Here is a 61828-nt window from a genome sequence, read left to right as displayed (position 1 = left end):
CCAATCAAATAAACAATTAACACACATTTGAAGCTAAAAGAAACATCAAGTCAAGTCAATTTCATATATAAAGTGCCACTTCATAACAGAGGTTACCTGATGGCACTTTTCATATAGAGCGGGTCTAGACCTTGTCATCATGATTATATTTACAGAGACCCAACAGCTTCCACCAAGAGTGAGCAGAAATGGCAACAGTCTTTGGTATTTTTGTTTGATATTGAGGAGATTGGCAGACCTGGTTCATGGTGTGTTATTACAGATCTATAAAGCTGTCCTATTGAATGGACGATGCACAGAGACACTGTTACATCACTGCCACCCTTAATCTACGTCATCAAAATACCACTGACACATAACAATTTAAACCATACAATGAAAAGTACAATAGGCTAATACTTTTGTTCAGAGGAATCATATTTATTTGTACTGTTAGCTTTGGTGGATAATTTTGCATATTATTATTATGCATAATAGAGTTTACTTAGAGCAGTCAAATTCATTGCCCAGGCCTTCATCTCCCTATTTCTGTGCAAACAGGATCAGACATTTATTTGTGCAGCTTTAGAAATAGAATAGAATAAAATAAGATAAAATACTACTTTGCAGCCAAGGTCTTTACAGTTGTGCTGGTACTCAACACAGCACAAGTCCTCATGTTGACCCAGGTAGTCGGAAAGGCTATTTTTAAAACCAACCTGGTGGCACTTGAGGTCAGTTACATCACACTGATAGTAGGCTAAGTTCATAGACATTGAACTGCACTGTATGAACGTGCACAACTGTAAATAAATAATTAAATAAAAGTCCATCCACCAGGTGGCGCTGTTACTTTAGAGGTGGAAGAAGGGAGGCGGGATTTCCGGTGAAAGCATTACCCACTCTCATTCCTAGCACATTCTCAGGGGTATAACTTCTGCTCTGGCTATATTTTTATGTGTATATATTTTTCTCTTAACTTGGTAGCATAAAGTTCTTGTGTTAAATCTGGTCTGGAGTCTGCTCACATCGTCACTGAATGTGCAATTTTCCTAACTTGAAAAACTTAAATACAATTTCTATCCATCCTATGTATCCACCTCACAAGTATAACATCTTGATGGCCCTTAATGCATTCATTAGGCTACGTAGCTGCAGCAGAAACTGCGCAAATTGACTCAGTTACAGGATTTCATCAAACATAATGATGACATGTTGCTCATTTGCCACTAGATGGTGCTGCTCTGACACACTATACTGGCAGACCTCTGACGTTATAGATTGTTTCCTGAAGCCATTTAAAGATATGGAATAACCCAACTGAACAACTTTATACATTGTGATGCCAAATAATTAGATGCAAATAAAGCTAATGCATAAATCCTGCAGTAAATCATATCTACAAAAAGGTCAAAAAGTTATCAAGAGCTGTTAATTTGGTGTCTTGCAGTTTTCATTGTAATGGGCTCTTTGCACAGCTCCACTACTTCCTGAACTTAATGCTGCTCCTTTATTTCCTGTTTTACATTATTGGACAAACTGATTAATCCAGGTGTGTCTGAGTAGTCACAATGTTCAGACACAAGAGCCCATTACTGGTGTTATTAGTTTCTTCACGCCTTATATGAGTGAGGATAGGCAACTGAATGCAACAGAACCACGAGCTGCAGGCCACGAGCTGCAGGATGACTGTACAGAGTGTACAGTTTCCACACACTCTGAATATTATGACCTTCATGAAAGCAGGATTTATTGCAGGGTTGTTGCATTAGGCTGAGTTAGGTAATAATTAAGCTCGAGTATAAAGAAATATGTCATGCATTTAGTCAGTACAGAAAGGAAGGGCCGGAAACTTCAAAGAGTGGAGAAGAGGTCAGCCGCAGGTTATGACAGGGACAAAAAGCACAAAAAAACTCTTGTCTTTTTCCATTTTTGTATGGTTCTGAACATATCTGGTGTGAATGAGGCAGGATGTCCTAGTCCCTCTGTCCCTCAGGAACTATTTCCATTCAGTGGGATTTAAGCCAGCTGCTCAACAACAGTCTTAACAGGTGTCTGAAAAAAAAACACACATTCAATGCTCTGTTGCACTTAATTAAGATATGTGTATGTTAAATTTTAACTTCTTCATTTTACAGTGAAGATGATGGATGGCTGGTCCCTCACAGGCCAACATTGGTGCTCATTTCAGTGTATGACCGCAGTACCAGTATAGTCTATCTGATCCTCTGTAGCTGTCAGGCCATGATCCTTCAGGACTACAGTATCCTGAGAGTTATTTTTTCAGCCATAAAAGTTGCTTTGTAGATGGAAAACATAAACTCTGCCAACACTTGTACTAATAAAAGTTGAATATGGAGTATTTAACAGTGAAATACTCACTGCATATACTTTTATTATGAGTATACCACTGGCCCTGACCTCTGACTCTTACGGTGTTAATCCCGGCCCGTACCAGTCGACACACACATGCACTCTCCCCTTGACTGATCTCAGACCAGTGCTGGCCCTTTCAGTGTTGTGAATAATTGTGGCCTGCCTTGTAGCATGGATACACCAGCTAGAGACTCTAAATATATCCAACTGGTGTGTCTGAAGAGCTCAGGCATGGAGATCATATACTTACAGTTGAAATCTACACCTTGGGCTATTACTTTCTCATCCATTGTGTGTGTGTTTCTGACTCTGTCCATGTAACATTTACATTTTGGGGCATTTATCTGATATTCTTATCCAGAATAACATTAAAATAAGGTTCATGGGGAAGAGCCTCTGTGTTTGCATGTCTCTTTTTTTAACATCCACTATGTATGAATAAAAATATCATTCCCATGCCAAACAGTAATAAATTAACTGCTAACAAGTACAAGTACAACTTGTGTGTCCATGAAAGAGAGATAGAAATACCGACAGGCTCACTGATGAGACAAGAAAAGCCTATAAGGACAGAAATGTTTAGAATATAGAAACCAGAGAGGTAAATAAAATGTCTTCAGAAATACAGATCTGGCTAAGTGGCAACAAATCATTTGAGCTCTGGTATTATGTTTGGGTTTCAGCACACATTCCTCGGTCACCTGTTTTCTCTTAGCAGCACATGTCACAGAGTGAGTGAAGATAAACCCAGCTGCTTTTCGTATTCATTTCAGGCAGCACTTACCGTCCCCTTTTAACTGCAGCCAGCCTTCAACTCTAAGCTCTCAAATCACCAGGGGCTGATATGAATATAAACAATTTGTAGTATAGATGATGATGCCGTGGAGCATCGGCATAATTAAGGATCCGGCCTAATTCCTTGGTGTGTACGTAAGAGGACATTATGGGCTTATTTGAGCTAAATTGAGCAGGTAAATGTCTCTACATTTGTTACTCAGTAAGCCCACAAAGCAGCCACTGAGGTAGACAGCGACGTTGTTCTGTCTTACACCAGCAGCAATCTGTCTTTCACTCAAAGATGGTATTGTATTCAGCCTGCAGTGCCATGGAAAGCCCCACTCCCTCCTCCTCCGCCCTGCACAATGAGACAAGGGTCAGCCTGTCTTTCCTCCACTATGTTTTTGATTCACTTCTCCTTTAGGAAAATGTTGTACAACCTTTGACCTCCAGCCATGACCTTTTAAACCCACTAGCTCCACCTACAGAGCCTCCCTTCAGCCAGAGTTTTAAGGTAACTTAGTCCTCACCAGGGCTGTGGCTAGCTAACACAGAGGACACAGAGGGCATGTCCTCTGTCATATCCCTGGAAGTCTGTAGGGTTCATTGACATGGAAACGAGTTCACATTTTGGGATTATACACATATTGAACTTAATGGCCTGTTTGAGCCTCATTTAAATATTATTCAGGTAAAACTCTCATCAAATCTGGCAATAAACAACCATCAGATTCAAAAGAGTACCACTCAGAAGTGAAGGGTTTTGGTTAGAGGTTTGAATTAATAGAAATGAAAATATATTTGTTTATTTTTATTTTAGCAATAGGTAATGTCCTGTCTTGTGTATTGTATTTTATTCTGTCACCGTGGGACAGTGAGAAACGGCTTTTCGATTCATCCGTATGTCTGGTACATGTGGTTGAATTGACAATAAAAACCTTGAACCTTGATATCCCTTATAAGGGTTATTGTTTACATGGATGCTAGATACTGCATCATGCTACCCAATAATATCTTTTGAAGGATTTTTTTTTGGCTGCAATGGTAGTGAGGGAATTTGTCAATGAATTTGTGACATAAAAACTGCAATATCTCACTTGTTGTGCAGTAGTATGAGCAGCATAAATGTCAGTACTTACAAAAAGCATCCCCAAAATGTACTAAAGTACTCGACTAAATGTACTTGGTTACTTCCACCGCTGGGCTTTAATTGTCATTTTTATAACATCATTTTATGTGTTAAGCCTAGGCTACTTTGTTAGTAATAGGTAAATCTATAGACCTACAAAAAAGCATGCTTGTCCTTGTGTTGTATATACAGTATTTATCATCTGCAGCATTAGTAAAGATAAATGTGGTACTAAAAGTTCAATACTTGCCTTGTATTTATAAGTATAAGATTGAAATACTAGTTAAGTACCCAAATAGGCACATATGAAGTACCATATATCAGAATAGAAAACTTAAAAAAAAGTGCCAAAAGCAGAATCATTCATTATGTAGAATGGACCATTATATTGTTGGACTAATTATTGATGCATTAACTTCAACAGTGTCTTCAAACAGTACAGGAAATGTGCAATGTTCCTCCATTGGGTTATAGGTCCACTCCTTTCTGTGCCCTACCCACTTTTCTTAAATTACTCACCTTACAAAAAACAGTTATACAGTGTTTAGCCTCAGAATAATTCTAGCCTTTGATAGAATTTGATTATTATTGATGCATTTTTGTGCACCCTTACATTTTCACCATTCCTGGTTAATTTTGACTTCCTTTTAGGCTATTTTACATAATAATAGCCCTGCACTATAATTCATTTATTGTTTAAAATTAATCATCTAAATCTATAAAGTAACTAAATCTAAGTAAATGCAATAAAGAAGGATAAGTAACGTTAAACTCGAAAAAGTCCAGGTTGACTAAACTTTTTGAAAGTATGTCTCCACCACCACCACCTCCCCCTGTACCCTCCCCCTGTCTGTTGATATCACAGCCCGGAGAGGTTTGAATCCAGTCGCCGCCATGCTGAGCTGAGGGAGAGCTACAACCCAAACTTTGTCACGCTGCCGTTGCTCCGACCGCTCATCTCCGTACACAACCGGGACGAAGAGGAGAAACTTCCCCCTCCTCCAGCAGTGAGTACACAATACTACCTGTCGCTTTCACTTGACTGCGAAGTTTTTACCTGTGCATGCGAGCAGCCGCCGACACTTTACTGTTAGAAACCTCTTGGAGTTGTTTCAGCCTGAGCCCTGCTGCTGCTGCTGCTGCTGCTCGGTACTCATGCGTGCCGTCGCGGTCTTCAGAGGCTCAGCTGCACTTGTTGCACTGACTGTAGCCGAAACCCCCACCGAGTCGAGATACAATGCAGCAAAAAAAACAAAACTACGTCATGATAATAATCTCTTTTTTGAGTTTTTCCGCGTTTTCGTTGCGCGCGCGCAAAAATAAACAAACTTTTCACTATCTTCACCGCGGTGTTTCAAAGTTCAATTGTGCAAAAAGAAAAAAAAACTAAGATGTTAGCGGACGAGTGCTGCGACTGTTGGGTCCACGCAGCCGCTGTCACTGTCCTTGAAGCGCAAAATAACTCGTGAATATAATATTACGTGTCCAGCAGACGTGCTCACACAAATCTTTTTAAAGATTAAATTCCCCCCTTTGCACTTTCAAAATGCCAATCTGGCAACCCAGAGGTCATTCAGGGGTTTCTTACCCTTGCCTGCATAAATCAAGGGTGCTCTTTCACGGGCAACAACAAAAGAGCTGTAGTGACAGCGCTGGAGCACACATCCACAAAACCACAGGTTTATATGAGGTTTGGAGCTTCAAGTGAAATGTAAATACCTGCAGCATGCACTGTTATGTATGTCAAGGTGCATTTTCTTTTTTTCTTTTCTTTTTTTGTAGTTCTTCAGGCATCTTGTGCCCAGACAGGAGGGCAGCCCAGTGCAGCTGGGCCCCATCAGTGGATGGTCATAAACCTTTCACCTGCATGCATGTCTCAGTCCTCCTTGGTCCAGGGCTTGTGCTGGCTGGAGGGGGAGTAATAAGAAGTTATGGAGTTGCTTTCTGTCTCACCACTTGCCCTCTGGCCTGTGCTGACTGAAGTCCCGACTTTTTTCTGGCTCTACGCAGTATAATTCAAAGCACACACACATCATCACCCTGTTACTTCTCTTGACCTTCTTCAACCCTGGAATTAAATACTTTTGAGACATCCATGGAGAGGCAGATGCCTTCACAGGCTCAAGTTCTTCCATGTGTCGCTCACGATAAGAGCTGAAACAATCACTTGGACAGTTTATCCTGTGACTAATGAAGATTTCCTCCGGCATTAGTCAGTCAGTACCTATAGTTTCCCTTCAACCCAAGCTATAGGTGAAGTCTTCATATTACTTGGTCCAAAAAAAGAATCCAGAAGCCAAAGATCTTCAATTTATGATCATAGAATAGTAAGAAAACTAGAAAGTATTCATATTAAAGGTTACTTCTAGTGAGATAGAAAAAAAAAAAGTCAACAATTGATCATTTCTGTCCATTGCACCAGTGTCTAATCGAGTCTCTTTTTCAACTCCCCCACCAGCGACACATTTGTAATTTTTAGGCAAAAATGCTGAATGCAGGGTTGTGAATACTTTTTGGCTTAATGAATAGTTTTGTATTTAAATATCACAACACCAGTCTTCAAGTTGATGACCGCAGGTGTTTTGTTTTGATCAACCAGCATTTCCACAACATTGTACAGAGCACTTTCCCCCTATCTTGGAAACTTTATAGGCTAATTAATTAGTCGAAAGTTTAGTCTGGACCATTTGCCTTGCAGTATCTTTCAGTATTTCAGGAACTACACGACAGAATCGATTTCATCACTTGATGGTAAAGAGACGCCCCTCATGTTGCATGCAGGCTTGGTTTACATTGCATAAGCACTGAGGAATTTTGGAGCACGTCAGCTATTTAGTTTCTCCCTAAATACAGCTGTTGTGTTTTCTAAATCTGTTTTCCACAGCTTCGTTAGAGACATTATCCACTCGGCCCCTCCCTCCTCGCCGCTCAGCGTTTCACCAAAAAGTGCATGGGATATGACATGACATCCCTCTCCTCGTGACCTCAATAAGTAATTCTTCTGCCTCATCAAGTCTGATTCCACAGGTCCTTTGCTGGGTCACTTTGCTGGGCATCAGGAGGGGTGCGCACCACCCGGATCTTGTCAATATGATGGGCCGGCTGGCTGGGCTGGCGCTACGGTGGCACCCGGGCAAGCCAGAATCATGTCAGTCAGACCCTCAGGGGGGCCCGGAGAACTGGCCAGAACAGGATATTGCTGTGTGATCATTCACCAGCAGCAGACAAATCATTAAACCACTGCGTGCTGCTGCGCCGCTCAGGCATCTCTGTCTGTCAGTCACACTGACTTTCCCCCTCGGGTTAGAGGTTGTGTGTGCGTTGGTAAGGTTGTCATTACTGCAGGGTTTTGGAACTGTCAATGGAAAGAAGGATCACTTTGGTAGGTTTTATATGAAAAGAGGCAGATTACAGGCAGAGTTGAGGGTTTTAAACAACAATTTTTCAGCCCTCTAAACCGTTGCCTTGATTTGTTTTGTGGGTTTCTGTGATGTTTACGGAGCTCGGCTTGTCCTTACCTGCTCTTTATGTGAGGAGAGCTTTGCGCGCACAAAGCTTTCCCAGGCCCTCCTCCCGTTTTAGGAAAAGTTAATTAGTCCACTTTTAACACATGAGTCTGTATTTGATTTGGCTTTAAATTCTATTTATGGAGAAACTGATCGGCCTTTAAGTTAAGCTCTTTGTCTTTGTTTTCCACCTCCATTGGAAGCACGGGATTCACATGTGCTCAATGAGATTACACAGAATTCTCCTGCTTGTTAATGATAACCACACTTGAGCATGCAAACCCTTCATCAATAATCAATTTAAAATGGGTGGGAAGTAGAAACCCAAGGCAGGAACTGAGAGGCTGAAAGGGAGCTTTGTTTTTTAAATGTGAACTTTGTGCCGAAATGGCGCTTGTTTTGGATGTCAGGGGTTATTTATTTGGATGCCTTTTTGGGTTTCAGACCAAGCTCTGGCTATTTGTCAGTCCTCTCTCTTGTGTTAAAAAAAAGCATTGGAATTGATTCTCACTGGAGCGTGTCCAGTGTTGCCTACAGGGAACTTGCATTAATCACATACTGCATTGGTGCGTTTCTCCTCTGATCTAAATGCAATTATTTGACCACCTCAGAGCAGATGCTTCCCCCCACTCTCCTTTTTTTTTTAGAGACGTCACGTTTCTTCACATGCTTACAGTGAGTGACTGTCAGGTAATTGAATAAACTCTTAATGGGTTTGAGGGGGGACCATTCACGAGCCATCAGAGGCTTTCTTCCAGTCCCCTCTGCTGAGTCTGGTCGTCAGCCAGCTCCTCTACTACAAAAGGCTGGAATACCTGCAAATGGTCCGTGCAGCAGCTCCCCTCCACCTCCTGCTGTGGAGGTCACTGTAAAAGGTGCCACGTCTTTGACACAGACACACACGGCCCCTTATTGTTCCCTTCTGCTCATTAGCAATCTAATTATCAGTATTCTCCTGGCAGCTGAGTCAGCAGAAGCAGTCAGACCATACTCTTCCTTGAATTGGAAATCATTTTTGCGCTGCATACGGGAAGGCGAGACGGTAATGACCTTTCATACGGGCCCATTATGCGTCGTGCTTTTTAAGGAAACGGCGTAGGTAGGGGTTTGATGTGTGACTTGCAGCAACCTCATTGTTATGGTCCTGCAGGAGTTAAAGGCTAGAGGTCAGGGGCCAGTCTGTGGTGCTCTGATGTTGAGGTGGGCTGCACTGCCTCAATGAAATAGACATCTGGGGCAACCCCCCACCTCTTTTGAAACAACACAAACCTCCTTTGCCACACCCTAGTATACCCCAGCACCCCTCAGGCTGGAATAATTTCCTATTGGAAAAACAGAGTAGCATCTGGCTCCGTATGAGCAGCACAGAGTGGCATGTGTAGGCACTTTGTGTGCGCGCGCTCGCGTGTTACTGGGCATGCATAATGCATTGCCGCATTCCAGAGATGTCTCAGCAAAAGCTGTCTCACGATTTGAAAAGGTGGCTCCAGATCAGCTGATGCTTAGGTACACACTGGATGTCAAGCTCGGTTTCCTGTTTTTGCCATTTTGCAACGCAAGGTAACAATAAAAGTGAAGAAGATCACACGCCCCGGAAAGCTCAGTCGCTTTACCTGTTTTATTGACTCCAACTGGTTATTGCATGAGCATCCACAGCACGGCAGTTGTTTATTATTATTATTATGAATATTATTATTAGCACAGGAACACAATGAACAGTGCATGCTGCACCCACAGCTACTGTATGAGCAGTTATTGCTGAGGGCGCAGGAAGCTTACTGATGCGTCGCTGCAGCGCTATTGACAGCTTGCAGCTTGATGTTTTGAAAAGGTTCCCAGCGTTGTGTTGCCGAGCGCAGGGAGCTGGAAGGGAATGGGAGCGCTGAGAGAGAGAGCGAGCTAGCCGACATACAGTACATTCTGTGACTGGAGGATATCACTGTGTGACACAGCTGAAAGGAGAAGGTGTTTGTCTGCCCTTATCCGTCTTTCATCTGTTGTGGCGCAGCTCAGCAGTTGCAAAGTCAGTAACATTTGTTTACAGGTGATGGCGGAGGACGTTGCAGGACAGAGAAGTCATTCACAATGCGGCTGATTTTTATCAGATTGTTATCTCATTCGATTTGGTTAGTGAGTCCATAGTTGGAAAACACATCAACGATCCATTGCCTGAGGATGCAAACTGTCTTTACAGTTAAGTGTGTGTGTGTATGTGTGTGTGAGACTGAGTGTGTGTGCAGTTTAAATCACCCAGGGCTAAATACAGTGCTGAGAGAGAGCAGCAGCTGGACCTGCAGTCCCCATTCATTCTTTAAAGAAGAGACGGAGAAAGAGAGAAAAAAAACATCCCCACAACAATAGACACACTCCCACAGACACACATACACAGTACCCTAACCTCAGCCCCCTCCCCCCTCCTTTCCTCCTCTCACCCGCCACCCCGACTTCCCCCTCCCCCTCCCAGGCAATTGTGTGCATTGACGCTTTCCAGAGGCGCGATCCTGTCGCTGCCGCTCTCCACCGGCGAGCAGCACTTGACTGCTGTGACAGGGGAGAGAGAGGCAAAGCCCCGCACACTCAGATGGAGGCAGACTATACGCTGCTGACGTGCCTTTGAGTGAAACAGCCCTTTAATGCAAGAAGCACCAGCTCTCCACCCTGTGTGTGTGCAGCCTGCTCTTGTGCTTCTCTTTTTTTTCCTTCACTGTTTATCGTGCAAGATAGAGAGAGGCAGACCGAAGGAGGGAGAGTGAGAGGAGCATGACCAGGGCGCAGGGAAGGGAAGGGAGGAGGTGACAGACAGACTGTCGGAAGATCATATTCTATTTTTTTTTTCTTCTCCTCATCTGTCATGCAAACCGCTGCTGGTGACTTTCCCAGTAATGACAGTGTGACTGAGCCAGGTTGGAAGAGCCTCTCCTACAGCGTTCTCCTCTCTCCTCTCTCCTCTCTCCTTGCGCAGCCTGCAGGATCTTCCCACTCACAGATCATGGTAAGATTCACATCGCGAAGCATCTCGTGCGGACACCAGCAAGAGTGTTGACTGCTGTGATCTCACAATGTCAACACCTTTTTCCTTCTGCCATAGCAATAAGATATGTTTTTGTAAGCCTACCCCCTCTCTGCACTGGAGAGAGAGTCTTCTTTATAGTGCTGGCTATTTTTACCCAAATCTCATCTAGTAGGTAAATAATTCAGTGTGCTATAGGGCAGGGTGTCATGATGCAGTGAGTAGGACTCACTTACTATATCAGCTGTTGTTTGCTTCAATTCAGATATATGAGTTGAAAGAAGAGGGCAGAGTTTTCTCTCTTTTCACCAATGTCTGCTGTTTTGTTTACGGCAAGATGTGGAAAGAGTGTGTACATCCTGGCTGGAGTTCATAAATCTCCCTTGAGAGCGGAAGGAGTGGCTCTGCGCTCCCGGCTTGGACCTTTCACATTTTCCTTTACCATGCCACTAGTTGCTCTCTTTTCTTAACTGGACATCCAGATGCTTAAAGAGAGATGCTTGGTTTAATTGTAGGTGCTTGGCGCAGGTAGATCAAAGCGAGCTAACATGTGTTTTCAACTGCTATCGCATCACTTCAAAGGGGAAACGTTCTTCTCGCTCTGAGCAGGTTCCTATCTCCGCTGTGCACGGCCGCAAACCACACTATCTAGCTCAGCGACTTAGGAAAGCAGCTGCACGTGAACTTGCCAGCAGAGTTTTGCACTTCTTTGTTGTTCAGTGTTGTGTCGAGCATTGAACCAGGCACTGCATCAATGTTTGCATATGGAGGAGGAGAAGGCTAGAATCTAATTTTGGGTTTTGGTTTAGGAACTCCGCGCGCTGCAGGAAAACACCACACACATCAACACCACAGCGAGCGTGGGATGTTTATCATATGAAGCTCTCATACTTGAGTTGGATTCTGCACATTGTGCAAAAGCATGAGCACTTACATATTTCAACTCTTTAGTAATGTAAGTAAATGTCATTTTGAATCAGAGTTATTGTGCTTCTGGAGAGAATGGGCTGTGACATCTTAACCCTCAAATTCTGGCTCGGTCCTTTTTCATATAACTCAACAAGGAATTCTAAAAATGAAGCTATGGAAATAACATTTATCACTTAATTAATGTTGTTGGAGGTTCTCCTCTTTTTTTAAAAAATATTTTCCACAAACACAGCATCTAAGAGACCAGAGGAAATGGATCTATGGTAAATTGATGACTGGGTGTGTGCAGCTTATGTCTGCTCCTACTCTGTAGACAGACAGACAGACAGACAACAGACGAAAGTTCAGTGAGCTGCTATCAGGCAGGGAAATGAAAGAGACAGACTGACAGGTAAGCTAATGCACTGGAGCATCACCAGAGGAGAAGTTCAATTTAGTCTGGATGGAAAAGGTCAACGGAAAGCAAGGAAGAGAAGCCACATGCACCCGTTTAGCCATGGTCCCCACAGAGACAGACTGCCGCTGGCTGGCTGGCTGGCTGGCTGGCTGGCTGGCTCCGAGGCTGGTGGCTGTCTGTCTGGGTTTGGGGCTGATGTGACTGGGTGGGGTCGAGACCTCAGCATCACGCCTCTGTCTCCCCCTCCAGTTGCAGTCCTATCAGCTGACAGTGATAAAACCATTAAGGCCTCTTTGTTTCAATCAGTGTTGGGTTATTAACTGAAAGAGACACGTTTTTATTAGAGGTGAAATAAATTCAATTAAAAGCTGCTTCAGGTTTTATTATATTCTTGAGTCTGTCTGTGAATTGGTATCTAACCTTTTATCTGCTTAGTGAACCTAAAATCCTCCTCTGGCAGGTCACAGTCTGTGTTAACACATAACAGGGTATAATATATGAATTTAATGTGCAGCTGCTTGTAATCTTTTCTTTTTTTAATAGGTAGATAATCTGAAGAGCTAATGGCAGGTTGTGGAGACTGCTCATCAGCCAGCAGGGCACAGGATGTGTCTTGTCTCATTGCCTCATTAAAATTTCAAAATCAGAGGGCTGGCAGCAAACATCTGCTGATTTATGTGCATTCACAACTACGCACCAATAACAGATGTGTGCTTTATGGATTTCTTTAAATGCAATTTAATCTGCTGCACTTGGCGATGGAGGTTTTTATGATGTTTTTATTAGTGGGTGATTGATGGTAATCAGCTGCACTGATTTGCCAAAATTGCCCCTCAGGCACACACACAATGCATTCGTCATCTCTGACTGGATTCATATTGTCTGCTCGCTACCCAAGAGGATTTCTTGGTGCACTCTATTTATGCTAGCTAGCTGTCTGGTTGGCCGCCCTGGTAACTATGGTAACAGTATCCCCCCAGAAAGTTGAAGAGACCAAGCCTTGCTAGGCTAATTGTGAGCAAGTGAAGCATGTCTGCAAAGTTAGACGTTGTCCCGGCCTGGACCGTGCCCTAGCTCAGTGGAATTTTTTTGTGTGTGTGTGTGTCCTCATTGACTTGTGCAGACAAACAGTAGCTGTCACAATACTAGTGATTTCTTCAGACCTTTGTGTTGTAAAGGTTTTGTTTGAGATACCTGATTAGCATTCACCTAGCGCAAAATCATGTACTCAATTCATGCTAGAAAGACACACAAGACGCCAACTATCAACCAGTAATCCAGTCATTGATGGACAGGCTTGTCAATTGTAAAGATTTATTGTTTTTCTCAGTGATAGCAAGCTGGATAGTGTATGGTTTTAGCCACTGGTTAAATAAAACACTATTTTTCTGGTTTTATTTCAGACAAAGCAAAACAGTCAATAATGAAAATGACTTCAGTTTACTTTACGATAAGGTATTAATGCCATTTGTTCACTATAGTTGTGAATTAATGATTAATTGTCATAAACTAATGTCCCTTTTTCCCCTTTCTTGCAGACCGCTGTTGTGACTTCAGACACTGGCTTCTCCTTCAACCATTTCCAACTGTGTGAAGAAAAGTAGAAAGAAGTTTTAATGTATCAGTATTCGCTAGCCGACGCCATGACGGACAAGTAAGTGGTTTGTCTTCCTCAAGAGTGCGTCTGTGTGTATTTGTGTAAAGAGCCCACTGTACTCTGTACCCCTTTGTTTCGGCGTTGGAGTACGAACATGATGTTGTCTCTGGTGATTACACTTCTCTCGGACTGTGCAAGATTGTCTCCTGGAAGTGTTTGTGTGAGTGTGTCTCGGTGTGGAGTTGGGGCAGGGCTGTGGTTGGAGGGGAGGAGGTGGGGGGGTGTTGATAGTACAGAGAGAAGTGTGTTGTGGTGGGGGGTTGGTATAAAGACAGTCTGTTGTGCCCCTGAAGACCTATGACATTTGCATCAGGGCTAATTTGCATTCTCGTTCACTGTGCTGGTATGTTGCTGCCGCTGCTAGTCGCTCTTTATTTCCCTGACAAAACACAGTCATTTATAGGGGTTTTGTGCCTTTGCCACATTACCTCTACTTTGCTCTTTCTCCGTATTCCTTTTTTCGCTCGTTTTATGCGCTTCCTTCTTCATCTTTTCCCTTCCCCCTTTTTTTTCATTTTGCACCGGCCCTCTGCCTATGCTGTCTCTATCTCTTTTCTCTTTTTGTCTCTTTTGTCAACTTTGTCTTTGTCTCTTGGTGCCGTGTTTGTTGGATTTCGATCTATAGAGGATGGAGAATTTGGGTGCAGTAAGCAAAATAATCTGCTGTCAGTGTTCATAATAAGCGGAATAAGTGGTGCAGGCCAGTCAGCTGAAAGGGATAGGAGGCCAAACCAGGCCTGGACTTTCATGTGCATGAGTTACAGAAAATGAAAGAACCAGTGAAATGGGTTGTTTTCAGAATAATCAGATTTTAGTTGTGTTGAACGCTTCTGCAGGAATCATTAGGCAAAGATTTGTATGCATGTAGTGAAGTTTCCAGCATCGATGAAAAGAGATTGATGTGATTCAGTGTTCACTTACTGCTAATGCACCTGTTGACCCTTTCAGAGAGATCGGGGGAGGTCTGGTGAGTCACTCAGGCCTTCTATGAAACGGGCCTCAGGGTAGCTGCGCTGGCTAACACCAGCAACATTATACAAAGTCAGCAAAATTATGTGGCATCAAGACGCTTAGTGGAGCCAGATAAGGCTGTATTTGCCCAGAAGGGAATTTCTCTTGCAAATTAGAAGGTTCCACCACTTGAGGATGCAATTTTTGCAGAGGCAGACATTCAGGCGTGGAAGTTTTTAAAAGTGTTTTGGATGCAACATAAAAGTCAAACAGGAATAAGATGTTCTTGGAAAACAAGACGTAGCAGTATTTTTTTTTATTTTTTCCCCCTTCTTATTCAGCTGGAGCAATTCAAAGTGAAGTGAAGGTTGGGAGTTTCTAAGTAAGTGATGATGTTGTTGACAAGCTGTCCAACTGGATGAAAGGTATCCAAGCAACCTGAAAGGGGCTAAGAAGGAGGGGGTCGGCGGTGGTGGTAGCTTATTGTGCGCTAGATGCTAGTCCGTGTTGTAGGATGATTGTTCGTCGGGGAAGAATGATAAATGTTATGCCAAAAGGAAGTGAGGGGAAAAGTTGGAGGACGTGCCCCCGACGGTGATGGCGAACAAAGCCTCCCTCAACATGGGACTACTTAAGATTCATACAAAGGCAGAAGAAGCAGGCTTCTTATTTTCTCTCTGACACACACACACACACACACACACTAATGCCTCCTGTTTTTCTCCAGCCCGTTCATGAGCAAACATTTACACATAGCAGGATATCAGTGGACATTCCCGTAGATGCGTGCATTCCACTCGGTATTCCCAGATACAAGCTGGCCTGCAGCTACATCTGCAACAAGTGGGGTATTTGGCATTCGCAAATGTTTTTGAGATTTTCCAGCGAATTGCACATGACAAATTTCACAATATTCTCATGTTTGTCTGAGAAAACAGTTTCATGTCTGTGTTCTCTGTGCAGATGTTGCTATTGATGCGGGGGCCGATTGTCCGTCTGTAAAAAGTGCTCTCCCATCCGCAAAAATGAACATGTTTAAAGTGCAGGATTTTAAGTTCAGCCCCTCTATTGTGCCAGGATGCTCTGGGGATGAGGAAAGTTTCTAAAGCCAGATTTGCTCTGTAGTGCAGTGCTTGTAGACAGGGGTTCTTTCTGTCGAAATTCAAGCCTGCATAATCCTCTTCAACACACTGCTTTGTGCATGTGTACGTGAGTGAGTGTGTGTATGTGCGTGCATGTTTGCGAGTTAAAGTACAGAGTCCATGCACCCTCCATCCAGGATTTAAATGAGCAAGAATTTCACCCAGTTGTTGTAATTATATTCATTTGATTAAGAGTTACACTGAGGTTCGCTGTATTGCATCATATATGATAAAGACAGTGTATCCAATCCATAGAGGAAAATATAGGTTCTGTAGAAAACTGTAAAATCTCAGATGTGAATTGCACCTCCAGCTAGATGGATCCTCGCTTTAAGGAAAAAGACAAAAAAAAAAACAAGATGGAAAAATGCTTTGTTCCATTCCATACGCCGTCAAACCATGCTATCGTATTTCTTTATGCAACACTCTCCTTCTTGTTTTCCATAAGGAGAATCCTCCTCCTACTCACTTCTCCTTGTTCTTTGCTTTGTTCTCCTCCCTCTCTTCCCTCTCTTCAGCCACTGTATGAATTTGAACGCTTGAACGTCCTCTCTCATGCCGAAGCCTGTTTTCGTTCTCCTCCTCTGTCCCTCTCGTTTTCCCTCCCTCCCCCACCTGTGGTGGTGCACACTGACAGCCACGTCAGAGGCTTGGGATGTTTACAGACGGACAGTAAGGATGACTGCACAGGTGTGTGTGTGTGTGTGTGCGTGCGTGCAGGGTGGGGTGGGTCGGAGAGGGGTGGTGGGCTTTTACTGGAATGACCCAATGTCATAGAGATGAGTGGCCTTTCCCAGCCTACTGTGTATCTGTATCAGTCAAGGTCTCGTGTGCGCGTGTGTGTGTGTGTGTGTGTGTGTGTGTTAGTCTCATGGGAGTGAAAGCCAACCTGTGAGGCCGGTTAAGAGCTTTCTGTCACTTATACAAAACTGCAGCCTTCACAATTAGAAACCGGCTTAACACCTCCAAATCTGGTCTATAAGGTTCATATAACAGTCTGACTGTATGTTTGTGGATAAATTGGATTTTTTTTTTAAATTACCAATCAATAACATCAATGTAAAGAGGATTTAAACTGGTTTTTGCTTTTAACTCACATTGATTTTTAGGGGTCTTGAAGGAGATGGCACTGTGGGTCAGTTTACCACTTTGGTCTAGAATGAAATATCTCAACCACTATTGAATGGATCACCATGACTTTGTCGATTGCCTACAGGCATTCATGGCCCCCAGAGGATGAATTCAACCCATAACGCCATTTGTTGTTTTGACTGAAAAGTCTTGACAACTGATGGATTACCTTGAAATTTGATACAGATGCCAATCAATCTCAATGACACACCAATATTTCCACATTTATCCAATGAAATAATTCAACATCTGCAAAAAAACCTCTGCTTTAATACATTTTACAGAGGCCTTCATGGTGACATTTGTGGTTTCGAGGCTAATGTATCAACAACAGTTGGAACATCGTTACAGGTCTTGACTTCTTGTATAGTGCAGAACCATCATCAGGTTAAATTATAATCAAACCAGGGGACATTACAATTGATTATGTGTGTCTTAAAACCTCATCCACAGGACTAAACGTTAAGGAAAAATAAAAACCAAGTGCTGACAACATAATTGGCTGGAACAATTTGTGCTGAAAGAAAATAGTCCCATTGGCTTGTTGTCAGCTTAAGCTTTTACAGTGTTCTTTTCTGTTAACGGAGACGAGAGGGGCTAGTAAAATTTCCTCTTAAAAGTTTGTGTTGCGATGGACGATTGATTCAACTTTGACACAGTGTTCAAGGGGCCGTATGAAGGAATAGGTTCAAAATACCTGGATGCAATGCAGCAGTTGTGTTGCAGGGGGTGTTGAAGAGGGAGATGGAGTGGTAGCGGTCAGATTATACTGATTAAGACTCAAACTGGGCCTTTTTTTATCAGTTTAGAGAAAATCAGGTGTCACAGTGGAGTGTATTCAATAGCCCGGCCTGTCAGTATGTTTACCATAGGCTAGAGTCGCTGAAGTAGGGCCATTTATAAATTTGTTCTGGCTTGAAGAGTCTTCAAAAGACCAGCTTTGCCCGGTCCTCATTCAAGTCCACTCATCAATTTAAAAAACCCCAGACCCGTGACATCTCCACTTCCTCTCCGTCCCCTCTCCAGACCGCTGTGTCACCAAGGGCGTGGCGTAGGGCACCGCTGGGCCCGCACCCAGGCCTGACACCCACTCAGGACATCCTGAATTGAGACATGTGAAGGCATGGTGTCACCGGTGTCACTGGGATTCGTGGGTGCTCTGTATCAGCTGTCACAGGGTTTTTGTGGGAGCCGAGGGAAGCCAAATCAAAGTGCTTCCTAAGGATGTCGGGGGGGATGCCCCCTCTGGCCTCCAGCTCATCAATCTTCTGCGACTGTCATCTTCTCCCCCTGCTCCATTGATGCTGTCAGAGCCGGGTGAGAGGCAGCGACTCGCTGCATCGTGCATTTGTGTCTCTTTGCGTACATGTGTTTCACTTTTGTTTGTGTGTCACTGAGAGGAAAAAGTGACAAGTGAGTGGGAAAAGTGGAGGAAGATGCAGAAACCTGTGTCTATAAGTGGCTCCACACTGCAACTGTCAATCATGACATTGACCTAGATCTATGTGTGAATAATCATAGTTTGTGGCATTGGGAATCATAAAGCAATTAAAATCTGCTTTAACTTGACATTTTACTTCCTCACCACAACCACTTCATTACAGGACAGTGTGACCACCAGGTTAGTGGAAGTTAAACCTGTGGTAAAAATGAGTTTTATACAGTTAATGTGATCAGTTGTAAGTGAAACGCCCATATTTGTAGTCTGGTGAGCATCATCTCTGCTTAACATAATCTGATTATTCTTTTATACAGTAGAGCAGGGGGGCTGCATTACAGTAGCTTAACCCCACCAAGCAAATGCTAATGAATCTGCATATTTGGGTTGATTTGGGTGACCTGGATTCAGTTGTCTGGAAGATTTGTCTCCTTAATTGTTTGGGGACGGCATTTGTTGCATTGCCAACAACATCCATTCTGCCAGCTTCAATCTGTTGAGAACTCAATTACTTTTTTTTTCTTCTTTTTTTTTATTGTTTGGTGATAAATTGAAGTTTTATTTTAGGATGTAGTGATAATAAGGCTTCGATTCTCTGGTGGAAAGTGACCATGAGATCCTGTCCAGGCAGAGTAAATATGTAAGCCCACTCAGACAGAGTTGGATTGTATGGGACTGTGGGAATAAAGCCTGTGCACGTCTGCAGGGAGAATATATTCAGCCGCGTTGTAAGGGTTTTCATCTTGCTCAGGGAAGCAGTCTGAGGGAACAGACTGGAAAGCGTTGTGAATGGAGGCCCAACCATCTGTCACAATGGCAATAAGAAGATTTCTACTTTCCCTCCCTGCGACTTATAAAATCTTGTTTTTCATGCACCAAAAAGAATTTCCCCAGCTTACTGTTCTGTAACTGCTCTGATGCAGATTATTTCCGAACATCTTTTGTTCCCCTCTTTGCTAAATTAGTGATGTGCGGTGATGCATGCTGACACTGTACAAAATGATAAAGGTCTTCTTTGCCAAACTTAAACTTGAATTGTTGCTCACCTACCTTTTGAATACAAGTCTTCAGTGGCTACAAAGGTGACTGACAACTGGTTTGACCCCTACCTGCAATGGAAAATAAATAAAAACCAGTAAAATATTAAACAATTAAGCGGTTAACCACGTAGCCTTTTAGCTAATGTATAATTCATGTCTCTGCGTTGCACTATTAAATTGATAATCATATAAATTGTGCAACCTGTTCCCAGAATAGCGGTTTAAGGCTTGACCATGGTTGACCTCTCCTGGGATTAGACCACACAGAGTAGATAGAATTCAGCAGCAGTTGAAGGGAAAGTGCTTTTACTCTGTTTATGTTTGGTCCGTGCACACAGACGTGGCTGCCCACCACAACCTTAACATTTGTGCTCACACTCGCAGGCTGGAAAACAAGCCAGGGTTCCTCTGATGGTATTCACACAAGATAATGTGTGTCATCCACTCGTCCTTGGTTATAAAAAAAAAAAAAAAAGTTGGCGCACATGGTATGATATCACCAGCTTCGGTGGTTCATGTGCACTCGTGTCGTGTGTGTGTGTGTGTGTGTGTTGGCAGTTCTATTGTTTTTCACTGTGATTGATTCATCATTATGTCTGTCTTGCCATTGTCTAGACAACTAACCACACACACAAACACACGCACACGGACACAAACTGCTTCCTCCCTCTTGCAGGCACACACACACACACACACCACATAACTGTCTTGTCTGATCTTTCTGTCTTCTCCCCCTCCCTAGCTTGAGGATTTTATAATTCTCTCCGGAGGAAGAGCGTCGCATCTTGTAAGGAGCCCACAGGTCAGAAACTCTACTCCTCTCCCTCCCTCCCCCTCCACTTGTTTTCTCCCCCACTGTGTGGACCGACACTGAGCTGCTCTCAGGTCTGCATGCTTCAGCACGAATGCCGCATGCTTTTCCAACACTCCCTGTAACCACCCCGAGGCTTCACTCCTTTTTTTATTTTTTTATTACCCCCTTTGCATGACCACACCTGGGCAACTCAACTTTGATTTGATTCCGCTTGGCTTTGGTGCTTGTGGACTTTTTTTTGTTTGTTTGTTTGCAGTGAAACTTTCCTTTCTCCCAATCACTTTATTTGCCTTCACCTTGTGATTTGGTTTTCCTTCCTCCTTCAAGTTCTGATTTGCTTGTTTTGTACCTGCGTTCTCTCAATTTGATGTTTTGTGGCAGACATCCTAAATGCACATGCAGCTGCCTGCTTCCAGCAGCCTCTTTCTTTGACAGCCAACTTTGCTCTGTAGCTTTGCTCTGCAGTCGACTGTTTGCGTAACTCCTCCCGTCAACAGCGATTGTCCACTCTTAGCTTAGCAACAGTATCTAGGCACAGCAGCTCTGTCAAGCTTTGAATTTCTCTGAATATCACTGTTGTAAAAGCACCTTTTCTAAACCCTTAACAATACTTTATAATGTCTAGCTAAATGACCCTTTTATTTATTTATAATGTTGTTCTACACTGCAGGACAAGAACACTCAGCCTTTCAGTTTCCTACTTTGGCTTTTTGCTTGAGATAGCAAGTTTAATCTTTGACATTTAGTATAATCATGTCCACATCTAAAAGCAATTTGTATATTGACCAATTAGTCAGTCGACAAAAAACAAATTGGCCTCTGCTTTGCTTCTTTTTATCTTTGCAATTTCATGCAAAACCATGGTGTCTTTTGTTAAATATGTACATAAAACAAGTGTGCTTGTGTTGAATAAAACAGGCAAACAAAAATAAATTATAACAATCAACCATTTCATTGAGAAAATATTCAGATAGTTGCAGTCCTAAAATGAAATGGGTCACCGCCGGCAGTTGGTCGACAAAGACACCTGTCATTAGCAGAAATAAGAAGCCTGCTTGTGTTTACATCGGCGTGAAACAGCAGACCCATTGTTTCAAAAATAAATTTCTAGTGATAAGTATCCCACTGTTATTTTAAACAGCACATGCTGTGCTAGAATGGAGAACTTGACAGATGTAGCTGAATTAGCAGCGGGAGGCAGCGCTCTGTAAAGGGTCAATTGAAGCAAACACCTGTTTTGCAGGGATCACTACTTTCATAAGTGCTGCCCATTCATTTTTTTTCTCCAGTGCTCTAAGATGGAATTGTATTTTTCTCAATAATTTTGTTTATCCAGCTGCTTAAATTTGTATGACCTAATTTTTTTTAAATGCCTTCAATTATTTTCATTAACTTGAGGATGGGCCTGTGCCCAAAAACCCGCCAAGAAATCTGTGTGGTATGTGCTCAGTGTTTCAGGCTTTGGCTTTGTGTTGTTTATCCCTGTGTGCGCTGAGAGGGGAACGGTGAAATCAGTGTTTTATCTCCTGGTATGCCAAGTTCAGGAGGACACACTGTTAGTGTTGTGGCAGCCTGTGGGTGATGGGGTGAGTTTTCACACAACTCTCCAAAGGAGGTTTTTGTCTCTGCCGGCCAAAATTACCACCATGAAATCAGTGCCTGCCGAAGACTGTGCTGGGAGAAAAGCACGAGAGAAAGGAGTCCTCCTTAGAACCCGGCTATATTTTCTCCTCTCTTTTCTGCTTTTAAGTGATGTTTACGGCCCCTTCAAATGTCCCCTGACTGGTGGGAAAGATGGTTTGTTTTGTTGCTTTATTCTTTCACCGCAGCTTGAAAATAACCCGCAACGGCATGGATCACATTTAGATATTTTTTATGCTGAAACTTCAGATTTATTCCACTCCGGGAGCTGAAGTCACCTGCCCTTGGCTGTTGCTGTTGCTGTTGCTGTTAAAACAACTACCACCAATGCAACTACCATTCACCAACTGGGGACCACAAGGCCTTCAGCTGGGGACCGCAAGACCTTCAGCTGGGCTTTCGCAGCTGCCCAAAATAGTTCCACATTATACGCCCCAAGGCCTGGCTGGTATCACAGCAGCCTCAAGGAAACTACATCAAGTGAAAGGTTTATGACCTCACTGTGACTGGAGGCTTCCATATGACCTCAAGCTATTAAGATGAACACTATTCACCCCAAGATAAAAGACAATACTTTCATGTGTCATTGCATTTTAATTTTGTTTGTCATATTTGAAGACCATTCTCACTAGTGCAGCTCACAGCTGCAGCTCAGCTATGGAGTTTTAATTCTACTTTCTTTTTATATCCGTATTCTGTGTCTATGTCTATGTTTTAGCTGCAGAATATCAATTTTAGCAGCAATGCATAAATTAGAAGGGAAATGCTTGTTTGTGTAGGAGCGATGCCTTTTCACTCCTTTACTATGTAGTGTGAAAACAAACTGGATGATGACATGAAGGCAATTTTCACATGTGTAAATGCAGAAGTAGCACCTCCTGTTTTTTTTTCTCCTATGTGATCCTCAAAAACTGAATCCTTTTTATTGTTACTTTCCGCTATTGCAGATGTCACTAGTAAAACTCCTCGATTCTTTTTCCTCCTTTAATTAAAAGAAACAGTGGATGGTGATTATGTTTTTCATGTCGGACTACAGAGGCACACTCGGCACTTGCATGGGGAACACCACACAGCAGCCCTTGTTCCCCCAGTTAGCTTACTTCACTTGCCTGTGTGTTTATAGGCAAGTTTTTCAAAACTTCCAGTACCATGTGACTCAGCGAAAGGGCGTGTTGTTTTTAAAAAGCTTGCCATCGACGGACTAAATATACCCTTTACTGGACCTGACCCCTCATTTGCCTTTGCTGTGGCCACTTTAGGTCGACATGCTAGCTCAGCAGGGGCCCAACAACTAGTAATTATATAGGAGGGTTTCCATTTTACATCCCCTGTATAGTGTTGCCTTCACACAAGCTCTTTTCCTCAGTTTAGACGTTCGGGCTTGTCATTGGTGGTTTACCTACGTTTTAATTTTACCTGCTTCTCAATATAACCTGAAATGCTGCCGTTTGTGCTCGCAGCCTTGTCATCATTCAGCCTCACGCGGATGTGAATTAGTGTCGTGAACGTAGCAGATCGTGACGTTAATCCTGGATCTGGCCTTTTTTAAAAGTTGAACTCTTCCTCCCATCTGTCATCCAGGGAGCTCACCGTGGATAATGCACGATGACTGCTGTATCATCTGTTGCAGTTTTTTTTTTCTTTTTTTCTTTTTTTAGACGATTTTCTCCATATGATGGGTCGTCAGCTGTGCAGCGGAGGTCGTACAGCTGTTCTCTGGGTTTTCAGATGACTTTATGTTGAACATGATGTGGCTTTGACATGGTGGCTTTGCACTCAACAACTGAAGGCTGATGATCTATCTCCAGTGAATTCCAGATGTTTTGGACCGGAGCTGCAGACTTGTGATTTTATCCAGACCATTTCAGACATTCAGACAGATCTTAAAAGTCAGGGGAACTAACTCATTTTACACATCAAAGTGTATTTACAGATATTTGGGAGTACTACTGCACATATGAAAACAACTTTTTAGTGGCTCCAGAGGAAGATAAACTGTCTGAAGTGATATCAGCTGAGTCAGCGTTGGTTTGGCCCGAGGACCACGAGTTTGAAATGTTTTATAAAGAGTTAGAGGTTGGCTAAGATCACTTATTTCTTCTCTCTCTGTCCCGCCCCTCATCCCTCTTTGAGACCCGAGGCTACACTAGGCACTATTAGCATAATGCACCACAATCTCTGCAGCAAACTTTCTGTGGTCGAGCTCCAGCGTGGGTGATGTAGACACAAAGAAGATTGCGTGGAACAGAGAAGACGATATCTCTGGTTGTGCTGCGTCACTTTTTCCGAGTGCACCAGTAAATCTGCAGAATCCTCCTTCGACTTGTCGTCTGCGAGTAGCGCACAAACCAGAGACAGACTATAGCCTTGATCATCAGATCAGATGGAAGTGTACTAGTCAGCTGGAGCTGTAATGCCAGTAGCTTAGCCAATACCGAGACCATAAAGCCTTGGCCGTCTATACTCGAAATGTCAAAAACGGTTCATCAGCCTGTGGGGAAACACAACCCAAAACTCTGATGCAGCTGGCAGTATTTTAAGATGGGCCCTCGGTCCCTCTCTGGCCCTTATAAGAGGGATTTGATGCCCACAGTTGGCATTATCATGCACACATGTGAGCGTGCTAGAGTCTCTGCCACATCTATAGCCAAACGCCATTAATCTGTAAATGACATTGGAGTAGACATCTGTCCCCATCAGTGTGTCATTTTCTGTGGTCTCAGTATTTTGTTTCAAGTGACGGCTCTCTCGCTCGCTCACTTTCTCATACAGGCCTGGCTCCAAATGACCCATAATGCCCCTGGAGAATGTAAGAGCAATCTCCGAAGTACTTTGAGTCCTGCAAACACTGAAGCTCCCCTGAAGATCCCCCTGATCATTGACCTGATATTCATGGGTGTAAATATGCATCAACTTAAATTCATTGTGGGAAATATTTGAGGCCTAGTGCTGTAACTATTGCAGATAAATCTTCTAAAAGGACGATCAATGGTGACGTTTTAAGATGTCTTTTTATTCATTTATTTATTTTTTGAATAGTACAGTTCTCAAAGATGTTCAATGTATCATCACAAGACCAAAGAAACCAGAATATCATGACATTTTAAGTTTTTTTTCTTTTTGGTATACTTTTGCTGTACTTGCTATAAAACGCTGTAAAAAAGAATGTGACCAAAATAGAGGCTCTTATGTTTTTGTCATTTGATTAATTGTGTCTTAATCTGCAGTAGAATATTTTTGAACTCTAATGCTGCTGTTATGTGTGGATCTGAAAATAGAAAGAAGGAATCAAGTGTAACTGTATAATTTGTGAAGGTTGTCAGTTTCTGTTGGTTTCACCCAGCTCCTTGACTAAATTCTGATGGCTCTATTAGAAAACCGTCAGTGTGACGCAGCTCGATTATCATAGTTATACTGGTGCCATGTTGTCACCCCTCACACAGCTGGGCGGGTACTGTCCAGATGGTCCTGGTGATTAAGCCAGCAGCCATCCAACGTGAAGAAAACATGGCAGAGTTTGTGTTGCAGAAGTCAAAGAGACTAAACTGACGGGGGTTTGTCCCAGTGAGGCTCTTGGGGACATATCAACAACCTTCAAACGGTCACACAAAAGAATAGTTTTACTGGAGGAGCGAGCGGTGACTTGGCAAATAGCAAGAGTTTCGCTCGGCAGAAGGTGAACAACTTAGAGCAGATTTTTGTGCAGCGCGGTGTGGAAACACCATATTGAACAGCCAGTGGAGACATTCTTTCCACAGAATGAACGACTTAAAGCACATTTCCCATTACTCTGTTTGTTTGTGCACGGTCGGGCCCCGTCAGTATTGTATATGGCGAGAGACGGAGAGGAAAAAGCTTGGCTCTTTGGCGTGCTGCAGAGGGAGAGAGAGAAAGAAAAAAAGGAAGAAGAGCATTTCTGTGCATTGATGCTGATGATGAGTGAGTAGATGGAAATGAGAGCCAGTGAGGGGAAAAAAAAGAAATGTTGGTTTGGAGACGTTGGCAGGCAGTGAATGTCCAAGTCTCTCACATCACCCACCCTCCGCCACACTGGCTGTATCCTCAGCTGCGCTCTCTGCTCACAGGATGTGGAGCTTCTTGTCTGAACTCTTGTGCATTGGAAATGAAGTGACAAGTGGTGAAACTGTTCCCAAGTGAGGAGTCATCCTGGCGTTTCATTGGACTCTTCTGTAGCCTCTAAATATAACTTTGGATGTTTTCTCACCAGGGTTTTGATTATAGTCCCACAGATCTTGTGCACCTGTTGGCCTTTTATTATTTAGCTTCTGTTCTGCCTCTTTAAAATGGACACTTTCATTTACAGAGATTATTAGGAAAGGTTTATTAGGAAGACTGTAGTAGCAGATTGTCTTGGAAATAAAGCTGCCAATGTAGTTATTTTTAATTGGCAAACAGTGTAGGTCAAAGGGACACATATTAATCAGCAGGTAGCAGCCCTCCCCTTCACAGTTAAATCTGGATATACAGGGAGATGGCTGGCACATCCCTTATGACTTATTTGTGTTGCACAAAGACTTTAAAGCACTTTACAGTGAGCGCTCCATACGCATCCCACGTTCTCGTGCTCAGATAGGCCGAGCTCCAGTTTCCCCCTTCTCTGTCCTCTGTCCTCAGTGGGCAGCCGGCCAAGATCTGTGCCCAGTTAACAGCCCAGTGCTGGGAACCCCAAGGCCCCAAGCAGGTGTCAACCTCCCTGCCCAGCCAAAGGAGCTGAGAGGGGAACACAAAGGACTCAAAGAAACCTGCCAGCATGGTAACCGTCTTAAATATCCCAGGCCCAGTATGGCCACTCCTCTAAATCTCTCCGCAGCACAGGGTTGCTGCCAGTAAGCTCTTTCTGCTACTGTAACACTGACTCTCAAAGGGGTTTGAAGCTTTTTTTTTTTTTTTTAACGCTGCGGCCTAAATGGGGTTCAGAGTGGTGAGATTGATGGAGGGCATCAGGAGTGTACAGATAGAGGGATGAGCCTCATTTAAAGCTTTTATTCATGCAGCGTGCCACTAGAGGATTTTTTTTTTTTTTTTTCAAAGGCCATAAAACAGAGAGAAATTCGGCCTGCCCGCCCGGCGGCTTTTCATCATGGATTCAGTATTGTTATCTCATCCAGTCAAGCCGTGTGGACGTCAGGCGCCTTTCTTTCTCTCTACGCCCACTAAACAAACAGTTATGCTGCCGTCATCATCATTATTATTTTGATTAGCCAGTTTATGGATCATCTCTACAGGACTCTCCTAGATCCAGATCTCATGGGCTTGGGTGATCTTTGAAAACGCTGGTTTGGCTCAGGGCTTTCCTCACGGCTAAGCTGTCCTGGCATTTAGATTGGCAAGACTGTAAAAGAACTAGATGAGAGGGAGAAGTGATGCTCTTCTCTCTCTCCTTCGCTCTCTTGTCCTCTCTCTCTCTCTCTCTGTTCATTGTAGACACTGCAGTGATGATGTGGATGTAATAGGGGGGTGGGAGTGCAGTGCAGTGGAGTGGAGGCTCCCCTCATCTTCAGTAAACAATAGGTCCTTGTGTATTTGACCCCCTCTATAGCAGAGTGGAGTCCATGGCTAGAGCTGAAGCTGGAAAGGAATTCAATCTCTTCCTGATTCAGTTTGTGGAAACCCCTCACAACCCCCCACCCCTCCAAAAAAACAACAACACCCCCTGGTATTAGGAGGGGTTTTTCTTCTGAGGCTATTTGTTCTCATTTACAACCAAATCAATAATCAATTATCGTTATCCCCCTTTTTTTCTCTCAGTGGTGGTCCTCATTTATTGCCTTTACATGCTGTGTTATGAGACATCTCCCCCCTCCAGCTGGGTAATTGATTGCTAACCTATATTTGAGTGGAATGAGCCACAATGGTGCCACTGGGTCATTAAAAAGTACTTGACAATGATTTATCTGTCCTGTGACCCTATGGTTTGTTCTCCACATTATGTTAAAATCAGGACAAATGACTAGATAAAGCAACTTAAAACACAGAATTTTTCCATTCAGGCTCTCGATGGTGACGCGTTTCTTTTCAGTGGCTCGGATGCAAATTAGCAAACGTGTTATTCCCACGTGATGAGGCAGAGTTTTGGTTCCTGTGAGTGAAAAGTTCAATCTCGATCCTCATCTTACGAGACACCCGATAACCTTTTATCCCCTTCTTTGTGTGTCCGGCCCACCCATTCTGCGGAGGTGTGCTGCTGCGGGTACTTGAGCTTCTTATGAAAACCAGAATAACCAGTTTGGAGCCAGCTCACTTTACTCTCTCAGGAAAGTGGAGCAAGTCACCTGACCGGTCAAACCCACCTTCCATCTGCTCGATACTTTTTCATTGGCCTTCAGGCAGCGAGCGTTTCCACCAGCGGCCTCCCGTCTGAAGTTAGTAAAAGTCATGTTCATTAGTAGAAAATAGAAGTGGAGGCAGGGTAAAGGGCTGCTGTACCGCACCGCACCGCTCCTCTCTCACATGATTGGATCAAGAGAAAGGAAACCCATCAGCCTAACAATTGAATTACATCAGCTAATCACTTTCTGACTTAATACCATTTTCATTGCTAATGATATTTACGGAGTAAAAGAAGGTAATCAGTCCCTCGTCCATGTCAGAATGAATTTAGTTGACAATCATGAAAATTGACCTCAAGATTATTTTCCCTATGTGCCTTCGTTGCAGTAAATTTGGCAAACATGGCGTGTATTACAAGCAGGATTGAGAACAGATTTAGAGATTTATTTTAATATTTTACTTAAGCTTTAAAGCTTGTGCTTTCTCCCCCCTGCTTTCCTGTTGACCTAAAACGCCTGATTTTAAACATGGTTCATTTGACGATAAAATATTAACAAATTCAGACAAAAGTGGGCCCTGACAAAATGACTGAAAGCACCAAAATGCCATTAGCAGTAGGACATGAATCTAAATTTGAGGCACATTCCTCCTAAAAGATGAAACGATACACTTGTCCCAAGTGTTTGACTTTGCTTTTGTATTTTACAACATTTCATGATTGTAGGAGGCCATTAGTAATCAGGAATAGCATTTACAACTTTTACACTTGACTTGATTAGGTGATTCAACTTCACCAGTGTCATGAACCTGCAGTGACTTGCACTTTAAGGCTTCTTAGTGCTAAAGGAAAATGTCTGGTTTAAACAAGACATCCTAAGGTTTTATTGAACATGACAACATCAGCCTCCTGAGGTGGGTCTGGATGAGTCTAACACTCAGACATGACACACAGCTCCCTAATGGAGGCTTTATCAGACGCACCCTGAGGTGGGTGTACCAGGAAAGAGCTGTTAAAAGGCAGGCGGATCACAATGCTCTACAAATTGGCAAATGGAAAACGACACCTGCACCTGATAAGAGCTTAAAGCTTCCAGATACGCTGTCATCATCACCACCGTCACCCAGCACCACCGTCACCGCAGCTGTCATCGTCATCGGCCGAGGGAGCGGATCTGCCCGTCGCTGTTTGTCGACAATGCAGCCATGCAGAATAACAAGTTTGGAATAAAAGGGGGATTTTCCTAAGCCTCAGGTGTTAAGTTGAGTGTTAAGTTGTTACACAACACACAACGGCAAACTGAGGTGTCATGCAGTGGTCAAAAAGCACACATGGCATAACAGCTGTGTGTGTCTGTGTGTATTTTTTTAATACAAAATACAGTGGCTGATTATCTGCTGCTCTCATAAGTCACATTGGGTCAGGACCTCATCATGTGCTGCATCCCTCACTCCTCACTGCCCCCCCTCTGGGGCAAGAGAGGAACTCCACGTCCAACTCTTCTCCTTCTCTGTTGTTAAACTCATTGAATCACATGATGGTCTGCCCTGGACTAGAAAGTATGAAAATTGCATGAGTGAGAGTTTATTTCCTTAGTTTTGTGGTGTGTTTGAAAACTGCTGATCAGCATGTAGGAGAAAGGACAGTGAGCCTTTTGTTGCTGATGTCCATATGTGTTTTTTTTTAAACTCTTCCTTTAAAACAAAACAAACTGGCTAGTTTCATGTCACAGGAAATGCTTGACACCTGATACAGGTACTCAAGGCTCATTGATACATGTGAAATACAGTATTCTGTCTGTACTGTCATAGAAGGGTAAAGCAGACAGTTATTTTCATTATTGATTAATCTGCATATCATATTCTTGAAAAACTGATGCAGTGAAAAATACCCAATTACTATTTATCAGAGCTAAGTGACGTCTTTAAACGGCTTATTTTGTCCAAACAACCGTTGAAAACCCCAAATATATTTGATGAAAGAGAAATATTCTGACATTTGAGAAGCCGAAACCAGAAAATGAGACATTTGCTTGAAAAAATACTGAAGTGATTAATTGATCAATCCGCGCCTCACATAGGAAAACACGACTTTGATGTGTATCCTTATTTTGAGAGAGGTGTTTTTTTAATAGTGCAGTTTTTGTCCAAACGATCATCTTTCATGCGTGTGACGTGCTGCTCTAACCTTCTGAGCGATACAAAAGAGGATGAATCAGTGCTGCCAGCTTTCAGTCTGAGGGAAGTGGATTTGATGCCTGCCCCCTTTTAGCGGCTGTGCTGCATGATAAGATCAGGCTGTGAGGAACTCATTCATGCTTTTTCGGTGCGTCAGGTTTGACTGTGTCGCTTTACTTTTGGCCCGTGTGTGTGTCTCTACAGAGGAAACTTCACAGTTCCGAAGTTATCAGACTCGAACATGGGATTTGGCGTGCTGGGAGTGTTTTTCGGGCTCCTCCTGGAGGTCTCCACACATGGACCCCATGGTGTGCCCCGAACATCCTGGAGACACCAAGGTAAGGTGTAATAGCACTGTATAAATACATCTGAGTGAAGGTTGTCATGTGTGAGGGCCAAAGACCTTTAAAAACGCCCCAAATTTTATATTTTAACAATTCAAATCATCAGTCTGGACTTTTAAGTGGCTTTAATTGTTTTTATTCTGTCAACAAATGATTCTTTACAGGTGTCAGTCAAGCAGATATTCAATTCTTGTGTGTGTTGTTACTCAGAATGACTGATGATGATTTGCATCGAAACTTTCAGTTCGAGAGTGGCACATAATCTGGCAATCTGTGAAGTGTCGCGTGTTAGTCTGAGTTGGTATTCATGAAATGATGGTATCTCTGTTTAGTTCACTTCCTCTACTGGTAATGAAGAGAGAACTGAATGTAAATACTTAACGGACTGATCATAATAATCTATCAAAGCTCTCTTTTGACTGTATGTCCAGTTTCACAACATATTGCTGGTGCTGAACCTGTTTCCTCTATTTATCGAGCAGACGGCTCTCGGTCTCACCACAGTTTCCCAGATTAGAACATTTACTTTAAGGCGGAAGCTGTGTTTGTGCACCTCGCTTCATATAAATAGCTGCAGTGATGCTGTCGGTCTGTGAGAAGCAGTGCAGCTTACCTTTAACAACCCTTCACTCTGACACAGTCATTGTGTCAGTCCGTCAGCATTTGTTTTCATCATTGTGTTTTGTGCTCAGATTTAGACCTGATGGAGTTTTCAGAGCCAGGGATCTTCAACTACTCCACATTGTTGCTGAGTGAGAAAAGGGATGCACTGTATGTGGGAGCCAGGGAGGCCATCTTTGAGCTCAGCAAGAAGAATGTGACAGTCAGAAACAACAAGGTATCAAAGTACAAAACAATACTTGTGAAAAACAGATAAACAGAAAAAAAAACTCCAATGGAAATAACGAAAATGTTTCCATTTCAGGTTCAGTGGAGAGTTGCAGAAACTCCCATGCTGATGTGCACAGTTAAAGGAAAATCACAAGAGGTTCGTTCAGCAATTCATATTTCAATACTGTTTCAATTTCAGAGTAAGTATTTCTAATTTTAGACAGGAAAAGTGTTCAGTCTTGTACCAGTGTGTTGAAAGTGTTGTGTGTTGCTCTGCAGAGGGATTGTCTAAACTACATCCGAGTGCTCCAAGTCGTGGATGACGAGCGGCTGTATGTCTGCGGCACACACGCCTTTCAACCTCAGTGCGATCACTTGGTGGGTTAATGTTCAATCCCTCTTTCACTTGGGAAAATCACACCGCACAAATAAACGTGTTTGGGCTCGTCAATCAGCGCAGCAGCTCTTTTTAAACTGACACTTAATCTCTCTCTTTTAGAACCTCGCCGACTTCTCTTTGCAAGGTCGCCCTGAAGATGGCAGGGGAAAGTGCTCCTTTGACCCCTCGCAAAGCTTCACCACTGTCATGGTTGGTGAGTAGAGGACATGTTTTTATCTCATTTCAGAAAAAGCTCCTTTGGTTGTCAGCCCACTGTAAAACACATAATAATCCTCAATAATCTCTCCTCTTTTTTGGGGAGGAGATAAAATGGACCCGCTGGACAATAAATTGCTTTTTTCCTTGCTTCATTGTCTATCAGATGGAGCGCTGTACTCAGGAACAGCTTATAACTTCTTAGGCAGCGAACCGATTATTTCCAGATACTCTCCACATCAGTCCCTCCTGAGGACAGAGTACTCCACGTCCTGGCTCAATGGTGAGTTGGAACAATATGTGACGTCTTGAATTGTCAAAGATTGTTCGATTGTGTGGACAAGCTTTTTTTTAAATGAATTTCCAAAGCCTGAAAAAAGATCATACGTCCAGTAGAGATGCCCTGATCCAAGGCTAAGTATCAGTATTAGGGCTGATCTGGGTGTGTTTTAATGGACGTACATCATCTGACAAAGCCGTTCAAAATCCAGTCTGTGAGAGCTCTTTGCTCATAATGCACATGTGAAATTGTTAAAAAATATTTGATCTGAGTCCTGACACCATGATAGGCAAAATGTTCAGATGGTTAATGTGTATTTTGCAGATATTGCAATATGCAAAACATACAGATACAGCAGGTCTTCTGCTAAAATAGTTGCTCAGTTCTACTGCACAAGGTTTTTGTAGTTCTAAAAACATCAACAGAGTGAGACCTCTCCTGTGTCATGACAGTGGTATTCTCCCAGTTCAACTTTCACTCATCATATCAATAATTTAATCTTATTAACTTAACACTTTTAAATGAGGAACTTCAGTATTTAAAGGACCTTGTGAAGGAAAAAAAATAAGGTGTCCGATACAGCAGGCGACAGCTGTTCTTCAAGAGTGCCAGACACATATATCATCAACATTTAAATCATTCAAAGTATTGGATTAGAGTTGGTATCAGTAGAGACAGACTGTTAAAGGGCTTGGATTGGAATCAGGGTCAAATGAAACTCAGCTAGAACAAACCCCAGAGTCTATTTTTTAAGGGTGAACAAACTTTTCTAATGGTTTCTGCTAAATGAACAGGAAAATGGGTACTAGGACAATTGATCTTACACCTTTCTCTCTCCACTCTGTTTTCCTCGCAGAGCCCAGCTTCGTTCATGCTGATGTGATCAGAGAGGGGAGAAACCGAGCATATGGCGAGGACGATAAAATCTATTACTTCTTCACCGAGGTGTCGGTGGAGTACGAATTCTTTGGCAAGCTGCTCATCCCCAGGGTGGCGCGCGTCTGTAAGGTCAGCAACACGTCATGTACCATCTGTACATACCAGCAGCATCCATCTTTAGCCTCGTTGTGTTGTGTGTGTCTGTATAGAGTCATTTCTCTTGTATCTGACCTGAGCTCATATCACAGCATTAACAAGTTAGTCATTATTAACTGTGTCATCATGCACATACAGGAGCCGAGCAGCATTAAAGCGCGTGTTAGACAAAAACAAAACTTCCTCTATACTGCAAACAGACGACACTGTGTCCTGGTCCAAAGCCACAAAAAGGTTTCAGTTCTGAAATGTAACTCAGGAAACAACCAGAAATGAAATCTTGAAATCCTGAAATTAATGTATTTTCCCCCAAAAAAACCACAAATAACACACTAGTTCATTTTGTTATGTTATGAGGCATCAGTTTCTATTGTGTATCATTAAACTGTACATACACTAATGTATGTGCCCTTGAATCTGCCTCTGCTCACGCTGCATATCGTCTTCCATATCCCACCACAGGGAGACCTCGGGGGTCAGCGCACTCTGCAGAAGAAATGGACGTCCTTCCTCAAAGCCAAGCTGGTGTGCTCCGTGCCCGAGCTCAACTTTGTCTTCAACGTGGTGCATGACGTCTTCATCCTGAAGGAGCCAGACTGGAGGGACACGGTCATCTACGGCGTCTTCACCTCCCAGTGGTCAGTGATTTGATTTGAGGATGTTGAGCAGCTGAATCAGTTGGGGACCAGTAACAAGGATCTCTAAATTCACTTCCTCTCCCTCCTGTCTTTCGTCATCATCGCCGTCTTCGTCCTCCAGGGGCAACGTGGGCTTATCAGCTGTGTGCGCCTATAACCTGACCGCTGTGGAGGACGTCTTCTCCAAGGGCAAGTACATGCAGAAGGCCACAGTGGAGCAGTCCCACACCAAGTGGGTGCGGTACAACGGCATCACTCCTTCTCCACGTCCCGGAGCGGTAAGTACCTTCAACACAACTTCCACACAAACGTACGCAGTTAAAAGCTTCATACAGTGCATGTGAGCCTCCATTGTGAACTCTCTCCTCTCCACCAGTGCATCAACAACCTGATGCGACAGCAGAACATCAACAGCTCTCTCAACCTGCCGGACAAGACCCTTCAGTTTGTGAAGGACCACCCCCTGCTGGAAGACCCCGTCCTGCCCATCGGCAACGGGCCTCGCCTCATTGCCAAGGACGTCAACTACACTCAGATCGTCGTGGAGAGGATCAGAGCGCTCGATGGGAACATCTATGACGTCATCTTCACTGGAACAGGTTACAACACATCAGCCGATACTTACACAAATGAAATTTGACACTTTGACGCCGTTACAAAAGACTGCTGATGCTGATCTGAGGGTGTTTGTGCTGAATCAGTGGTTTCTGCTTTTGAATGAATGACCAATATTTGACCTTCTTCACCTTTTTAGACAAAGGCCTCCTGCACAAATCAGTCGTGTTCGAAGGAGACGTTCATATTGTGGAGGAGATCCAGCTCCTGAAGAACTCTGAGCCCATCAAGAACTTACTGCTATCCTCAGAGGTCAGTGACTTTTGAACTTAAGTGTGCAAGTAATATGTGATTACTCACAATAGGAAGTTAACAGGAACACTGTTAGATGACTGTTAAGAGCAAAACTAGCAGTTCCTCTAAATCAAAGAAGATTGCATGTTTTAGTTGTACAGCAGCATGTGTAAGAAGAGGTCATGTGGAGTTTGTATTACAACAGATATCAATTTTGATCATCATATTTTGTGTTGTGTTTAAGCATTGTGAATTTCTTGATAAAAGGAGTTTTAATAGTTTTGATATGAAAGTGTGAGCTCTCTGTCTGTGGCTTATTGCTGTGAACAACCTCCTGCTCCCACAGACCCGGTCCCTGTACGCTGGTTCAGACTCGGGCGTGGTCCAGGCCCCCACGGCGTTCTGTGGGAGGTATTCATCCTGCTATGACTGTATCTTGGCACGAGACCCCTACTGCGCCTGGGACCGCCACACTGCCGCCTGTGTCAATATATTTGATGTTCCCAGACAGCAGCCCGGGTAAGTCACCATCCAGCTACATTTACAATGTGTGATCACACTGTCTTCGTTGGACATACCAGTCCTCCACTCATGCATTATCATAGTGGTTAGCGAAAGCAAAAGCACCATTCAGAGACATCTTTACAGATAATCCAGCCAGTTTGACCTGCTTTATAGTCTCGGACTAGATATTTCTTCATGTCAGGGTGAGGGCATATTTTAGGCTCATGGAAATAATCTTCTTACTTTTCAGGAATCTAATCCAGAGCCTGAATGGTGACGCAGACAAGTGTCCCTCAGGTAAGCAACATGCTCACTTGATGATAATGAGACTTCTTTTGTTTTTTTTAATGTTTGTATTATTTCCGACGTTGTTTTTAAGCAGGATACAGAAAACCCATTACATCCACAGTCAGTATTCTGTCTCTGTTTTGCCTCATAGCGCCACGTCTGCCTCTGAGGGACTACCAGCATGTGACGGTGAAACCAGGGAGCTCTGTTGAGCTGCCGTGCCTGGTGCCCTCCAACCTCGCCCAGGTGAACTGGAAGTCCAACGGCTCGGCTCTCACCGAGGCCTCTCGCTTCCACCTCATCGGCGAGAACGGTCTCCTCATTTACAGCGTGGCCCCCGAGGATCAAGGTCACTACGAGTGCTGGTCCGTGGAGTGGGCCCCGGCCGCCGAGAAGAACTTCACCCGCCTCCTGGCCGGATACGTCCTCACTCTGGATCTCCCGCCCAGACCTTCGCACGAGGGGGGCCGCGCCACCACCACCCTCGGGAGCCCGGAGACATCTAGCACGCACGCAGCTGAAGGTAATGGTAAGACAGACAGAGCCCCACTAACGTCAGGCCTTGCCCCTCCCAGCTTCACAGCCCCAGACACCTTCACCTCCCCACCCCAAACTGACTCATCACTAACCCCGCCCCCTAGCAGCACCATCAAGATCCAGTCCAGGCATCATCTGCCGAGCTCCAACGCTCCCCGCCCGGACAACCGGGACCCGGCGGCTGAGTATTTGCAGCACAACAACAGCATGGCCCTCCTCTTCCTCTTCCTCCTGTTCTTCCTCCTCTTCCTGGCTGCAATGGCCTACAACTGCTACATGCAGTACCTCCCCGCTCCCTGCCTGCGCATGCGAGCCGCTCTGTTGGGCAGTAAGAAGAGCGCCCACCAGCCCGAGTACCGGGCCTGCGAGGCGGGTCTGATGGAAGCGTCCGCGACCGACAAAATCAACCTGACGGAGCAGCCGACGCAGAACGGCAGCCAAACCACCCAAAACCTCCGGGCGCTCCGCGACACGGGCTACGAGACGGAGCCGGAGTGCGGCAACGGTCAGATCCCCTCTCACAGTTTCGGAGGCGACAGCCCGTCGCAGGAGAGACCCTTTGATGTGGACTGTGAATCTCAGCCCATCCAGTTCGCAGATGCGGATGAACCTTACTGCTAGCCAGAAGCCTCGGCTCTACTTTTTGTTTCTCTCTGCACAGAGACGATTTATAGGGGGGAGGGGGTCACGCTCTTGCTGCATCTTCCCACGACTCGCGCATCTAAACTGGCGCCCTCCATTTGGAAGTTTGTTCAGTGTACAGCATCTAGTGAGGTTGAATCGTTAAGGCTTATTATGTCAGGCCCCACATCCCTGTAGAGATCTAACTCCTGCTGTCTTATTTAGGGCTTTTGATGACCAAGCAAAACTGTATTCATGGAAGCTGCACCCTCTCAGTTTAGTCCAGCAAGTAAAGCTATTACTTAAATTCCAAATTGGAAACATTGTTTACCAAATTGGTAAGTTACTGTGATGTTTTCCAAATTGGAATCATGTTTTTTTGTACAGCCTGGGTGAAAAATGATCTGAAAAGCTTTTGCATCCTTTTTTTTTTTTTTTTTGTCTTTGAAAACAACACAGAGGCTTTTGGACTTTTGGGCAGCCACTTCAACGTTCTAGTGTTTTCTCAGGGAAGATTTTCTCAGTATGTTGCAGCCTGCTTTGTTGTACAGTGTTGCCATCTGCAGCACTTGGTATGTGGGCCTTAATCTCACCCAGTAAGGTGGCCGAGAATGGTTCGAAGGCCAGAAAGAGATAAAAACAAACAAACAAAAAAAACGTGGAATAAATCAAGCCACAGTCGTGTGTAGAGTCGTCCTGTGGGACAGTGTTGAGTCTCTTGGATAATAATTTTTTCCTTTCCTGTGAAGTAGACATTCCTACATGGATACAACTGATGCTCCTGTGTATTAACCTCTACTAGTCATCTTCCTTAATGTGGTTTGTTAATAACATGAATTATGTACAGTATGACACGATGCTTGGTACTATCAATCATCACTTGTTCTTTTTCTAAAACAGCCCTGGAAACAATCTGAAGATGTTTTTTTTTTATATAATTATTTTTTAATTAAACCTTCAGTTTTAGAGTTATTATTTAAGATGAGTCACGTCTGTGGTTATGTCATTTTGTTCACTGTACAAGTAGTCTAGTTGTGATTTTCCTCCTTTTGCTTTTATTTTATTTTATTTATTGCAACAGACCTTTTAGATGCTAGCTCTCACTCAATAGTCTCCCTTTGATCTGTTCTGCATGTCCTCCCTTGTTTAGATTTACTGCTTTCCTCAACACTCTCTTTCTGCATCACTCCCTCCCTCACAGCCTCCTCTCCTGTCGACACTTCATCTTCCCTGTCCTCCTCTGGAAGTAGCTCCCCCTCTGCCCTCCCTTCTTCCACCTCCTCCTCCTCTTCCTCCTCTACTTCCACCTCCTCCTCCTCCTATGTCAAGCCACACAGTGTGGAGGCTCGGGAGGCAGAGGTGAGACTTTTGCCTCCCCTGCTGAAGGACCAAGCCTGGGGGGTTCATGCCCAGGAGGCCTTCCTGCTCTTCTGCCTCGCCCTGGGTGAGTGGTGCCTCTGACAATGCTCACACCCCAAAACTCAACAGTCCTCGGTTTGGAAATCTCCTCTCACTATTTAACCCTCCCTTTTCCCCACACTATCATTGTCACTCATTCTCTCTTCTTTCTACTTCTTGCATGCCGCCATTTCCCAATACATAAACTAACTGGGAGTATGGGTGTGTGTGTGTGTCTTCTGGATGTGCTCAAAACAAGCCTGCCCTTCGCTTTAAGGTGTCTGACTCACAGAAAAGACTTCATCTCCACTTTAGGTGTCTCACCAGATACCTGCATCGTGAGTGAATGTTTTAAAGAGCTGGGATTCAGTATTAAACTGTCCATCTTTCAGCGATCTGGTCGTCTCACAGTCTTCACTTGTATGTCAGTGAAATTGTATGTATATTATTGTGTAACCGCAGTCTGACATGACTCATGTAAAACCTAGGGGTGGATCTTTCTCATCCAGCAGCGTTGAGGATCTCTCCTCAGAACAAATTATTGTAGGCTTAGTCGTCTTGCATCTCAAACTTTACATTTTTGTGCCTGTAAACAAGTGTAAATATATTTGTATATATGGGAAAATACCATTTGAAGATGTACATAAATCTAGGAGACTTTTTGGGGCTGTGTCTCTTGTTAGGGAGGCTAAATAAATCTCGTCAAATGTTTTCAACACTGGTTTGTTTTTTGTTTTGTTTTGTTTTTTAACATTGTGGATGTGGAAGTGTTACAGAATTACTAAACTGCTAAATGTGGATACATGATTGTGAGTCTTCTACATATACATGAAAAAATATATATAAGTCAATCAACCTGAATAATTTTATTTCATGTAAAGTCCTGCTTCATCTGCAGTGAATATCAGAGCTGAGATCAGATTTTACACACTTGTAAACTTAATTCAATCTTAATTTTCATGTTTACAGTGCAGTGCACTCTTGCATGGGTGTGTACGGTTGCTCTGACTGGCACTGTTCAATGAAGAGTACGTGTATGTGGCGTGTCAGTGTCTCGACCGTCATGGGTCAACATGAAGTCCAATTCTGTCCCTCAGGTCCCAGTGATGTCCACATTCACTGGCTAATAAATGGGCACAGTCTGGACACCCCCATAATGGAGTACCGCCTGCCGGTGGGTCAGAGAGAGGTACTCGTGAGCAGCTGGCTCCGAGAGGGGCCGCTGATCAAAGACGCCCGTTACCACTGCGTTGCTGAGGCCAGCACAGGAAATGACATGTCTGAGGTGGACCTCCACCTCACTATTGGAGGTATTTGGTGTTGAGTGGCTGTAACCATGTCTGGTGTGGAGACAATATGTTTTTAAGTATTACAATCCTGTTATGCCTCCAAAATATGTTGTGATAATGCATAGTAATGCATGTAGAGTGGTTATAGAGTAGAGTGCCAGGTCCAGGCCCTGGGACTTGGTCCATAGTAGTCCAGAAATGGACATTTGTAATGATTTATGTCCATATAAGATTATGATGTTATTTGACAGATGAGGAGAGCATTCCATCCAGGGATTTGAACCAGTGGAGAGGTGCACTCACAGAGCATGAGCAACTGCTAAAAAGATGGGAAAAGGCCTGGGTAGGTCTGAGTTCTTGCATGTGTACGTGTGTTTTTCTCATGAGTGGTGTTGTGCAGTTGCCCAGACTGACTTACATCATACCCACCAGTTTTAACCTGCTCTGCATGTTTGGCTTTAGGCAAGTGTTTTGAACTCCCTCTTTGCACTAGAGGAGTGTAAAGTCCAGATTTATTGGGCCAGTGGCAGATACTCTGGAACGCAAAACTATATTAAACCAGTTCTGCAATGCTTTATGCTACATTGTTTGTCATGGCCTTAAAAATGCATGGACTTAGGTTTAGAAACTACCTCAAAGTAGGCTATTCTCAATATCTGTTTTGAATGAGATATTAGGTATTTGTGGCCATTCCACATCTACCATCCGTTACCAAGCTGGAGTCTGTGTCCACTGGAAGTGGGTTTACTGGTTACAGGGGTTCGATTGTTTAGCTGTAACCCCGTGGATTTTTTAGGCAGATAAATGATACGGTTTTGGTGTGGTGGATGATCTTGTGGCCCCTCTTGAACCCAGAGCTAGTTCCACGTGTCTAGGTTGTGCTGTTCCTGGGATATGATAAGTGACCACTAGAGGGCAGGAGAGGCCATTTTGGAGAAGACTCATTTGCCTTGACTGTTTGAGTGAAACGTTGCAAAAATGCGTGAAGTCATAAATCTTTGTAGAAGCTATTTGGGATTAAGGCTTGGGAAAGGGATGGGAGCCACCTCGAAGTGGGTTATTCTTCAATAATGTTAGGGTTTAGATCAAGGGTTAGTATTCAGGATTTCTATTTTTCTATACTTAGATCAGATTCAGTTTGAATGCATTTGTCCTCATGGCTCAAACCGGAAATATCTAATAACGACCTTAATTTTAACCTCGATAATCAGACTTAATGATTTTGTTGCATTTCATTTGGGCATTTTGTGAGACGTAAACACCCAGTCCCCCGATATTTTTCTACACTTCAACTCTGTTTTTCCCTCCACAGGAAAGCTGTGATGGCCAGAGAGCTCTGTGAAGATGTCACAAGCTTCACTTGTGTTGGCTGAATCTAGGCGTGAACATGGTCCTCAGCCCAGGTGGACACGATTGTTAACAGCTAGAACGCATACAAATGTCCCAGTGTCACTTTTTTTTTGACACTGCAGTTTGATGGACAGTGACATGAAGCACTCACAACACGTGCCTCCTGCAGGGCCTCAACCTGGCTGTGATGATGGACGATGCTGGGACTCCTGCCAAACCTGACGAGGAGATGAAGCTCGTTGGTTGCCTCAGTCCAAGGACCATTTCTACCAGAAATACATTTATTTCTATTTTTATTGATGAAATGAACATCCTGAAAGCAGTGCTTGTCTGGAACAATAAAACGTGCAGTATTATGAAGAATGCTGATGAATGTTTGTAGATGATGCAGCATCGATCGGGCCTGTTTATAGTCTTTAGTTAATGATGTTTGCATGTTCTCTGCCTTCCAAAGCCTCTGGCCCTTCACAGCTACCTTGCGTTTTAAATTTTCACTTGAGATATTTCCACTAGAACCAAATCCTATCCTTATACTAAGGATTTGATATCAGGAATGGAGTGTGTCACTGTGGGAAGCCTTTTCAACTACAGTATCCTTTTTATGTTTGACATTTAGTAAGACTATATCACCCAAAGTGAGATTCCACACACCCACGGCATCCAAAAGGACTTAAAAATCCAAGAATTACATTGATGGACTTCCTGCTTTCTGTCTGCGGTTAGTTTTCCTTTTACTCTGAAACTGTGACTACCTATTTGTCTTTGAAACAGGATTAAATGGACATAGTCTTATCTGTTGCTTACATTGATTTAAGCATCTATTACAACAAACCTATTGTCTCCTCTCGTCTTATTTGATTTGAGAACATACTGTATATCCCTTTTGATTTCAAATGGTAAACAAGTTATTACTCCAGGAGCAGGATCAAACCTGAGTGACACACTGACATGTCAGCCTTTTTCACAGAACATGGTCTACCATGTGAATTATTAACCAGTCTTCATCATGCACTTCTCCTTGGATGCCACTTCTGACATTTACAGAGGACACAACCGTTTCTTTGACTGGAAGATACATCAATTGTGGTACAGACATTTATGCCTCAAATGGTTTTAGACTAATGTGTTTAACAAAACCTTAATGGTGAAACATAAAACCATTTAAAATTAGAGGAAAAGCTTATGACAGAGGATATTTACAGGCCAAACCTCTGCATCTCTGCATAGTCCCTGATGTTGTCATCTTTGTTATGGTGCTGTCTACACAACTAGAGCTATGGCACCCTCTTGTGATCACGCAAGGGATGACAAGCAAATTGGAGGAAAAATTGGCAGATATGGTTCATTATGGATATGGTTCAGTGGTTTGGGAATCTCCAGCCACACAATAACCATCACCACAAGTCAAAAAGTATTAAAAGTAATTAAAGTATTTTCTAATCGCATGATCCACAGATTCAGCCCACAAGCAACTTGCTGATTCTGGTACAAAGTCACACAAAAGTCCTCTTCCTCCTGACTGTATGAAATCAATGTTGTCAACTTCAAGTAATATATTATTATATCACCAGATATAGATCAGAAACAGAAATGTCGAGCATATTATTAAAGACAGTTAATCTGATACTTTGGATGTAGTGTTGTTTGACAACCACATGTCCAGTGCTACACTGAGCAATAGAAGAGGTCCACATCCTCACACAAACTGTGATATTTGGCTGAGAAAATACAACTAATGTACAGCAGACACATTATTAACTCTAAAATTACAGGAGGAATCTCCCAGATGAATGCCAGTGGGATCATGTCACTACTTTGGTAAAGGTCTTCTGAAGAGTAGGATGTGGGGCTCTTAAGAAAAATAACAAACAAATACAAGCATCTTACTGTATAGTTTACCAATCCATGACTGTTAAATATACAATTACCTTGTTTTAGAATGTGTAGTCAGTGTATTTGGTATTTCCAAAGCAAGTCTTCAGCATGGAGTGTGGGGAGGCCAGAGGCAGTTTGCATACCTGGCTCATGTTAGATCCATCCTTGGGACTGTTGTACTCCCAGTTGTCTCCACTCATCTTCAGACATCAAGTGTGAGTTTGGAACTATCTGGCCATCTCCCGAGGTGGAACATGTCTGGTGATAAGAAGCTACGTTATTCTCTGTTATTTGAGTTCATGTCAGATTCCTATTAAGTTGGATGTATTCATTAAAAAACTCAACCCACGGTATCATCAATTGTGGTTAGGTTAATATAATATTTATACTGCACATACAGCACTTTGCACAATATCTTAGCCTATATTTACGAAGCAAAGGGGCTATACAATCCTACACATGACTGACACATCCTCTTTACATTTCCCACTGGGAATTGGCTTTATGCACAGCTCCACTAGTTCCTGAAATAAGCCAGCTCCTTTATTTCCTGTCTTACATTATTGGACCAACTGATTAATCCAGGTGTGCCTGACAATTGTTGTGAGGTCAGACACACCTGGACTAATCAGTTGGTCCAATAATTTAAGACAGGAAATAAAGGAGCTGGCTTATTTCAGGAAGTAGTGGAGCTGTGCATAAAGCCCATTGCACGTCATTTTCAGGTGTACCAGTGTTACTGCTGCATGCAATGGCTCGTTCCTCAGTCTTTTAGGACTATCAGAAAGCTGTTCACTGTGTTAGTTGTACAGGTTGCAATTAAGCCTAGCTGTGCTGTAGTATTGAAATGCATTATTTCCAGGCGTTTTTTTGTTGTTGTTGGTTGTTTTTTTTACCAAAGGGTTTGAACACTTTTAACACCATGCAGCTGGGGTCAGGGCATAATGTGACATGGTATAACCAAAGCAAACCAAAGGTACACTTGCTAAGCTGACCGTCATTAGAGTATTTTCTCTCAAATTAAAAGAGTAAAATGGTAAAATCTCGTCCATCACCGTCACTTATCAGAGTGAAGCTAGTTTCTTAGTAGTTTTGTTTTAATTGTGTGGCGCCAAATCGCTGTCGGCCTATTACTGACCCCTGGGGGCAAACAGTAGAATGCACCTAGCATTCCCAACAGCCACAAAGGGCAGCAGCTATCCAGTTCAACGATTGTAAACAAACGCCGACAACTGACGCAAAGGTGGGATTTACCATGAATAACTTATACTTTTATTCATACCGTATTCAGGCATGTTTTTTGTTTTACAAATGCAAACCCTTAAAAGTTGACAACTTGACACAGACAATAAAAAAGGCAGATAGTAAGTTGGCTAACGTCCAGGTTTGAAGTGGATTCATAATAATAACTGCGTCATGTCGCTCATACCTGTACTCAAAGAGGTCGTCGCTGTCCTGTCCGAGTACTATATTTGGTTGCGAGACATATTTTCAGATAAACTGTAAGGGTTTAGTAAACTTTTACAACAAGCTAACGTAAACAAGCTGCGCGTGGAAATTGCACTCCAGCTTTGATTGGATGATGAAGGTCATGTGACCGGACACTCAAATCGGGTCATCTTGGCGCCCATTTGCTATCAAAGCACAGGTGAGTAGGCTACTCAGTTACCATCAACGCACAGGTGAGTCAATTTGTTAACGTAAACGTAATTAAGGTCGTCTTATTTGCTCTGATACGCTGAATGTTTATTAAATTGTTGGTGACTGTTGGTATGACTTTACCATAGACTGTATGGACTTTACACACATATTTCTGCACAGATCTGTTGTGTAACCTCTTTCCCTTTATTATGTGCATCTCCTGTGTATTTCTTATCTTATTTTATTTTATCTTATCTTATCTTATCTTATCTTATCCTTGGCTTTATCTTATCTTAAATTCTCTCAGGTTGGACAGGTCTTGTGCCGCACTTGTAGCCTACCATGTGACTAATACAGTGCTAATATGAAGGAACTCACCAATAATACTGTTACAGCTAATAAATATTCTATGTATTAATACGCTCTATACACCAATTGCAATTTTTGAATGAATTTTCTATAGCTGCTCTTTGTTTAGTTGACTTTTACAGATGGCTTGAATGTTACAGTATCAGGTTAGTGGGTCTGTGGGGCTACAGACACACACACTGATGCATATGTGATTCTCTTGTGCTTCTCCTTCGTCTGCCACTTTTTTTTTTAATGAACCGTTCACAGAAAGCTCAAATGAAGCCCTAGACGTGATTATGAAAATTAGCTCTCAAGGCTGTAGATGTTATTGCCCACACAGGAAATTCTTACATCACTCCGCTGCTCTCTTCAAGCAGGATATCAGTATAATTTCCCTTCACTATTCATTTTATTGTGTTTCATGGAGCGCAAACCTGACACACAATTGTACTACCACAGGCATTGATACTGTTGAAATATGGTCACAGACAGGCTCATATTAGGTCATGGATGTAGGACAGGAAAAGGACTCTCCAGATATTCTTTTCAATGTGAAGAGAATGGCAAGTTGTGTAACCTGTATTTATATTTTTGTTAAATATTGAGATGTCCTCAACAGGGCCAATGGACAATTATGTATGGAAGACACTATAGGTTTTCCCCCACTGTTATTAAATGAAAAAAGATAGTATACCCTTTACCTACTCTTACTTTAATATCACTCTAGCCAGTTATACTCATCAGACCAGGTAACAGGATCAATATGCTTTATTGATTTAGCTTAGCTCTCTAGTAATAATAGCTAATAATAGGCTACTGGGCAAAAAGCTGCAATGGGTATAAATTGAATTCTTAAAAATGGGGGAAAAATTTGGTCAGACTTCAGAGAATTAATTTCAAATGGCCTTCAAGAAAAAAATGTTATGTTACTGCTGGTTTATCAGTTTTCCTTCCTGTCGGGCTAGCTGCAGATTTCAACTTTTCAACTGTTAAAGGGACAACGAGGAGTTTTGGAAAAGCGAAGTGTTTTCACACTACCTTTATGAGCCTCCGCGCGCACCGTGAAATTCTTTGACCGGCGCAAGACAGACTCATGTTTTCATTCAGAAATAAAGTCAGAGGTTCGAAGACGATCACATACCGTCGTAGTTCCGACCATAAACGGAGATTCGGCTGCGTTATTCTCATGACTTGCCACGAAACCGAAAGTAAAGAAACGCTGGTCGTCTCCGGACCTGTCACTCAACGTTTCCGCGCCCTAATTGGCCAGAATTTTAAACCTAATAACAGTAAAACGGTAGAGTTAAAAAAAAATTCACCCCCCTCAGAGTGTGTGCGGGGGTAGAAACTATCAGTTGAGACCAAAAAACGTAATGGTACCAGGCTTTTAACATGTTTATTGAGGACGTAAAGTCGGCTATTTTAACATGGGGGTCTATGGAGAGTTGCTCCCTTCCAGTACCAGCCCCCAGAGGAAGCCGGGGGGATTGCAGTTTTTTGAACGCGGAAGTGAGCTTCACTTTTCAGACCGACAACTGCCCCCTTGGTTTTCACCCTTATAAAGGCATTCATCTCTCAGCCTTCAACTTATATGTTTCAGCTTTAGCGTCAGACTTTTTCAACAGTTCTTCAGCAGTTTCTTGAGCTAATTCAACTTTGTTTCAATGATTCTTCAGTTTATTCAGCATTGCTTCAGAAATAGCGTTCAGCTGCTTTCAGCATTCACACCATTTCCATTCTTGGACATGCTTTTTCTAGTTGTGATGATGTCTTTTTCAGACTTCAGAAACTTTTCGTTGTTGCTTGTGTATAATACATTTGAAAAAGAAAGAAACCAGTTGTCTGTGTCTGCCCTTCCTGTAACATTGGTTATTTTGCTCCTAGCTAGTCTTAAAATAACTATTGCTTTTTTGAATGTTTTTGGTAACCTGGCAACAGTAGTCAAGTGGAGAAGTGTCTGCTGCTTTCCTTACCAATGGATGCTCTTTTCCTCTGTCTCTCTGTTCTCATTTGTACATAATGTATGTCTAAAACTGAGGCAGATCACTGATATTAAATCCCATTTAACTACTATGAAACATATGATCTAACTTACTACAAAAAGTTATTTTTAACCATTTGTAAAATCCTAGGAACTGCAGGTGACTATTGGGATGACTTATCTATGTGTTTTTTATTAATTCACATGATTTATCCAGGACACATTCATGCTTTTTTTTTTTTTTGAAAGCATCGCCTAATAGATAGCCTTATCATCTGGGCTGTTTAAAGATTAAAAGTAGGTTAGTTTTGGAAAGAAGAGTTCAGGACCATTTTCCAGTTTGTCCCTGTAGATCTTCATGAGCAGGCAAGTCAGCTCACTTATTTGTTGTTTGTGGATGCTGTGGGACCTATTCTCAGTTGGACCTCATCACACCATTCATTAAGCTTCCATGGCAGCAGTCTGTAAGCAGGAAATGCCCCCAGTGACCAGCCGTCATCATCCTCCATTTCAGTAGCAACAGATACTCCAGATATTCCCTCCCTTTTCTTTTCAGCTCAGCCCCCTTGTGTTTCTCTCCACAGTGGCAGGGAAACGGTGGGTGGGCCTTCAGTGCCTCAGGATCTCTGCCTTATTGGACACCTGCTTACAGAGCACTACAATGCGTGGGTAGAGCTTTTTGCGCCTCTGTCCCCATGGCTACACAGTACTCTGAAGACAGACTACACAGCCCAGTTCATCTGTACTTTTCTCACTTCCACATTTAGATGATAGAGCAGTGCATGGAAATAATTATTTTTTTTTCTTTAGTCATAAATGTATGTGTGTAGGCTAAAGGTTTTAAATAAGAGTCAATATTATTTTAAATGAATTTGCAATTTAAAAAACACACACATTTTGAGGGCCAATTAAAAAAAGATGAACAGCTGTAGCGTGTGACGTTGGACAAAGGAAGTCTATAAAAGAATAAAACAGTCGGCATCATTATGATAGGATACAGGACACTGTTTTAAAAGCAGTATAAAAAAGTTTGGCACAATAAGCTCACACATTTTCTGGACTGTAGAAATCTAAGTGTACGTAGTAGTTGTCAGTTATTTTAACATCTTAATTGTTGATCCTGTATCTCCTTCTGGTGGTTTTGTTATTTTATATACACATTTATTAATACATGTTGTAATGGTATATGGGATAAATCCCTTTGGGCTGGATTCGCTGGAATGGATTTTTCTGCTGTAGTGATCCCTATTCAAAAATTAAAAGTTAATTCTTAGGTCATATTGATACAGGCCTTCTATACAGTACTGACTCAGCTTATACTGTTGCTTCAGCTAATGACATGCACTATGTTTGGTTTAAGAATGTGCCTTGTGTGGTTTGTGGCATAAATGCTGTTAATTAAAATTAATGCAGAGAATAACAATAACTTGACAAGGCCTTAAAACTGGAAGACAGTGGAGACAGTTTTAATACTCCAGCAATATCAAACAGCAGCAAATTTACATTTCACAAAGACTAGTCTTGCCTTGCTGAAGTGATTTTTCTTTGGTCTAATAGCAAGGTAATATAGAATCGGTGATAAATCATGATTCTTAATACCAAGTAGCACCCGCTGATTAATTAACCTGGTAGCTTAGCTGATAAATATCTATACAGGTGATGAAAAAGATGTGCGTCTAAATGATTGCTGTCTCTCAGATGTGTCTTCGAGGGTTAACAGGCAACAATTCAAGATTGAAAAAAAAAAAGCATCCAAAATCATGAAATACTGCAGTACCTGTAGTAATATGAAAACCAGAATGCTAATTATGCATTTTCTAAACACAAATATTCTATTTATATCGCCAACCATATTTGTCAGAGCAAAATACATTTGTTGTTCTTTTGCATTGGTACTATCTGCCCTCATACACATAAACAGTAAATTGCTAATTAAATGTGTAGGTGGTAACTGTTCACATGAATGTGGAAAAAAAAATAGCTGATAATGGTGACAATCAAAATCATGGGGGTGGCATTTTTACTTCAGTTTTCTGTCCAGGTTATATTTCCTTGTTTATTTTCCTATTAACTGAACGTGGCCTTTTTAAATGACACAAACATCTCATATCTGATGATGTACGCAGCATTTTTAAATGGCAGTTAAGAGGAAACAAAATGTACACCTGCATTTGAAATGGTCTCTTCCACTATTCTGCAAGCCTCCCCTGAATGAGTCATCCAGCTGGCTCCTCATTGGATAAGACCATGCCATCCCTAGGGATTGCCTTGCAGAGGCAGAAAGGCCTTTGCTTCCATTCACAGAAACATTGGTATGCCAGCCTGCTATTTCATTCACATAAAAGACTAAATATTGCATGCCTTTTTTGTCTTCTGCTCTTTTACTCCTTTGTCTTTTTGCCTCCTCTTTTGATTTGCGAGGGCCTGCCTTTTCTTCCTTGCTTTTGTGTTTGCCTTTGTTTCTGAGGAGAGAAGGCAGACGCGCTGTCTTTTTTTTTTTTTTTTTCTATATTTGCCAGGCAGGAAAGAGATGTTGGGAGGGACTGCAGTGCGAAATCTGCAGCAGAGTGAGAGCGGAAGCTGCTTATGAATGAGTGTCAGTCTTTCAGCTTTGCTATATGCTCCTGAGGACATTTTACATGAATGGTGTCTGGCTGTGTGCTTTCCGCTACCGGGGAGACAAAGATGCTTCATTGGTGCTGCTGGGCTTTTTTCTGTTATCCTTTCGGCTGTTTCATTCACTCATCTGCCTGAGAAACATGTCGTTCATTCTGTGTCTTTTTCAGTTGTATCATTCATGTAGTTCGACCAGGACCAGTTACTGGGTATTTTAGACAAGCTGTGAATCTGTATCTGCTTCCTACTGAATTATTATTTTTTTTGCTCCTTTGTTGCAGAATGCTGATAGAGAATTAATGGTACACATTAGACAAATGGTGTCGAAACAGTTTAATGTAAAAAGAAAAGATAGCTTTATTTCTTTCTGCATTAATGGACGATTATAAATATTTGGTGCAGAAACAATAGGATTACTGTCTAGTAATACGTTTTGTGAAAGTATAAACCTGAGAAACAGGAATGTCTACCTATATTCTGCAGCTATTATAGATGATCATGGACAGTATATTAATGATATCACTAATTTCTAGTCATGCTAAAATTACACTGTTTTGCTTCTTTTAGTGATTTAAAGAGGTTTCCTTTATATATGCTAAAGAAAATGATACCTTTATGATATATTTCCATGGAGATTTTGATTCTCATATCTGAGAAGTCTGCGTTTTTTTTTCGTTAGAAGATTTTGGCTGGCACTGTGATTGTAGCTGTCATCTAAGTGGATGCTGATGACACTTATTTCACTTAATTTATTAACAATCCTGCGCTTAGTTCTTTGTGTCTGTAAACTTCTATCAGTCCATCCATCCATTTTATACAACATTAATTGTTTAAAAAAATGAATTCATGCAAACTATTATGAGTAATTAGTTTACTAAGTTAAATAATCAAGCTACCTCTGATTCTTCATTTCCTTTTCCCAGAAAAACAAATAAGAGTGGAAGAATTACAGCAAATTAATATCAGACTAGGGAATTTAAAAATTGATTGGTTCCAGTGTGCTGTAAGTGGGAGGTTTTTTTTTTTCTCCCTCCAACAGGAAGTGATTTGCAGTGTTCAGCAAGCCTTTTGTTGAGAAGGTTTTCTCAGATCAGTGAGTCATGCTTTAGCTCTGAGCCGGCAGGCAGGCAGGCAGGCAGGCAGCAGTCAGTAGAGAGTATTTGCTCTTCCCTCGCTGTATCCGTGATCATCGACAACATAGACCTTCCTCTGTTCTCTTACTTTTTGGATTTTTGAGGCTAGAAATCAGCAGCAGTAGCAGCATCACCACTGGAAACCAAACAAGCTGCACCACAACACTGGCAGCCTTTTGGAGACCTTTTCTTCTCTCCATCCCTTCTTCCTCTGCTTCAGTGTTGTGTTTTCATGGATTGTGTCTTTATGTTTCTCTCTTACGGATTGGATTGCAGCTCTGGATTTTACTGAGAGCAGATTGGACTTTGGCGACAGCAGCAGCAGCAGCAGCAGCAGCAACAGCAGCAGCAGCCCAACACAACACAACCACCACTGTAACCTCAGTAGAGAAAATTACAGTCAGGTGGCCTGTGATTGCTAAAAGGCGTTTGCTGCCTGTACTGCTGCTGCTATGTTACAGGAGAGGGTAATCAGCACGGCTCAGCCACGTCTGCCAGCACACTTGTGAAAGAGGCAGGCTGTGCGTGTCGGTTGGTGGAGAGAGGGGAGAAAGCAAGAGAGAGAAGGGTATGCTTCACCGTACCAAATACAACCGCTTCAGGAATGAGTCAGTAACATCCGTCGATGAGCTTCTCCACGGCCTGTCCATGAACCCCAAGGTCTCGGCCACCCCCCAGTCTGCAGCCGAGACATCTTACACACCCCCGACCGAGGTCCAGCCCTCCTCGACCACCACTGCTTCCATCAACCCCACCAGCCACGGCTCTGACCACCTGGAAGATGGAGGCACCACCCTCTGCACTCTCATCAACAAGGTGTCCAGCCTGAAATTCAGCAACTCAGGCAGCTTGCTGGGCATCAAGGGTCTGCCCTCAGCTGTCAAGGACCTGGCTGTGTCTAAGCTGCAGGGGGGTGGGGGATCGGGCTCAGGCAGCTCCAGTGGCCCGAGCCCCAGCGCGGCGACGGCAGCGGCGGCGGCAGCAGCCTCTGGTGTGGGCGGCTCTCTGTGCGGCTCGGCCTCCCATTCAACCCCCTGCTCACAGCTGGAGCCGGCTGTCAGCATGAGTAAGAAGAGCAGGCTGGATGAACTCCAGCCCAGTGGAGAGGACTGGAACGGAGGTGGAGGTGGTGGACTGGTGAGCAAACCCTCCAGAGGATGGCTACATTCGAGTGAGAAGATCTCTGGTCCAGGAGTGACATACATAGTGAAGGTTAGTGGTCTCTAATCTAAAAAATGTTTATTATCCTCTCCCTCTTTTCTTGTCTTTCCCCATTCTGTCTTTTGTTTCAGTGACTCAAGCTTAGCTACCTGCAAGTTTAGTATAAAGAAGAGATAATGTAGTTTTACTTGCACATCACAACATGCCCTTGAGTGGGTGTATGTAGGTTGGCTACAGCAGAGGGCTGAGCAAATGGAGAGCGACTAGAAAACAGACATTGAATAATTCAGAAAATAGAGAAGGTCAGCGATGGAGGAAAGTAAAGTGTGTTGGGGAGGGGGTGGGGGCATGTGATTGCAAAATAAAAACAGCAATCATCAGTGTCTTTTTAGAGCATGCTGTAAACATTGTCTTGTATACAGTATTTCTGTCCTGTGTATGTGGAGCCACAGCGTTATGCTTTTGTAACCATGGTGATGTGTTATTTCTGTACGTTGTGCATCTGTATGAGCTCTATGGCTGTTTTTCCGCTCGGCGATAGAGAAATGATGGAGGAGGAGGAAAAAGAAGACACACGGTGCATGTTTGTGTCTCATCACATCAGCGTCTTCAGCGTTAATGCCCGATCGGCCATCAAACATCGTTTAAAGGAGCACAAGTACGCACAACTACGAGAGCTGTGAATGTCATCATGCCGGCAATGAGTCACTAGCATGAGGAGTGATGATGCTGAGCCCTGGCTCTTCAAGGTGTGAAGTGAATGAAGAAAACGGAGCAAACCATATTCACTGAGACCACAGAGCAGCAGTATATTGAACCTTTTTGCGTGATGGTGGAATCTTTTTGTCTTCTATTCATGTAGCACATGTCACTAAAAAGCAAAAAAAAATGTAGTTTTGGGAGGGGATGAATAAGCATAGTCAAACAGCGATGCCAGGTTAAATGTGTTATATTCCAAATCAAGTTACACAGTATGATTGCCATCATATGACACCTTCTACAACTCGCCCGAACAAAGCCTACAGTATCTGTGACCAGTGTGACATTCCATTAACTGCATTAAGGCCGAGAGCGCTTATTTGTCCAGTCAATGCCACTGAAAGCATCCACACTGTGAGGGAGGTGGGGGTGGTGGGGGGTGGGGGGGATGGGTCCAGTCCCTGCTCCCCAACCCCCCTGCTTTTCCTGTGGTTTGACTCCTGCATGTGTTGAGATCAACGTGGTGTTCTGCTCACAGCACTTTTAATTAGCGTCATGTGGTCACTCCTCGCACATCATGCGCCATTACTCTAACGGGACATTGATTGACAGCGCCACTGTTTACAGTCATGCTTTTACCCCGTGGTAGCTATGTGTTTATGATATGTGTTTAAAAACCTCTGTGATAAGACTTCTCCTAATGTAATGCTGTATTTGCTTTTTATTTAGGTTTGTGGTCAGTGGTAACTGTTGTTCTGTAGATTTGCAGTGCAGTGGCTTTTTTCTTTTCTTTTCTTTTTTTTGCTGTAAACTGTTGCTAGGTCAAAATGATGCTATGAGAGCTGTGGGAGTGAATGAAAACCAAAACGTGGTTGGCTGCAAAAAACATAACAGTTAGCTGAAAGACACTAAATATAACCCTGTGGAACTGCATATTTGGGTGATAATTCTCCACAGCTTCATCACTGATGCAGAGAAGTTGTCTGGTCATACGTAACAATGATTATAGCTTCTATAACTATATAATAATAACTTAAGAAAGTTCTGAATAGGGACAACTGGATTTGATCGTAGACACCTGAAGATATATCTCTCATCCACTAGGCTTCTTTAGTTCACAGGAAATTCAGAAACTTCTTTATTAAGTGTTGAAACATCTTCAACTACCTACAGTCAAGGCCATTTGCACTTGATTAACATTTTCTTGAATAAGAGACTGTGGTGACTGAGAATCATCACTTACATCTTGCTGAGTGTAACAATAACCTTAGTTTGCATGGTTATGGTTATATTGTCCACCACAGGTCATCATCAGCATTAGATTTTCCATATTATACAACATTTATAAATACTAATTTCATCAACTATTTCATGTAACATTTTACTCTTTTACAGCCATTTTTATTTTGCCAATAAACCAAATATTGGGATTTATTGGCAAAAAAATATAGCCAAAGTGGTATGTTTTCATGTTTCATAAGTATTTGCCTGTTTGTGCAAGTACTGTTTAAATGCAATGTGTGTGTATATGTATCTAGTTATATGAACTTCATATACAATCGCTTAGACTTGTTTTGTTGTTTTCTGGGATCAATTAGAGGCTCTTCAGAACTGGCCACTCATTGATTTTTATAATTAATCTAAAGTTGAGTTTTACTGTGTGAATCATGTATTTGTTTGTCGTACAGCATCAGAGAAGAAAAGTCTCCATGTGGTGCTCAGAATAGGTCTCTAACAATTTTATAACTGTTTGATATATTTTTGGCCCTGCTGAAGTGTGCACTTTAAACTCACTCTTCTAAAAATAGAGTAGTAAAAGAAAATGCAAATGTCATGTTGACTAAATGGTATTCATTTGCTGGTTATTGTAAAGTGAACTGGAGAGAAGTGGCCTCATAACATGAAAGTTATGATTTTAATAACTTAATTTTTTTCTGAAGAGGAGAGGAAATAGAAGCATTAGCGTCTCTGGATGTTTTTCTTTTTTCTTTTCTTTTTTTTCTTTTTTACAAGATTATGAATGTGATTCTGATAATGATAGGAACTCATCAGCACAAAATGTTCCCAGTCTGTGCAGTATTAATTAGAAGAGGTGTTGTAACGAGTCAGTGGCTGATACTGAAGATGGTTTTGTGGGATAGGAGGACTGTATTCACCTCATGAGGCATAGTAACACACTGATGCAGTTCACAGATATTTATGGTGAAGGAGCATTTACTTGATTTGTATCAACTTTGTGTCAGACTTTGCCTTTGTGATCAGCGGGATGTTTCTATTTTCAACCTAAAGTGAAAACAATAATAGCAGCAAGTTTATGAGAACACATTTGCTGATGTAATAAAGGCTCAAGTCTGCTTGTTCGGTTTTGTGCAGACTCACTGTTAAACTCAGTGCCCCCCTTGAAAGCAGCGCAACCTGGGATAGGCTACTATTCCACAAGAGTATACTTAGTCACACAATGACAACTGTCTCTGGCAGGGCTTCGTGTTTTTAGTCTGATGTAAGGCATGGATGTTACTGAATAATGGACTGGCACCTCATTCCAAAAAAAGTTCTAGCACACGTGCATTAGTGTTTCCACTGCTGACCCTGCCTACACTTCACTCTTTCGCAAATGGCCAGTAGACTTTACACTGAGATGACGTCACATAAAATTCACTTTACTGGCCTGTTGTCTCCATGGATTAGTTCACAAAAAGAGGTGAACTTGCCAGACTCCTGCTTTGTAATAAAGTACTTTTTTTTTAGCGTTATACAAATCTACAAATAATCAAATAATCCAAATAGGATTCTTCACATGAAATACACCACTAAACCACTTTCCCTGGAGGTCTTCCTTCAAGATATAAGCTCCTAGTGTCTAGTCATTAAAGGGATAGTTCAACATTTTGGCAAATTGGCCCATTGCCATAATCGCTATAGTCATAGCAGTAGGTTCATTACCTTTAATTGTAGGTGTAAGCTATTTTCAGTACGGCGGAGCGCAGCAGCTGGCTGCTCAGAGCTACGCTATGGAGGCTAACGGAATTTCTTGGTTTCCCTCATTAAACTCATCAAATTCAACATCCCAAAACTCCACAGCACTTTTGTAGACAAGTTGTGACCTGCACAACCACCACGCTATGAGATAATGACGGAACGATATGAAACGGAGCCGTTTTCGAGGTAAATACAGGGTAAATACGGAGACTGCTTGCTGAAAAACTGTCCCTGAACGCAACGCGCATCAGCGGTTTTGTATGAATTTACCTCGAAAACGGCTCCGTTTCGTATCGTTCCGTCATTATCTCATAGCGTGGTGGTTGTGCAGGTCACAACTTGTCTACAAAAGCGCTGTGGAGTTTTGGGATGTTGAATTTGATGAGTTTAATGAGGGAAACCAAGAAATTCCGTTAGCCTCCATAGCGTAGCTCTGAGCAGCCAGCTGCTGCGCTCCGCCGTACTGAAAATAGCTTACACCTACAATTAAAGGTAATGAACCTACTGCTATGACTATAGCGATTATGGCAATGGGCCAATTTGCCAAAATGTTGAACTATCCCTTTAAGTTAATGTTGGACATGGTGAAGTGGTAAATGTTTAGTGAGTTTCAATTGAAAAACTCAGACAAGTCAGGTGTGCTTTTCTGTACATTCATGATGTGTTAGTTATAAAAATATTAATGTTACTTTTTTTACTCATATTTAACACTTGTTTCACACAGACTTATTTTCTTGCTTTCCAGTACCTGGGCTGTATAGAAGTCCTGCGGTCAATGAGATCCCTGGATTTCACCACAAGGTCACAAATAACAAGGTATGTTCAGATGTAGTTTTCCAGTTTTATAGTGTTCACAAGTGACACATTGAAGGGAAAACCAACATGAAAGTGTCAGGAGACCATGTGACACAAAAACAGCTTCATTCTTCATTCTTCCCCCATTTGGTGTTTTGATGGACAATGTTCAACATGTTGATCCAAAAATGTCTTCAATTATGCTATGATAATCCCTGACCCTTAAATAAAACAACATTTTTGCTGCATGTTTTTAAATGAATCATACTAGTTGAAGCAGAATCCATATAAGGTATCATTTTAGATGAAGAAATTCAGTTCAAACAGCTGACTTTTGCCATTAGACAGCTAACCAACTTGCTAGATAGCTCTGCCAATGTCTGTTGGCAAGAATGCTATTATAAGTAATGTAAATATAGAAATGGCAGAAGTTAAGTCCAAACTTATTACAAATTCACCTTCCGTTTTGAGTTGCTAAAAATCTTACGAGGATGATGCTAACAGGACGAACACCAAGCTGGTTTGTTATAGGCAGAGACAATCACACTAAAGCTTGTGCTGAGAAAAAAAGTGACCAAATCTATTATATACATAGCAGGAAATAAGGTCCTAAATGCGTTTTTCTATCGGCAACTCAACTCATAAATTACCATTTTAAAAATGTGATGTGTTGTTGATCTTATATATTATATGTAGTAGTACATTTAGGCTGCCTGTTATCACAATTTGTCTGCGTGGAATTTTCTGTGGCTCCATGTGTATCTTTAAAATCATTGACCAATGTGCAGTGAGGCAAAGGCCAATAGTGAATCGGTTTGTGTCATGTCCACTTTTCTGCCTGACTTCCTGAAATCAGTCCAGTGTTAACGTTAGCTAGCAAGGCCACACAGTGGTAAGCTGTCTCTCTCACACACACACACACACACACACACACACACACACACACACACACACTCACTCACTCACTCACTGTGTGAGTTCGGTTTCTCTCTAATAAAGAGAGAGATGGTGAAAAAGAGAGAAACAAACAGAGAGAAATCTATGGCTCATGCCGTTGCTATTATTAGATTTCTCCTTTTCTAAAATAACCTACTGCTGTGCATGGTTTATCCACCAAAAAGGATACAGAAATTAACATTTCTGCTTCTGTCAAGAATCCAATGTCAGAGGTGAATTTGAGCTTTTGCTTCGAATCGACTCTTCAGCCACTGTTTGATTCACAGTTTAGTTTAGTTTACCACCATTTACCAGACTTGGTTTCATGGTTGTTTTATTGTTGTTGTTTTTGTCTATTTTATATCTTAATTATAATTCATATTTCATCTGATAAAGACATTCTATTATTATTATATTTAATCCTATGTCTATCATACTTGATTTCTTACATCTACATCTTCTTGATGGCCATGAAATTCGATCTGGATGGCCATGGTACCAAGAGAATGGATTTCAGTGATCACTGTCTTTTATTATTGCTCTACCACCAAATCAAAAAATGTAATCTAAACAATACTTTGATTTATAAATATAAAATAACTGCAGAACATATGACATCTGCATTGACCTCAGATGCACTTCTGCTCATTTAAGCATTAAAGGAAGATGGTGAGAATGATGAACATACCTGCTGAACATGAGTATGTTGCCATGTTGATGTTAACATGAACTGCTCTGCCAAGTAGCTACAGCCTCTCACAGCCACTAGCTGTAGACTCTTTGTCCTGTTGTTACTAAGACAACAAAATACATCCCTAGACTACACGTAATACAGTCTAACTTAATGCCAAAATACCAGTCATCGTGTGGCTGTCTGTGGTCACCATCTTGGCTTCATCGTCCACTCTTCCTCCCTCTAGGGAAGCCATCAGCCTGGTGTGTGAGGCTGTTCCAGGGACCAAAGGAGCTCTGCGGAAGAGAAAGGTACACGGATGGACATTGAGGGGAGGGAAAGAGGGAGGGAGGGAGGGAGGGAGGGAGGGAGGGAGGGAGGGATAGAGAAATGCAAGTGATTGCCACAGTACGAGAGCTGAGAAAATGAGTGTTAGTGAAATGTACAGTAGAGGAAACAGCATTAGATATTCATTTATCCTTCCGTGTTCTATATATAGCATCGCCTCAGTAAGTTTTTTTTTTCTCTCATCCATCCTTCATGTTAAAAGAGAGAGAAAACACAGATAGATAGAGAGAGAGAAATGATGAGAGACACTGTACTTAGAGAAGAGAGAGAGAGTGAGGAGAAAGGAGAGAGATGAAGAGGTATGGGACTGTATATGCGTGGGTGTAGTTCCAGCCCACGATGCATTGCACACCGCGCACAGTGCTTAGTGACTCATGTAGTGCACAATATCTGTGATCAGGAGGCTGATCTTGTGTGTGTGTGTGTGTGTGTGTGTGTGCGCACGTGTTTGTGTGAGCGTCTGTCTTCTGTGTGCATGTGCACCTACATGGTGTGTGTCCACAGCGTGTGAGGAGACTGTGTCTTAATGTGGGGTGTGAAATGAAGCATTACTCCGCTCTCTAGAGCTCGTTCAAATGTCAGGGAAGAGTATATAACACAAAATCATTGCTGACTAGTTTCTCTCTCATAATAGATATAAAGGTATAAGATAATGTTAATTTGGCAAACACACACTGATGACACCAGCTTGATACTGAGATTTTCTGAATGGCTTTGACCATTTTATTTGGCCTCTTTTCCTCTGCTCATCATTCAAATCACTATTCACAACAGTATTTTTAAGTCATTTAAAATGAAATTTGCGTTGCCCAATGTATAATCAATACAAACTGAACAATACATTTTCCTTATTTATTAGGATGAGTAATCCTCCTGAAAGGTATAGCAGTGGTTGGTCTACTTAGTAGCATAAAAACTGGAAAGATGGGGAAATAGCTAGCCTACCTCTATTCTAAGGAAATAAATGCACCTGCCATGATGCCATCCCATAACATTTTGGTTGTTGTTGTTGTTTTTTGGCTTTGTACAGAGCTATGCTAGCTATTCCCCGTGCTTCCAGGCTTTATGCTAGGCTAAGTTTACCCAACCCACTGCTGAGCGTAGCTTCATATCATACCATCCTATCATTCATACCAGATTTGGAGACACCAGAGTTTTCATTCAGTTCTCTACAAATAATATTGAATTACTAAATCATAAAAAGAGATGTTGTTTTCATTTGTTTAAAATCTGTCTGTCTGTGTCATCCTCTGATCCTCCTAGCCACCGTCCAAAGCTCTGTCCAATATCCTGGGAAAGAGCAACCTGCAGTTCGCTGGCATGTCCATCAACCTAAATATCTCCACCAGTAGCCTCAACCTGATGACCCCTGACTGCAAACAGGTCAGCGGACAACCTTTTACAACACACACTAATGATACTTTTTATGATTTTCAGTGTAAGAAAATGGCATCATTTATTAGTTATACTAAAATAAATAAACTGAAGAAAAAGTCCCCACCCACACACACACACAAATTTAGGTTTTCGTAAGTCTTCCTTTTAGCTTTTGAAAAAGTGAGATAAGACTTTTCTCTAGAATGAAGGGTGTCCATTTAAAGAGGCTAATGTGATAAAGAGCTGTTTAAAGAGGAAAACAAGTAAGAGCACATGGTCTCTACTGATGTTAATAGAATTACCAGAGGAAGTCGGCACGTTGTAGATTACTGTTTATTTGTGTGCTCTCTACTTCAGTCTCATTCTTAATACTAACAGCAGATGGTGCCAAAGTAACAACACAAGCCAAATCCTACACATAGATACTCATCAGACAGGGCCTTTTACTTGAAAAATAATTATTGTGATACATGTGTGTAGAATCACAGATGTGTTGGGTTAATTGATATGTACTGTATGATTTTGCTCCTCACAGATCATAGCCAACCATCATATGCAGTCCATCTCATTTGCATCAGGTGGAGACCCTGTAAGTAACTCAGTCGCCAGCATCAAATTTACTGATATAACTTAAAAAACATTTTAGCCCATGGCTGATGCTCCTAATTATCAGTCATATTACTATAACTATATAACCACACACTTTGTCTATTTGGCTATCTGTAAAAGATGTGTCTTTTTATCTTGTCTTTTTCAGGACACAACAGATTTTGTTGCCTATGTAGCAAAGGATCCTGTCAACAGAAGAGGTAAGCGTCCATTCCTTAACTCTAGGGTGTCTCATGTCTTACATATGACGTGTTGCTCGTTAAAGTTTGTTGTTCTGACTCTCACCAGCGTGTCACATCCTGGAGTGCTCTGATGGTCTGGCCCAGGATGTCATCGGTACCATCGGCCAGGCCTTTGACCTTCGCTTCCAGCAGTACCTGCAATGTCCCTCAAGCAAGCTGTCCTCCACACATGACAGGTGAGGTGTTGAGACCACACTAATAAAACGCACAGAAGATAACACGGTGACCCATATTGAGTTCTAGTATCAAACTATGTTTTCTCCAGGGTATTAAACATGGAGGAGTTACCATGGACAGAGGAAGAGGAGGAGTCGGCAGAGCACCCTTACTACAATAACATCCCTGGCAAGATGCCACCGCCTGGAGGCTTCATTGACACCCGGCTAACCAATCACAATGCAGCACCTGATGGATGCCAGGTACAACTGAGCAGCGTTATTTTGGTTCACATGCATTTACATTTACACACTGTTGCATTTGAGCTCTTATTCTGTTCACATGGTTTTCACTGACTTTATTTTTCTGCTATGGACCAAGAAGGGTAAACTTTGATGTGATAGTTTTTATCATCCAGCATCATCCAAGCCAAATGGATCAAAATGGAGCAATTAAATTCTAGTGATTGATAACTCTTATAACACATCACTGCCTTTTTACTACAGTATATATACAGTATGTTCTGTGGTCACAAGACTGATTGTGAGCATTATTGGTATAATTAGGCCTCAAACTGAAAACGAACCACACAACAGTCCACTTTGGGGGCATAACCTGTGTTTCTGGACTCAGTCTGGTTGTTTCACAAAAGAATTTGATTGACAGCTTTCACAGCAGGCCAAATTAACTGTAGTAAATAGATAAAAGTACTTCATTTTTAGCTATCCGCTGTTAGCTGTGAAAGTACCCATAATCTGAACCACACATTACATGTCTGACATTTGTTTTTTAATGTGTACTCGTTTTATGTATTTAATTCAGACATGTCTTAGATATCCACTATGTGTGCGTGTGTGTCATCAGATGGGCCCAGGATCAGTCGATCAGACATATTACCAAGGGCGGCACTGCGGTGAAAACTGGGGAGATGAAAGAAAGCCCATATTCATACAACAGGGTAAGAAAGCCCATGTTTCCCACTACTCAGATGCAAATGGCATGTTTAATTCAGTTCATCTCTGAGACTATGATTGTTTCTCCAAATGTTTAGGTTCATTTGATATTAGCAGTCTGCCTGAGAGTAAAGGTCATGCAGCAAAGACAGCAGAGATGCCCACGTATGTGAACACCCAGCAGATTGACGCCCAGGTGCTCGCGGCACTGCAGGCAGAGGCAGAAAATGTGACAAAAGGCATGGCAACTGCAGCCAAAGAGAGCCCACAGAAGGACCTGTTTGACATGAGTGAGTCTTTTATTGGCATGTACTGAACTTTCACTTTCTTTTATTCAGATGCTTTGAACAGTGGACTGTG

The 61828-nt window shown here is 42.5% G+C and overlaps 2 protein-coding genes across 6 annotated transcripts in view; both read left to right on the top strand.

The window, feature by feature from the left end:
• Positions 1-5128: 5128 nt before the first annotated feature.
• Positions 5129-42029, top strand: sema4d (sema domain, immunoglobulin domain (Ig), transmembrane domain (TM) and short cytoplasmic domain, (semaphorin) 4D). 5 transcript variants are annotated; one of them, XM_085793259.1, is made up of 21 exons: positions 5129-5268; positions 13643-13758; positions 20206-20265; positions 30589-30722; positions 31421-31566; positions 31654-31716; positions 31839-31937; positions 32059-32152; positions 32321-32437; positions 33291-33442; positions 33932-34107; positions 34229-34385; positions 34484-34706; positions 34862-34974; positions 35303-35475; positions 35711-35757; positions 35900-36271; positions 38108-38350; positions 39402-39614; positions 39845-39936; positions 40906-42029. In XM_085793259.1, exons 4-21 carry the CDS (start codon positions 30626-30628, stop codon positions 40933-40935), a joined length of 2607 nt encoding a protein of 868 aa, XP_085649385.1. In that variant the 5' UTR covers positions 5129-5268; positions 13643-13758; positions 20206-20265; positions 30589-30625; the 3' UTR covers positions 40936-42029. The 5 variants fall into 5 exon arrangements, with proteins under 5 accessions (XP_085649385.1, XP_085649384.1, XP_085649386.1 ...); XM_085793258.1 differs by having other exon boundaries at positions 35900-36277; XM_085793260.1 differs by lacking the exons at positions 39402-39614; positions 39845-39936 and having other exon boundaries at positions 35900-36277; positions 40906-41299.
• Positions 42030-49085: 7056 nt separating this feature from the next.
• The window catches only part of shc3 (SHC (Src homology 2 domain containing) transforming protein 3), a 17499-nt gene continuing 4756 nt past the window's right edge, over positions 49086-61828 (top strand). The window contains exons 1-11 of the mRNA XM_085793254.1: positions 49086-49103; positions 51002-51752; positions 56125-56195; positions 58031-58094; positions 59395-59514; positions 60044-60097; positions 60266-60317; positions 60406-60535; positions 60625-60778; positions 61380-61473; positions 61567-61758. Coding sequence (XP_085649380.1) covers positions 51111-51752; positions 56125-56195; positions 58031-58094; positions 59395-59514; positions 60044-60097; positions 60266-60317; positions 60406-60535; positions 60625-60778; positions 61380-61473; positions 61567-61758 — 1573 coding nt within the window. The 5' untranslated portion in view covers positions 49086-49103; positions 51002-51110. The remainder of the gene's footprint in view (positions 49104-51001; positions 51753-56124; positions 56196-58030; positions 58095-59394; positions 59515-60043; positions 60098-60265; positions 60318-60405; positions 60536-60624; positions 60779-61379; positions 61474-61566; positions 61759-61828) is intronic.

This window comes from Trachurus japonicus, chromosome 12, assembly GCF_045865225.1.
Source record: "Trachurus japonicus isolate A0001 chromosome 12, Traja_1.0".
NCBI classification, from domain to species: domain Eukaryota; kingdom Metazoa; phylum Chordata; class Actinopteri; order Carangiformes; family Carangidae; genus Trachurus; species Trachurus japonicus.
The sequence above is the reverse complement of the archived record's forward strand: the minus strand, read 5'-3'. Positions and strand labels throughout refer to the sequence as shown.

Excerpts from the sequence above, each read along its gene's own strand:
- sema4d (XM_085793256.1), top strand. The coding sequence starts at position 30,626 with ATGGGATTTGGCGTGCTGGGAGTGTTTTTCGGGCTCCTCCTGGAGGTC. Across the intron at positions 33,443-33,931 it reads GGGTGGCGCGCGTCTGTAAG|GGAGACCTCGGGGGTCAGCG; the intron begins GTCAGCAACACG and ends ATCCCACCACAG. Across the intron at positions 35,758-35,899 it reads CGCAGACAAGTGTCCCTCAG|CGCCACGTCTGCCTCTGAGG; the intron begins GTAAGCAACATG and ends TTTGCCTCATAG.